At 50.1% G+C, this 67628-nt stretch overlaps 1 protein-coding gene and 1 long non-coding RNA gene across 4 annotated transcripts; one reads left to right on the top strand and one right to left on the bottom strand.

Annotated features, from left to right (window-relative positions):
• Positions 1-17678: 17678 nt before the first annotated feature.
• On the bottom strand, positions 17679-25734 carry LOC140702890 (uncharacterized). The gene is made up of 3 exons (XR_012082183.2): positions 25652-25734; positions 20313-20525; positions 17679-18115 (listed from the first exon to the last, which is right to left on the bottom strand). It is a non-coding gene; the product is annotated as an uncharacterized LOC140702890 (long non-coding RNA).
• A 73-nt stretch (positions 25735-25807) lies between these two features.
• On the top strand, positions 25808-59694 carry OLFM1 (olfactomedin 1). Of its 3 annotated transcripts, none has more exons than XM_072984555.2 (6): positions 25808-26597; positions 43797-43946; positions 48836-48991; positions 52153-52372; positions 55991-56097; positions 57983-59694. In XM_072984555.2, the coding sequence occupies exons 1-6, from the start codon at positions 26532-26534 to the stop codon at positions 58655-58657; spliced, it is 1374 nt and encodes a 457-aa protein (XP_072840656.2). In that variant the 5' UTR covers positions 25808-26531; the 3' UTR covers positions 58658-59694. The 3 variants fall into 3 exon arrangements, with proteins under 3 accessions (XP_072840656.2, XP_078238834.1, XP_072840655.1); XM_078382708.1 differs by lacking the exon at positions 25808-26597 and adding an exon at positions 37181-37318; XM_072984554.2 differs by lacking the exon at positions 25808-26597 and adding an exon at positions 39273-39503.
• The last annotated feature ends 7934 nt before the right edge of the window (positions 59695-67628 follow it).

Consider the following 67628-nt stretch of genomic DNA (forward strand, 5'->3'; position numbering starts at 1 on the left):
TTCTGTGATCACAGGCGGGTAACGTGGCCACCGAGGGTGTTCTGGAGCAACTGAGAAACACCGTCTTTGCAAATGGAGATGCCAACTGGACATGCTCTGGACCTCTGGACCACAGCATCGGAACATAGCTTTTTTCTGAGTTTCACACCAGGGCGGATCTTGTGGTGTCTGTATCTCTTACGGAAAACGTGGAGATGTTTGTACTTCTGTAAATGTGACCCTTCTCCCCAGCTCCCCCCTGGATGAGTTCCTGACTTTCATATGTGGGTCGGGAGTAGGGGATGAAGTTAGTTTTAAGAGGGGGGGGGAACGTCACACTACAGTTATTGCTTATTATTATTTCTCCCCCCTTTCTTGAGAAGCAGCCAGACACGTCGCCTTTAATGGGGTAGCAGAAGGTTAATCCAGAGACATAAAATCTGTCGCCCATTGAGTTTGCCTCATAATGGTCTCTTAATGTGATGGTAATGGGGGGTGGGGGGAAGAAGAGTGTATGAATCAGAAACCAACTATGTAAAAAAGCAATTTAGCTGGCAGCTAGAGGCATTGACTCCAGAGTGCTAAGGCCAACAATAGCTCAACACTCCTCCTCTCCTTTTGTGTGTGTGTGTGTGTGTGTGTGTGTTGGGACACTCTCAACTTGAGGGACATTTTTCAAAGCCTGGATTTCTTCTCTTCCTTCTTCTCCCTTTGATTCGGCGCTTTTTGAAAGCTCTGGAAGGACAGGAAGCTGGACCCAAGAGCTGAATCGTAAGAGAGTCATAAAAGAATACAGGTGGAAAGGAAAGATGAGGCCGTCATGTCCAGCCCCCCCCAACCCCCGGTTCAATGCCCGGCTCTGTCTGAAAGAGAGAAGGTGCAACGCTTTTGACAAAGATCATAACTTTTATAAAAACAATTTCAAACACAAAGATTTCAAAGATAAGTGGCCTTCCCCAGGGCAACTGAAGAAGGAAGAAGGAAGAAATGTTTTGCTTAAATATCTCTGTTTGCAAGCAGGGACTGTGACTCGAACTGCGAGACTCAATGTCAAGTCGGACTTAAGTTGTCCAGGCAACTTGACGAGTTCAGACAAACTTGCTAAAAAGATCGCAGGGCGATAAATCTCACCCTTCCTGGAGCGCCTGGCAATTAAGTCTTCGAATCTCATTGCTCAAGCCATTATAAGGTTTGAAAGTCAAGGGACATGCCACCTGCTGCCTCATAGCCCCAATTCGCCGGGAAGGGACTAAATGCCATTCAGGGTGTGATTTAATTTTAAAACACATTGCTTAATTAAATGGATTTATTAAAATCCCCAGTGGCAAAACTTTTTTATGATTTGCAGAGGGATCTGCTTTGAATGTCATGCGGCAAATTCATCAACGGCTTTGCTTGACAGACGCCTTCATTCTCCCTTGCCTGAAACTCCACGTTCCGGTCCTTTCAAGTAGAAGCAGGATTTTTTTTTAAGTAGGAAAAGCAGGAAATATACAGTGAAAAAGTGAGAATTGAACACCTCTGGGTTTTCCCCCCTTATATTATAAGTTTTAATATATTTGTTTTTTAAAGAAATGAATCAGTGGATATCGATTCCGCAGATAAGGGGGTCCTGCTGGACTTGAACCCGCCACTCGCAAGAACCAGAAAGTATTGACCTGCATTTTCTCACTGCAAGAGCAGTTGTGGGGCTGTCCCAAAGCAAGGATCATTGGATCTCATTCCTTTTTTGACATATTTGTTCGAAACTCTCCTACCAACTAAATCTTCTCCAGCTCTAACGTTGGCCAACCCTCCATTCCAGTTTGGACAAAGGCATTGTGAACGCTTTGCGCATCCTTTTTCTGTAAACCCAGAAATCCGTCCGCAGCCCGAAAGGAGAGCTTAGGAACCTGATTAAAGCGCAAGCGAGCGAGTTCAAACTTCTCTCGTGACTTTGTGCCGAAGCCTTTTAAGTCTTTCCCCGGGAAAGCTGAAACTTCACCGCTGATCCCGGCTTTGCTGCCATCGCTGAACACACCTCCCGCCAAATATCAATGAAAGACTTCAGGGACGGCGGGGTCGAACCCGCGCCCTGGTTATAAAAGCCAGGAAAGCTTCGCAGGCAGCTTGGTATTATTTCCACTTATTACGGATGGAAAAAGCATCGAGAGAAAGGATGTCTGAATTGGTGCAATCGCTTAACTCCACACAAATCATCAAAGGGTGGAGGCAGGACTGCTGTCTGCATTGACTCCTCCTATGCCTTCTGGCAAGGGCAAAAGCCACCGTCAAGAAACCGTGGGAATCCTAGAATCAAGGAGTTGGAAGGGGCCCTCTAAGGCCATCAAGTCCACCCCTTGGAGGTCTCCAGCAATGCAGTGCTCACCACCAGCTGAGATGATGACAAAATAGGGAACGCATTTCACCAGGGCTTGGAAACATCAGGAAGGGGGACTCGAGATACGGGACTTAAGTCCCACTCAGAGTTTTTTTTTCACCCCAATGACTCTGACTCTCCTTCTAACCTGGAACCTACTTTCCCTCCTTGTTTTTAATTGTGTCTCGGACTTGGTACCAAAGACTCAATACACAGATTTGGGGCTCAGCCCCAAAGACGCCCTTAAGATCCTTGGCTGGGCGAGAAGCTTCTCATTTCTCGTTGAGGCTACGTGGCCGATAACCGAGCCGTACATCGGAATTAATAAATTGCTACAAAGCCGACGTGCTGTCAAAAGACTGAATTAAATTACAACGCCTCGACTCTCTTTTTCCTTTCCTCTAATTAAAACTTTTAACTTGGCTTTAAAAAAGATCTTCAATGAAAGAGATGCCAGAGTCATTTATGGCCTACCTGAAAAAAGGGGGGGGGTCCTTAGCCGTGAAGCCGGCAGCCCGGTTTCTCGGAACCTCTTTCGGCTCCTCCGATATTGATTACGAGGTCGCTTATAATGTCTGTGCAGAGAACGGGGTCAAGCTGGCTGCCAGCCTCATTTATCACCCTCCTTTGTATCGTTTGGCAGGATTGATCCCCTCTGAAGATGATCATAATCCTTGTCATCCTCATCATCTTAGAACTGCAGAGTTTGGGAGTTCGATCCCCCCGCTGGGCTTCCTTGACAGGGGCTGGACTGGATGATCTCATAGGGTCCCTTCTGGCTCTGCGGTTCTAAGAGGATGATGATGATAATGAACATGGCAATGGTGGCTAACAGTCCCTATGGTTCTGTGCAGAACTTTTAGAGTTACTGATTCTCACTCCATCAACTAAACCCTTTAAAAAAGACTCTTTAAAATCACCTTTTACAGTATCATAAAACACTTCCCCTAAGTACTCTGCGTTATTCCTAAATCAACTCCCATCAGCTTACACGCTGGCCATCCATTAATACCGTTGCACATTGGGGAGGAGTTTATGGACGTGTGTGTGTGCATGTGTAAAAAGGCAAGAACGCTGACCCACACAAAATGCATCCCAGCGGTATTATGTTGTGTTAATTAAAATGACTTGCTGAGCCATAAACTTAAAAATAAATCAGTTGCTATGTTAGCACACACAGAGACGCAGCCATGCTTAGCTACCAAAGGTCTGGGCTCAGAAAGATCACCTCTTTTTCTAACTCCTTTTCCGTTCTCCCTTCTCACCTGCGAAGGACAGATCTGTCAGTTTTGCTTTTCGCAATTTTCTTTCCCCCTTTGAACGTTGTGTTCGTCTCACCAGGTTTATGTGCAAATTTGCAAAGGTTGGTCAGTTCTTCCAGAGAATGGATGGAACGAAATTCTCACTTGCTGGTACTTTAATCACGTACAGGTATTTGCCAATAAGGATCTCCGTAATATTCATCTAGCACTCTCTCCGTTTTAAAGAAATAATAACAAAAATCAGTTATTGAAAATAACATGGCGCCAGCAATGGCAAGGGGCTGTGAAAGGCAGTCAATGCAAGGCCAGTCAAAGCACAGTCAAAACCCTATGGCGAACCTCAAAAACAATGAGGCAGGAATGGCCGAGCTCTGCCTGCTACTCTTTCTCCCAGGTGAGCCACACTTAGGTGGCTGTACGTCCGGTAGAACTCCCAGAGGGGAGAAGTATGGTGTTGTTAGCCTGGGGAAAAAAAATCTGAAAATCCCCTCTCTCGATGCTTGTGCACCTCTTGGTTATTAGCAGTCGCCACAGCAAGCACACGGCCCTTTTCTTGCACAAATATGACCGTTGACTCTTTCCCACTCATTTCGAAATGCGTGGCAGAGGGTTGAGATGAGAAAGGAAATCAGTCCCCTCCTTTCTCATCTCCACACAACAGCTAACAAACGGGCTGGTGAGAAATCCTGAGGTCAATTCTCCCTCCGCCCCGCCTGGTCCAATATTTATTCCTGGGCGCTCTCATTCTTTACCTGCCCAAAATGGGAGCCTGCTTCTCACCCTCTGGGAGGTGATTTAATACTCCTAAATGGGCCAATTCCAGAATTTCAGCACCAGCCGGCGTTAATTAAAATGACAAAGGAAAGGGGATCTGCGGGGATGATTTACTGGGCAGGGGTGGAAATGGTGAGATTTGCCTCCAGCTAGTTTAATTAAAAAGACCGACTGCACGCCCGCCCGGCAACCGAGAGCAGCTTGGTTGGGATTTGGGGGCTGATGGAGAAGCCGAAGCCGGCAGATTGAATGGTGGCTGGAAAAATGTCGAGAAGGTTCTCCTCGTTGGGTTGATAGCACTAGGGAAGGCACCTCAAAAGATGTCCGTAAATGAAGAAGGGGCCCCTTGGAGAAGAATGGGGACCACAGTTTTCCTTCCAGACTCTTCAGACTGCCAAAAAATGACCCCGCAGGATTGGACAGAATCACTTCCAGTTTTGACCCAAAATAAATGGATCCTGTTCGGTGTGGGAGGGTGTCAAAGCTTGTGCAGCCTTGGGCCCTCACGCCCAGGCAGATGGAGGAAGACGGAGGTGATGAGTTACACCAGGGACTCAACTCTACTGAACTGCTCCCTCCCACTTCCTCTCAAGCGGACACCTGAGTCAGAAGCCAGGTTCCCACCGGACCAGAAAGGGTTGAACCCCCCCCAAACCCCCAAACCCCTCTGCTCTTAAGAGTGCTGCGCTCCGGCTGGCCGACACCCAAGAAACCCAACAGAGATATTCCAGAAACTAGAAAAGTCAGCAGGAGATGGAACCCCCCCCCCCCCCGGAGAACATGTAAGGACACTTTTGGGGGAACAATACGAAACCTCTGGCCACCCACACGGTCACGAGGCGGAAGGAAGGATGTGTCTGTGCTTGTCCGGAATGGGGGAGATGTTCCCCACCCTCCAGCAGATAACAAGGAGTTGGGCAGATTTTTTTTTCTTTCTGAGTGCAATTTTTGGGTAAGGTTTCATGTCATGTTGGAGCCCCTGCTTGTGTTCAGAGAGGCAGAACAATTGGATTAGCCGACAAGAAGGGCAACAAACTCCCGAGAGGACTTTCCCCTGTCGTTTCTCTCTCTCTCTCTTGCCGACATTTCTTTCCACAACCTCAGAACCACCTTCTCCGAGTCGAAGCGCGTCTTGGCTTCCTAAAAAGTTTCACCCTACTTTCTTGTCTTTTAGTGTTTTACGGCTCTTTCTGCCGTCAACCGTTCTTTTCCTTCCGTGGAGCCCACGAGCTCAGCAAGTGTACACATGGTGAGTTTTCTCTCTCTCTTATTCCCCACCGGCTGTATCGCGTCCCTTCCCGACTATCTTCCTAACAACCCTGTGAAGTAGATGAAGATGAGGAAGTCCTGTGCGGAAAGATGGAAAGAACTGGGCACGTTTAGCCTTCAGAAAAGAAGACAGAGAGGAGAGAGGATGCCTCTTTTCAAAGACTTGGAAGGTCGTCCTACACAGGAGGGGCAGGATCTGTTCTCCATCATCCCGAAGTGCAGGACATGCAACAAGGGGCTCAAGTGACAAAAAGCCAGATTTAGGCTTAGTATCAGGGGGAAAAACTTCTTAACTGTTAGAGCAGTACGACAACAGAACGACAGCAGTACGACATGATCTCAGGGGGAGATGGTGAGCGCTCCAGTGCTAGAGGCCTTCAGGAGAAAACTGGACCACCCTCTGTCCAATCTGCTTTGACCTGGATTCTTGCCTTGATCAGAGGGTTGGACTAGATGGCCTCACGGCACCCTTCCAACTCCATCATGATAGACCCAAAATCACCCTGTGAGTTTTATGGCTAAAAGGAGAATTTGATGCATTCCAATCAGGCTCTACCACAGAGTCCATGTCTAGCCTGCATCATTAAAATGTGTAAACCGCCCAGCGTGTGCTTCAAATGTTATGGGGTGGTATATAAGCAGGCCCACATGGCTTTCCGATTTGGGCCATTCTCCAGTTCTTAGGGATACCAAAACTTCTGGTGATCTGAACTATGAAATATCGGATACTCTTATGTTCCAGGTTTCTTTTGAGTGTGCATGCATGCGCGCGCACGGACAAATGTGGTCCATGCTGGCGACTTCCATTTTCCTTTTTCGGAAGACATGTTCTTGTCTGTTCTTATCACTTGACGGGAAGATGTTCATTCAACCAAGGTGCAGCAAAGTATGAACGTTTCAAGCTCTCTGTGACCTGGATTGCCTCTTAGTATGTTTTTGCACACTGGAAAGTTCCCGGAGACCCAAAACTGAGACTAAACAACTTAGGTGAAAGGAAGAGAAACAGTCGAGACAGTCGGCAAGTTTAAGAGTTCGAGTTTCATTCAAAGGTCCTGTTTAAAAACTTGAAATTAAGCTCTTTTTTCAAAAGACAGGCCCGATGTCCCTCTGAAGATGGCTCCTTCTCCTACCATGGAGAAAAACAATGTCTTTTTTTTCCTATTTGGTCTCTGAGGTCTTTTTCTGTCTTGCTCTAGTTTTTCCTCCTTGCTTTGGGTTTGTGCTCCATGATTCCCCAAGAGAAGATGTAACAATTTGGAGATGCCAGCCGCCAAGCGGTCAGCTGCTAAGTCAGTTAAACCAAGAGGATTCCCGTCATACAGAAAAAGTTGTGCACAAATCTGATCTAGGTTTGAAATCATGTTAGAAACTTTTTAGTTGTTAAAGAAAACTTTATTTTTTAATTAGAATGGCTCCCTGTCGGCCTCTAGTGGCCAAATTATTAAAATCAATGTGGGGGAAAAATGCTAGAGACACACACACCCCGCTCCCCAAAGCTGCAAAATAACCTCTTGTACCCTCTAGAGAACAATGTAGGGGTCTTCGGGGAATCCCTCTTGGCACATTCAGAGCCACAAGGGACCCCATGCAGCCTGCAGGCTGAGCGTTGTTCGTCCGTGATGTAAAGGGATGCGATACTGACCGCTGTGCCTAGCTTGGCTTCACCCAGCCCGCCATCTCCTTAGCAGAGAATGGATTAGCCCTCGTGAAGTTCTGAAAGAATGTCGTTCATCGTTGAGGAAAGAAGACAGAGCGGAGATATGATAGCATTTTTCGAAAACTTGCAAGGCTGTCCTCCAGAGGAGGGAGCAGGATCGGTTCCCCATCATCCCAATAGGGCAGGACAACTAATAATGGGCTCTAATTATAGGAAGCCAGATTTGGGTTGAATGTCAGGAAAAAAACGTCTTAACTGTTAGAGCAGGACGACGATGGAGCGCATGAGCACTCCAACGCTGGAGGCCTTTGAGAGAAAATTGGAGAGTCATCTGTCTGGATCGGGATCCCTCCCTTGAGCAGGGGGTTGGGCTGGATGGCTTTCGAGACCCCCCTTCCGACTCCATCATTCTAGGATTCTATGACTGGACGAACGAGCAGAGAGGTGGGGAGACCCGTTTCGACCTGATTCACAAAAGCACCACATTTCTCCCGGCCATGGCATCCAGCGAAAAGACGACGCTTGATTCACCGGTAGGCTGGCTGGGACTAAGACCGGGTCCCCTAAGCGTCTCTTTGTTCAGATGCGCCCGGGAGGAGCTCCTCCGCCCAGCTTCACAAATGGAATTAAATAATTATTCTCTCTTCCCTGCTTCCCTTCAGGACAAGCTTATTAAAGCCAAGAACGGGATTACAGGCTGTCTGCCATCTTCTCTCAGCCGGCCTAGATTGGATTCCCCTCTTTCATCTTCTAATCCCCTGCGCATTTTAATGCAGGAAAGTAATGGCATCCCAAAGCCAAATTTAATTTAGATTTTCTTTAGCTGTTCAAAGTTGGATGTTATTTTTTTTTCTCCCCCACAACGACCGCGGTAAGCTCTGTTCTCTATCTGTGTTTAAAATACCAATCTGGTTTTAAAAGCAAGGGAAGGAAGTGGGGGTTTTTCCCCTCCCTCCTTGGAAGCAGCTAAGAAAGCAGCTTTTCTGGAGGTGTTCAGTACTGGGATATCATCCTCCTCATCCTCCTCTTCAAACTGCAGAGCTGGAAGGGACCCTATGGATCACCAAGACCAACTCCCATCGAGGAGGCCCAGTGGGGGGGAATCGAACCCCCAGCTTCACTGGGGTCAAATTCCCCCTTTTTCATATCACAGGTCAGTTTATCATTAATAGCCTTATCCCATAGTTCTCTATGCCATTCCTCCAAATCGAGTGGGTTGTCATTTTTCCAGGTCCTTGCAAAAAGTAACCTTGCTGCCGAAATCATGGTTACTATTAAGTCCTTATTTTCTTCCAACAATGGATCCTTCTCAACTAAATTCAATAAGTTCAGTGAATTTTCAAATTCACTGTCTATTCTAACCGTGCAAGCCGTTTGCACTCGCCGTGTTGCTCTCAGTCATGGAAACAAATATTGCACACGCCTTCCAGGTCACCACCAGAGAAGTGTCTCTTCCGTCCATGATCCCTGTTACCTTTTCACTTTACTTTCTCCTGTTGGTTCATGGCTGTCCTTTCCTTTGTCTTCCCTGCCTTGAAGGATGCTGAGAAAGTCCACTGTCCTATATCTGTCTTTCTTGGTCTGTTTGTTCTCTTTTTTTTCCTTTTCTCTCTTCCTCTCTCTTCCTCTTTCCTTCCTCCCTTTCCTTACTCCTTCTCCTCCCATCAAACTCCTGTTTGCTCTCCCTGGTCGCTCGCTCTCATCACTCAGTTCATCTCAGTTTGTTCCTGTCTGGATATACAAAATGTTACAGCGTAATTTGCTCACACAATAATTTCACAATTAATTCATCAAATTTACTTTTAAGCTGTTGAGCCCTTCATAAATCTAGTGTTTCTGTTGTGTGGTGTGTTTTTTTTTTTTTTTTGCCTGCTTTTGAGCATCAGGCAAAAAAAGATCAAAGTTAAAATCAGTGGAAAGCATCAACATTCAAGGAAAAGAGAGAAAACTTATTAAGTATTCTGAAATTATTAGCCTTCTCTCCAAGGTCAGGCAGACACAAAAAGCTTTCATTTTCAGAAGAAGAAAAAAAGATATATAAGAAAAAAGGAAGGAACTCAAGCCTTACTGAATACTGATTTAGTTTCACTAAACTTTATCTAATCGTTCTTCTCTTCTAAGCTATCCTTATGACCAATTCTTTCTGATTCGTATCATCTTGTCATCTTCTAGGATATCCATTGCTACCTCGTTTCCCAAGGTTTCAAACCCCTCTCTGCCTTGTCCTCCCCATGCCCTTGCATGGCGATCATCATCAATCCAGTTTTTGCTGCCGAGTTTGAGATATGCAGGAAGTGGAAGCAGAGTCTTTGAACTCTGCTTGGAGACAGGCTCCAGGAGAATAGCTTATTTGTTAATCTTTTGAAAATCTTCCATTCGCTGAACTTCAGCAGATGTTGGACATTATTGGGAGACAAATGGCAGATTCAGCTACTGTGAACTGGGTTAGAAAGAGGTTACCTTTTCCAGGTGGGCTGAGCAGCTGCCGTAAAAACACCGCCTGTTTTCCAACGGCTGGCCAAGACAGCACTCCAAAAGCAACCGCATCTGAATTATGGTTCCATTTCATTTTGCTGGCAGGCAGAACCTCTTACCTGGCAGGTTTGTTTGTTGAATCGAGTTCCTCTATCCTGTATCACTCTTTAGAGGCTCTTAATTATACCTGGCTTCTGCTTTCATACCGACTCTTATCCGATTCTCTTAGTGGGAATACTTTTATTTTATTTTTATTGTGGTGTTTATATTTGATGTTCACCTTGGGCATCCTATATGGAGATGCGGGACATAATACAGAGAAAGTTGTCTTTAATGATGAAACAATCCAAAAGGGGGGGAAAAGAGATAGTGGTGGAAGGTGAGACTCCCAGGTCAGAAGGCACTCCATCTGCTAGTGAAGATACAATTCGATTAAAGCTGGAAGGATGCGCAGTGGCTGATGTGCACAGAGGTGAAAGGGAACTCCGATGCCGCACAAGACATACAAGTGGAATATGAGACACATGCGTCAAAGCAAGCTAGAAAGCAGAAATCGAGAAAGGGAATGTTTAATTGGCTCAATCTATGTGCAGAATATATCATAGAAAAAAACTGGATTAAATTCAGATGTAGGAGTGAAGACGGGTTGAAGAAGCAGAAATAATTTAAGATTATCGATGACATGCAATTACTGACAGAAATCAGCAATGACTTGAAACGACTTTTCATGAAAGAAGGAAGGGCCGAAGCAAGACTGCCGCTGAACATTAAGAAGACGAAAATCATGACTACATAACTTTAATGTTGACAATGAGGAAAATGAACATTATCGATTCTTCGTAGCTCAGTTCAATCATCAAACCAAATGGAGATTACAGCCGAGAAATCAGAGTATGGCAGAGACTTTGGAGGGCAGTTAGGAAAGAACTAGACGACCATCAAGTGGAGAAGGATACGTCACTGGAAAGCAAGTCCTACTGGGATCTGTCACACAGTTACACTAAGCTGCCACCAACCATTCCCTATAAGAAGTCACACAGACCAGGGATGGATTTTCAAACAATAAAAAGAATAAGGTTTATTTTAAATACACACAGGGAAAAATAAACAATCAGGTGAATAGGATAAAGTAACGTGGCTTATTCTCACTCATACAAGCATACAGTTTGGTTCACACAGAACCCTTAACTTGAAGCACAGACCCTGAACCTATCAGTTCTGGCTAACCAACAGACACCTGAACCTATCAGGTTGGTACTCTGACACACAGTAGTACCCTGTCTGACACACAGACTCCCACAACAGCTTCTTCTTCCCAGCTGCTGCTTCGTCACATCCCAGTGTCTCTCAGCATCATCTAAACTCCACCACACAGGCTTCACATATTTATACAGTACAGCCCCTCCTCCTGATGTCCCGCCTTCCACTCCCCATAGGATGGAACTTTCCCTCCAAACCCATGACAGACAGGTAACATCAGTGCTGCATGTAACACCTCCCCTCTTTATAAGTTGTTTTGTAGGGGGAAAGCTAACGTGCTTTTCACCAAAAAACAACCTAGGTAAAATACACAACAACAGTTATACATACCATATTACACTTACTCATACTTACATTCTAAGTTAAACCATAGCAAATAGGCATTTAAACATTTACCATATACATTACATCAATTTACCTTTATTCATACAAACCAAATTCAAAACCAGGTACATTTTACTTTTGTCATCATTATATACATATAGTCCATGTTCTTTCGCCGTCTTCATTCTTCAGGTCTTCTTGATAAGGCGTCAGCAACACAGTTCACTGACCCTCTGACCACCTTCACTTCAAAGTCATAGTCCTGTAGGTTTAAAGCCCACCTCATAAGTTTGCTATTGTGGGTTTTCATTGTCTTTAACCATTGCAATGGTGAATGGTCAGTACACAGAATAAAATGTCTTCCCCAGATGTAAGGCTTGGCCTTCTGGATCGCGTAGACTATGGCCAAACACTCCTTCTCCACGGTTGCCAAATGTCTCTCACCTTTTTGAAGTTTCCTACTCAGGTAGGACACTGGATGCTGGTCACCATTCTCATCCTCCTGGCACAGAACTGCTCCTACCCCGCTGTTAGACGCATCGGTGTAGATGATGAACTCCCGGTCGAAGTCTGGAGCACGCAGGACAGGATAGTTGATTAACGCCTCCTTCAACCTCTGGAACGCCGCCTCACAGTCGCTGGTCCACGGGATGCGGTCATCAGCCTTCTTCCTCGTCAGATCGGTCAGCGGAGCCGCAATCTCGCTAAACCTCGGGATGAACTTTCTGTAGTAGCCCACCAACCCAAGAAATGATTTGACTTTTTTCTTGGTGTTGGGTCTAGGCCAATCACGAACAGCTTCTATTTTGGCCTCCAGGGGTTTTATCACTCCTCCCCCTACCATGTGACCCAAGTATTTTATTTCTGGGCTACCCAGCTGACACTTGCTGGCCTTTACTGTTAGCCCTGCTGCACTTAACCTCTGCAGCACTAACTCCAGGTGTAACAGGTGATCTTCCCAGGTATTACTGAAGATCCCTATGTCGTCAATGTAGGCCACTGTAAAGTCACTGAGCCCTGCCAAGGTCTGGTCCATCAGCCTTTGGAATGTGGCTGGTGCATTTCTGAGACCAAAGCTCAGGACTCGAAACTCATAGAGACCGAAAGGGCTGCAAAAGGCAGTCTTTTCTTGATCCCTGGGATCAATTCTTAATTGCCAATATCCCTTTACCAGGTCCAATGATGAGATGAACCGACAACCCCCTATGGTTTCAATCAGGTTGTCTAGCCTGGGCATTGGGTAGGCATCAGGAGTGGTTACACGGTTTAATTTCCTGTAATCGACACAAAACCTAATGCTCCCATCAGGCTTGTCCACAAGGACTATCGGAGAGGACCAAGGACTAGAAGAGGGGACGATTATGTTCTCCCTCAGCATCTCGTCCAGCTCCTTCCGCACCTTGTCCCTATAGAGTCCCGTTACTCGGTATGGGGATACTGCCTGCGGGGGTGCATCCCCTGTGTGGATCCGATGCATCACTCCCTTCACTATCCCCGGCTTGTTGGAAAACACCTGTTGATATTTACTAAGCAGCATTTTTAGTTCTTGCTGCTGGTCTTGGGTGAGTGCAGGACTGATCTTTACCTCCTCTGGGTTGTATTTTACTTCCCCTCTACCCTCCCAGAAGGGTAATTCAGCTTCCTCACTCTCAGCTGCTTTTATCGCAAATAGAACCCTCTGTTCCCCTCTGTAGTAGGGTTTTAGGGCATTCACATGAACCACCCTCCTTGCTTGGTTCTCCTCCTGCTCTATTAGGTAGTTCAGGTCTGACATCTTGGAAATGACCCTATATGGTCCTGCCCATTTGAGCTGCAGTTTATTCTCTCTGCAGGGCCTAAGCCAAAGCACTTCCTCCCCTGGGTCAAAGTGCCTCTCTCTAGCTTTGTGGTCATACCATGTTTTCTGTCTGACCTTCTGAGCTTGCAGGTTTTCTGCTGCCAGCTCTAGATTTCGCTTTAGGTCATTCATCAAGGTGTCTATGTAAGTCACAACGTCTTGTGGGTCATCCTGGGTGATCTGCTCCCAATTTTGCTTGATCAAATCAAGGGGCCCTTTCACCCCTAAGTGTGCAGCAGACATGTCAGAGTGACCCCTTTGTAAGATCATGGGGCGATACTTTTCAGGTACCACCAGCTGACTTCTGATCCCATTTCCCCCTTTTGAGACATTCCTCAGGGTCTCTCTATCTAAAATCCCCTTTTTCTCCAGAAATCTCACTGGGGTTTCAGGTGTTAGCTGGGCGTCAGTCACCTGTTCAAAACACTTTTGGAGAGTGGCGTCTGCCTTTTGCTCCTGTCCAAATCTGCTGTCTGTGGTTAAGGTTTCCACCACAGCTTCTGAACTCCCCTCTGCTTCCGTCTCTGGCTCATCATTACCCCCCTGAACTGTCCCTGTGGTGGCTTGTGAGCGTGTAATCACTAGCACCCGTTTCACATGTTCAGCCAGGTCATTTCCCACGAGCACGGCTGCTGGCAGAGTCGATAAAATCGCTATCCGCCAATCTCCCCTCCAGCCTTGAAAGTTGACAGGTACCTCTGCTATTGGCAGTGAGATTATCTGCCCCTCAATCCCTGCCACCTTCATGCTCTCATTTGGGATTATGAACTCCCTAGGGATGATATCTGGATGGCACAGGGTTACCTGGGAACAAGTGTCCCGCAGCCCCCTATACTGACGGTCAAGTATTCCTACGTCCACCCCGGCTGTCTCAAACAACTGAGAATCTGTTTTCACCAGCAAGCAGCGCTTTACCTCTATAAGAGGACCATTTTCCTCAGCCTGATCAGCAGAGGTAGCTGTTCCAGACTGAGTAGTCATGGCAACAGGCTCCCTCAGTGACACTGAGCCTTGCTCTTTCTGGACACAGAACACAGCTTTTGGCTTGGTCCCACTAGAATTCTGAGGCACCATTCCTTTTAGCTGCTTTAATTTCTCACACTCTGAGATTAGATGACCCTTTCCCTGACAAAAATAACATTTTCTGGTGTATTTTGATTCTCTCTCATCTTGTTTTGGTTTTCCCTCCAAAATCTGAGGTCTTGGTTTCATGTCTGAGGGCTTCCCTTCACCATGGGCCCCTCCCCCTTGCTGGCTTTTTCCTTTTATTCTCAAATCCAGCTCCTTTTGCTTGGCCTCAAACTCAGCCCTGATCTGTAAAATTTCTTCCTCAGCCCTAGCTTTTATCTCTTTTACTTTTTCTTCCGTCTTATCTCTGATTTCTTTTAATTTAATGTCTTTTTGCTGATTATATTTTTCAAGATCTTGCTCCCTTTGTCTGGCCTGAGCCTCATACTTTTCTTTCTTTGACATTTCTTCCACTGATAAATTGTTAATGAACTTATTTAGGAACTTCAATTCTAATTGTACCATTCTAATTTGGAGTTTCAGTTCCATCTGTTTGATCCTCATGTCCATTCCCCTTTTCTTGGCATCTGCCTCTGCCTGACTGATTTCAGCTCTTTCTTTTCTTCTGATTTCCATTTCCCTCACCCTCAGTTCATGCTGTTGGACTATGAGTATTTTTCTAAGTTCTGGGTTCTGCTCTCCTGTGCTGTCACCCTGCACTGAGCCAAATTCATCCTCAGAACCTTGGTCAATCTGGGGGTCTTTCACATCACTCATTTCGGCCATCTGGCTTCGAGTCAAGGGCATAATCCCCCCTCAGAACAGGCTGCTTTAAAAAGTCAAGCCTCAAAATAAAACGACCACTTTTTTCCTTTTTGCCTCAGAACCAGCTCTCCCTAGAGATTGCTGCTGTTCTTCAGCACTAAAGTTGCAACAGTATCGAGTCAGAGCCTACCCCCCTCTGCTGGGCCTCTCAGCTGGCAAGCTAGCTCGCTGTTGCTACGCAGTTTTGCCTCAGCGTTTTCCCGCCAAAACTAGGCTGCCTCAGAGCACCTTAATCTAAGTCTCCCCAGTTGGCACGTTCTTCTACTAGCGCACCTCCCCGTGAGGTACACCTAGAAGATTACCTACGCGCCTCAGACTGTCCCTGACTAGACCCCCCTTGCTCTGGGCACACTTGCCAAGGCTTTGCTGGACCGCTGGACAACTGGACCAGTCGTATCCCACACGCTGGACACCAATCAATGTGACAAACCCAGACCTACTGGGATCTGTCACACAGTTACACTAAGCTGCCACCAACCATTCCCTATAAGAAGTCACACAGACCAGGGATGGATTTTCAAACAATAAAAAGAATAAGGTTTATTTTAAATACACACAGGGAAAAATAAACAATCAGGTGAATAGGATAAAGTAACGTGGCTTATTCTCACTCATACAAGCATACAGTTTGGTTCACCCAGAACCCTTAACTTGAAGCACAGACCCTGAACCTATCAGTTCTGGCTAACCAACAGACACCTGAACCTATCAGGTTGGTACTCTGACACACAGTAGTACCCTGTCTGACACACAGACTCCCACAACAGCTTCTTCTTCCCAGCTGCTGCTTCGTCACATCCCAGTGTCTCTCAGCATCATCTAAACTCCACCACACAGGCTTCACATATTTATACAGTACAGCCCCTCCTCCTGATGTCCCGCCTTCCACTCCCCATAGGATGGAACTTTCCCTCCAAACCCATGACAGACAGGTAACATCAGTGCTGCATGTAACAGAGATTACAGCCGAGAAATCAGAGTATGGCAGAGACTTTGGAGGGCAGTTAGGAAAGAACTAGACGACCATCAAGTGGAGAAGGATACGTCACTGGAAAGCAAGTCCAATATTATTCACACTCTTGCATTCCCAATTACTACGCGAAAACTAGATGGTGAGAAATGCTGGTTAGGAAAAAAAAACTTGATGTGTTTGAAATATAGTGCTGGGGGAGAGCTTTGCAGGTACCCTGGACTGCCAGGAAGACGAACAAGGGGTCCGAGATCAAATCAAGCCTTGAACTCTCTCTGGAGGTAAAAATGAGGAAACTGAGGCTGTCCCTGTTTTGGGCACATCATGAGAAGATAATAATGGAAAAGACAATCATGCTGGGAAAAACTGAAGGCAGCAGGAAGGGAGGAGAACCTGCGATGGACTGGGTTTAGGGCATTTTGGAGGTTACTCGTTCTTGGGGCGACGTGACAGCACATAACAGCCACAAAGCCCAGAATGTGATCGGAGCTTCTTCTTCTTTTTCCAGCTGATGAGACGGGAAAGGAAAGGCAGCCCTCCGATGCCAGATCGCTGTGACAAAACGTAGCAACGAAGTACTCTCTCTCTCTCTCTCTCTCTCTTTTTTTCCCCCTCATAGAAAAGCTACCATTGATTCGAGTCCAATGCCCTGCAATTATCTTGCACGTTGCATTATATTTTTAGATCTTATTCAGTCAAGAGCTGAATGGAAACCACTCATAATTTTCTGCGGATGCTTCGGTCTGTGTTCAAAACAAAATAAAAATCTTCACTGACCCCCTTCCTCCCCTCTCTTTGCCTCTTGGTTGAGCAAGCATTATCTGACCCACACGGTGCCTAGGTTTTTGCTCAGATAACCCCCCCCTTGCCCCCCCCTTGTTGCGTGGGTATTTGTACCTTCCTGGATCCACTTTTCTAAAAACAAACCGGACGGAAAACAAAACTGGGTCCCAAAGTTGTGCTTCTGCACCACAGCAGGAAAGTGGGAGCCATCCTTGACAGAGAATCTAGAGATGGACAATCCGTGCAGGTGATTCTCCCAGCAGGTAACCAGAAATAACACCAGGCAAGATGCCGCAAGAACCTTCACTCCTTGTGTGATGACAAAATGCACCAAAGGTCTAATGCAGTGGCTTCCAAACATTCTCAATTGGTGGCTTCCTTTACTTACTGGCCACTGGCTGTGGTTCCCCCAATACGATACTTTGGGCGTGGGGTGGGGAGAGGCAAAGCCCAGCCTGAGTATGGCTTCTGTGGATTCCACTGCATGGATGATTTGGTTTGTTCCTTTTTTTTCCAGGGATGAGACCATACAACTGCTGGAACCAACCAGCCCAGGGAATTCCTCACACACCTTTTGAAGTCTCTATCAGGGGCTTCTATGTGGTTTCTTCTTCTTCTTCTTTGGTCTTTAGTGTGAGTAGGATTGCTCCTTTTTGGTTCATTTCCAGCATGTGGAATCACTGGGATCAAACCAAAGAGACCTTCCTTTTTTTTTTTTTAAATTTTCAAGCTGGTTTCAATATCTTCATATCCTTAACATCTTAACCACTTCATGATAGGGTGATATTAGGAAATTAAATTGAGAAATTAAAAGCTCCCTTCCTGTGCTCCTTCATGGAGCAGAGTGAGGAAGCAAAAAAAAACACAACAACAATTAAAGTAGCACTGATGCAATGTATCACTTAAGAGAATTTTTATTACAAAATTTTAAAGCTTCCTCCCAGGAGAAGAGAGGAGAGGAAAGGAACAGAGATTTCTCCCTCTTGTTTTTGCTTTCTTAAAGGTGACAGACCAAACCTGGTTGCTTGAGGTGTGTATGCCATTTGGGAGCAAGAATCACACCAAATGGCACTCCGACGTAAGTCTGTCCCACGTTAACAAACCTTTTGTCTGTTATAAAGTAGGGTGCTGCTGGAGCAGTAAAGGGGCTGTTCCTTTCAATTTGTCAAGTCATTTTAATTTTAACAAATAGTTTCAAAGCAATTCAGAGCAAAGGATGTGCCAACACATTTTTTTCCTACCACGTCACCAGCTTAGATATGTTCAGGTAACACCGCCCGATTAAGTACAGAATCTCCAGGTGATTAGACTAAAGAGGACGAGTGTGACTCATCTGAGAAAAATAACAAAAACACAGTGTGAAAGAACAGCGCCACAATCGATGTCATTAAGAACAACGCATTCCAAAGAGAAGAAAAAAGAGAAAGAAAATGGTGGAGAATGACTATTAGTTGAAGTCTAACCAGTTAACAGAATGGCTGTGTTTGGTGCCCCAAGTGATTCCAACTAGACTTTAGGGAAAGAAAGATCCTTGTTCAGTTGCTGAACAGACTCAAGCGATAACCTGTTATGTGTACGTTTGCATCCCTATTATTAATTGGTACTAGCTAGGACGTATGTGAGTTCCCAAATGTGGTGTAGAGGATAGAGTGCTGGGCTAGGACTCTGGAAACCAGGGTTCAAATCTCCGCTCAGCCATGGAAATTCATTGGGGGAGTGGAAACGGTCAAAGCCCTCCTTAAATATCTCACTTACCTTCAAAACCCTGTCAGGGTCCCTATAAGTCAGGTCCGACTTGACAGCATGTAACAACAACAACAACAGCAGTGCCTATGTGTCATCCATGAAACGATCCAGTTTCCTAAAAAGCATTTCTGTCAGCATAGACCGACAAAGTCCTCTAGCGATCATAGAATCACAGGATCGGACGGGACCTGAGCCTCTTCAAAGAGAAGAACAGGGTGGGAGTGAAAATAAGCAACCCATCAATCCGTCCGTCAACTCTCACTCCCCACCAATGCACAAAATCTACCGCCGCTGCTAAAGCACCCCTGACAGGTTTCCTTTTCATCTCAGTTCAAACGCCACCCAATGAGGGAGTCCACCACGGGATGTGGGAACTCAAAGAGTTCTTACAATCCTAAATGTCAATATTTCCTTTCTTGTAATTTGAAGTCACAGATTCAAAAGCCCAACCTTTGGGGGTAGCAAAAACAAAAACCGCAAACCCACCCAACATCGCTCCATCTTCCACGTGAAACGCTTTCCAATATGTGTTCCCCCTGTGCATGCCAGGTTTCTCGCTGTGCCTTTTGATATTTGTGCCGTCAACTGGCTCCAATCTTTCAGCACAAGTAGGTGGTGTATTTCATTCAGATGTCGTGTTCTTCTAATTTTTTTATTTTTGGTACCAGTTGCCTCATTTTGTCTTGCTTTTGGCTCGCCTCCTTGCCGAGCTTGGTCCTTTGGGGCCATTGCTCGAGATGTACAGACGGCATCATTGGAGGTGCCCAGAATGTGGCAACAAACCCAGCTCCTCGTGTTTGCCTTCTGCTCACGCTACAGGACTACAACTGCAACGCAACTGGCGTTTTTAAAAATAGTTCTCTCCCATAGCGCTAAACAGACACAGCGCTAATTCGACCGCTCGCTGGTCTTGTCAGTTTAGCGCTGTTTCACTTGCTGAAGGTAGACGAGATTTAAACAGGGTAAGGGGAGTTGTGTGACATGCAGACACTTTAACCTACACCTCCCTGGAATAATTAAACATTTCTGCATGGTCTAAATATCGGAATGTGGTGTAGATAAGATCACATCAATCTGAGACCATCCTTCGTGTGGTTACATCCTCAGCTTTCTCTTCTTTTGCCTAAACATGCCAAGCTCCCTCGGCTGTTCTTCTTAAGGTTTTGTTTCCAGGAATATTCTGATCATCAGGGAGGTCGGCAAGCCTGGATCGGAGTCTCAAGTCTGTGTCTTTGGTAACAAGCCTGAGTCAAGGCGCACCCATCTTCCCCAGGGACCTTTGGTGGTCCAGACAGCCAGTGACAGGGAATGTCGGTTACGGATATAAGGATGGATGGATTTAAGGATGCAAGAGAGAGAGAGAGAGAATTTATCATGGGATTTACTATGTGCTCAGCATTCAACGAGACAGCGTTAGAGATCCAGTTGGTCTCCATGGCTTTCTTTCTCTGAGGGGCCACCCCATAAGCTGCAGTAAGGAAGCTTAAGGAATTTGTAACTTGAGGCCGAAAGAAGGAGGCGAGTATGAACTTCTTGGGAACGGATAGCAAAAAATGTAATTTTGGTACCACCCTGCGTACTGTTAGGCAAACGCACGGCTCGCTCCGTCTACAAAATGCACCCTGAGAGAGAGGTGGCTGTTGCTTTCCTTTCCATCTCTTGCTCCTAGGATGCTTCCACCAAACCCAGCAGCATCCTCTTTTTTTCTGATCTGACTAGGGATGGGGGAGGGCGGGGGGGTTCCCACTCATGGGATTAGGAGAGAAATGTGAGATGGTTCTCACCTCCAGCTGCTCAAGCCCCGAGGGGTGCAAAGACCATCCATTCCTATTTAAGGGAAGTCTCCGTGTTTGAGGGGTCGAGGAGGAGGCGCCTGCTCTTGCCTGAGCAACATGAACCCCCAATACGACGACGACGCTGCTCTCCTAGGCCTCCTTACAGAAAGATCTTTCTCCTTGAAGCTGCACTCTTTCCATCTGGTGAATGGAGCGTGCCGTCTATCAATAATAATAATAATAATAATAATAATAATAATAATAATAATAATAATAATAATAATAATAATAATAATAATAATAATAATAATAATAATAATAATAATAATAATAATAATAATAATAATAATAATAATAATGGAGGGCTCCTCTGCTGAGGTCATGAATATCAGCGGCGGTGAGCGCTCCAGCGCTGGAGAAAACTGGGCCACCCTCGGCCCGATCTGCTTGGATTTGGATTCCTGCCTTGAGCAGGAGGTTGGACTGGATGGCCTCAGAGGCCCCTTCTGACCCCATGATTCTAGGATTACACACACACACACACACACACAGAGAGAGAGAGAGAGAGAGAGAGAGAGAGAGAGACTCTAGAACTTGCCAGCTGTGTCATTCTGGCAGATGCCCTCCAAAAAGTAACTTTCCCCACCTCTGGTAAGGAGTATGAATTTGGCCAGAAGTCAGATTTCGAGAGAAGGAAATGTGACAAACATTTGTGCCTTTTCCAGTGTGGTTTGATTTGCTCCAGCTTCGAGCAAATCAAAATCTGGACGAACCCCCCCCCCCTGCTCTTTTTGGTTCTTTTTTTTCTTCTTTTTTTGGAAAAAGGCTTCCTTCCAACCAAATGGTGCCTGGATCAGCTTCCTTTATTACATTTCTCCATCACAAAGCAGCAGCTGCCACATAAAAGAAAACAGAAAGCGCTCACCCAATATCTAGAAAGAGCAGAATGGAGGCGCAGATTAAATAAAACAAACCACCCCCTTCAGGCATTAACGAGCCGATATGCATTCTGGGCTGAGAAAAAAAACAACGAGGATGCTTTCTCCATCACCCCTCCATCCGCCCATTTTCTGAAGTCTTGAATTTGCAACCACCCAATCAATTTCCTTGTTGAAAAATCCCAACAAGGAGCAATGGGCAGGAATAATTACCCAGTTATAGTTCCTACTGGTGGCTAAATGCCCTCTTCAGTTATGGATGAAGGTCATCTCCTGTCTTGGCTTTGCGTGGGAGGGCAAGGAAGCGCATCGTTATTCTCCTCATCCCTTGAAAAGGCAAGTTGAGTCCTCTTGGCCATCCCAGATAACGAGCGCAAGAACTATTTTTAAGCCAGATGGTGCTCTTCAACCAAAATAATGCAAATTATTTTGGACTTTTAAGGGTTAGAAGCATGGGGGTGGTGGTGTTTGCAGGCTTTTTAAACCACCAGCAAATTGTGCTGTCCTTCCTTTATCCACACACTGTGCTTCTCGAACAGAAAGGACATCCCCAAGGACTCATCGCTTACCGAGCAAGAGTTTTTGTGGGGCTCAAAAATCCCTCACCGGCAAAGTCTCCTTGCAGAAAGGCAACATGTCTACCACCTCCAAGAGCTTATAAAGGAATGGAAGGGATGAATAAGAGGAAAGATGGGAAGCTCAAGGAGGCAAAATCATAAATCACCTGAATCATAAACCCCGTTGGGAGGGAATCAGGAAGTATGATGATGCCTTTGTAACTGTTTGCATAGTTGATGGATAGACACCAAAGTTACACATTTGGCTAGTTCTTCACTGTACTGTATTATATGCTTTAGTATATTTTATTGTTGGTGTTTTGTTTGAAAAGGAACACACCCAACCCAACTAAAGGAAAATGAAGGATTTTCAAAGTGCTCTCGACACTCCTTCAACCCTGCCTGTACACCGTTGCAAAAGTAGGGCCTGTTCTGCATCACGTGAAGGATGGAGGAAAGGCGAGGGTTCCTTCTTGCCCAAGATTCGCTAACTCAATAGCCAGGTTTCTCAGGTGGCCCTCTACTGTCCTTGAACTTCCAACATGGCTCCTGTTAGGAACGGCTTGTTCTCCCATGAAGCCAGTCTCTAGAGGCAGGCTCTGTGTGGAAGCACAAAGAAGGGGCTAACCCCTCTGGAAGCACCTGCTCCAGAGAGAGGAGAGTGCCTGAAGAGGTCCTCCCGAACCTAAGATCACCTGGTGAGGCCCTTCTCTCAGGTCCCACCACCTCAGCAGGAACCTTTTGGTGGGGATATCAGAGAAGGCTTTCTGGCGGAAACCTACAGAGCTGGTTGAACTACTGGATGGATGGATGGATGGATGGATGGATGGATGGATGGATGGATGGATGGATGGATGGATGGATGGATGGATGGATGGATGGATGGATGGATGGATGGATGGATGGATGGATGGATGGATGGATGGATGGATGGATGGATGGATGGATGGATGGACATCCACCCCAGTCCAGAAAGGTCCCTTCCAGCCAAAACCTCTTAAAGCCAGTATATCCAACAATCTTTTCCGGCCCCTTTCTGCGGTGAAGGAATTCAAAGGACCCAAGAACCATGGGTGCAGACGCCTAATCCCTTAGTACTAATGACAGTTGAGGTAAAATGTTGGGGGCCTTCATTGTGGGAACATTAAACCACTCCGTCTCACTTAATGCGGTGCATTCTCACTTAGGCAGCGACAGCCCTTTCTTGTATTGATCCCTGAATCTGAGCCTTAAATCAGCACACGTTGACAAAAGCCGCTGGGCTTCGCTGAGGTAAACAGCTAAACATGCAACGCTCGGGAGAACTCACGGAGGCAACCCCTCCAAACAAGGTTCAGCAGGAGAAACACCATGTCCTCCGGGGTGTGTGTGTGTGTTTTCACAGCATATTTCAAACCCTCTACGATAGCGACCACCCTTCTTTTAAAGAGTGTGATCAGAGGAGGAAATGGCTCCTGTTTTGGGGAGCCCGGTGTCAAGGCTGTGGATGGTCTCGGTTCCCCTCCTCTGGCCACATGCCAGCTTGGGTACGGGCAAAGCAAACCAGGAGAAAACACAGCCTTGGCAATGAGGACCACCGCTTGGGAACAATTTGCACCTTGAGTCAAATAACAGGCGGTGACAAGATGCATTAGCTAATGGGTTGTTAATTATACACAAGCCCCCTTTTAGGAAGACAATGGTCGCAGGGCAGGGCAGTCACAGGAGGGGTGGATTTTTTTGGAAATCCATTTGGAATAACCTTTTCCAACATTCAGAGCTAGAACCTCCAGTGTGAGGAGCAGTGAAAGATGTACCTAATTCTGACACGTCCCCGATGTACTTGTGAAGCATGAAGGCCTTTGTTTTGACAGTAACAGGTGATGTTTTAAATATAGGTCACCCTTGGGCAACAGTAACACACACACACACACACACACACACACACACACACACACACACACACACACACACACACACACACACACACACACACACACACACACACACACACACACACACACACACCCAGCATTGTGTGGGTTTTTCTGCTGGGTGCCAGTTTATTCTAGTTGACTCCCTTCTGTGTTCTGCTTTCTTTTCTTTTCTTTTCTTCCTTCCTTCCTTTCTTTTTCTTTCTTTTTCTTTCTTTCTTTTTTCAAGAAAAGGATGTTGGTGCTGTTACTGTGGCAACTGCCTTCTTGCGTTAGGCTGATGCCTGCCTAAGGGAGGCAGAGCCCTCTCTTAAAGAGACACGCACAGACGGGAGAAGGTCTCCCAAGAAGATGTGGGTCGTGCCATTCCCGGGCATCAATGGCCAGAATAAGTCCAAGGTGCAACAGAGCTTAGCGCATGCGCCAGCCTTGGGCAGGAAAGAGGAGAGACCATTTATAGGAGTTAGAGTGTCCTAAATCCGGAAGGGGAGGGGAAGCATGGCGATCCTTGTTGACCATTCAAAGTCTAAGAGAGGCTGGCCCCTTGGTGAGGTCACAAGCAAAAGCCGGCTTCTAGTCCACTGGGGGCCTTCAACAAGGTAGGTACCATTAATGGCCTGGTAATAATTCAAGATTTCCAAAACCCAGGGCTAAAGATTGCGGCGTATTTTCCTAATAATAATAATCGTAGAAGTGCAGAGTTGGAAGGGACCCTAATCTAGATCATTGAGTCCAGCCTCCCCACCCCCCAAGCTCTCCAGCCAGCTAAATGACTGGTTCTTAACCTTTGTTACTCAGATGTTTTTGGACTGCAACTCCCAGAAGCCTTCACCATCAGCTCTGCTGGCTGGGGTTTCTGGGAGTTGCGGTTCAAAAAACACCTGAGTAACAAAGGTTAAGAACCACTGAACTAAATGACTGGACCCTAATTTGGATGTTTCCCATCATCATCATCATCATCTTAGAACTGCCGAGCTGGAAGGGACCCTCTAGATCAGTGGTGTCGAACTGTGGCCCTCCAGATGTTCTTGGACTTCAACTCCCAGAAGCCTTCACCACCACCTCTGCTGGCCAGGATTTCTGGGAGTTGAAGGCCAAGAACATCTGGAGGGCCACAGTTCGACACCACTGCTCTAGATCATCAAGTCCGGATGGGGTCCTGTAATTCTGAGATTACTATTAGAAAAACTGCCGGTCAAAGAGATCAGAAATCAAGGATAACCCAAGGTTTCAGGAGGGAAGCCCTCTTGCGTACCTTGGCAGGTGGAATGCAGACCGTCTAAGAGCCAGATTTATGGCTGGAATGCCCCCACCTCCAGAGTCTGATGGCCTCCCCTCCATTCCAGATCCTTTGGGCTGTTTCAGGAGGGCCCTTGGGTTGATTGAATGCTGGCAGAGCTAGGAATACCCCCCGTCACGGGGTTCTCCCCCCCCCACCTGAGCCCCACACCCTCCTCCTCTACAGTCCCCTGCGGAGTTGGCAACACAACAACCCCCCCCCCCTTCTTTCGGCCGTGTCAGACCTTGGGTGTCCCTCCGGCCCAGCATTGCCAACTCTGGCCGGCAGCCTCTCCAAAGTGCCAGCATCCTTTCGGGAGAGATGCCTGCGGGGGGGAGGGAGGGTGTCCCTCCTCCAAGTGAAGGCCGATTGTCCTCAGCAGCCTGCCTTCCCCCGGGGGGGGGAGGGTCCTGGGGGTTCAGGGTTGGGCCCGGGAGGCACAGCCTGCCTGGGGAGGGGTCTTCTTGGCTCGGAGCAGTAGGGCCTTCCTCCGGAGGGTGAAAAGGGGGGGGGGTCTTTCTCCCGGCGGTTGCCTCTGTGACTCCCCCCCCCCCCGAGCCTGCCTTCCTCCGGGCAGGGGGAAGAGGGCAGGTCGAGGAGGGGGGCATCCCTCCCGCCTCCCCCCCTGCTGGGCACGCACACCTCCCTCCCCGCCACCCACCTCAGCATCCTCCGCCTCCCTTTCCCTCGGTTCAGTCCAACGCTCCCCGCCTTGCTTGATGTCACATCCTGCTCCCCCATCGCTCGCTCGCTCTCCCCCCCCAACCCCAGCCCACCCCACCCCAGCGGCGCTCAGCCAGTGCCTCGCCACCGCCTTGGCTCCGGCGTCCTCCCTCCCTCCTTCCTTCCTTCCATCCATCCCTCCCTCCATCCTTCCATCCTTCCTTCCTTCCTTCCTCCCGTCCTTCCTTTTCTGGCTCCGGCCAGCCCGCCTTCCAGCCTCCCCTCCATCCCTCCATCCCTCCCTCCATCCCTCCCTCCCGCGCCCCGGGAGGCAAACTTTGGCGGCGACCCCCTCCTCCTCCTCCTCCTCTTCTTCCTCCTCCTCCTCCTCCTCCGGCAGAAGCGTCCGGGGCTGCGGCAGCGCCTTTTTTCGCCCCTGCCCGGCCGGGCCAGCGCAGGCAGGCAGGCAGGCAGGCATCCATCCATCCGGCCGGCCGGCGGGCTTCGATCGGGCGCGCCAGGAGCTCTCCAGCTCGCTAGCCGGCCTCCCTCCGGCGGCCCCGGCGGCGACCATGCCAAGGGCAGAGGCGAGCGCGGCGGCAGCTCGTCCTCCTCCTCCTCCTCCTCCTCCTCGCCCTGCTGCCCCTTCTAAGGGGTGCTGAGCAGCCCAGCGCCGCCGGGAGGGAGGGAGGGAAGGGGCGCCGTCCTCCTCCTCCTCCTCCTCCTCCTGCTCCTCTTTTCTTCTTCCTCCTCCTCCTCCTCTTCCTCGCCCAGGGCTGCGGCGCGATCCGGCGGCGGCGGCGGCGGCGGCAAGGAGAAGCGGCAGCCGAGCCCCCCAGCTCCGTCGATGCCCGGGGGGGCCTCCCCGCGCCCCAGCCATGCGACCCCCCAGCAAGGTCCTCAGCCTCCTCTTCCTCTTGCTGATGGGCACCGAACTGACCCAAGTAGGTGCCTGCCTGCCTGCTTGCGACCCCCCCCCCCGCTTCCTCTCCTCCCCCACTGAAGCCCCGGGATGCTAGCTGGGAGTGATGGGGGTGGTAGTGGCTAGGTGGGTGGGTGGGTGGGTGGGGGTCTCCTCTCCCCCTTCCTCTCTGGCCGGCCGTCTTCCCCTCTTCCCTCCGGAAACACACACACACACACACACACCCCGCTTTAAAGCCCAGCCGGCTTGGGAAAGGCGTGCTTTGGTCCGCTTCTCAGTCGAGCATCCTGGATGGGAGCATTGCGCGCGGGGGGGGGGGTGAGGTTGCATCCGTGGGTCCAACTTGCGGGGAAAGGGTCGAAGGGGGTCTGGTTGCCTCTTGCCCCCCCCCGGCCCAAGACCTGGCGCTCGCCGGCGCCCCCTGGCCCTGCGCGCCCTCCCCGCTGCGCCGAACTTCCATAAAAGTTGAGGTTCCCCCCATCATGCACACACGGGGGGGACTCTTTAAGGAGAGGCAAGGGCGGAGAGGGGAAAGGGGGTCTGAGCCGAGTGGGGGGGGGTCGAGGGACACCCCCTTGCCTCCGCAGATGGAGAGGTCGGGCTCTCCTGGGGGGGGGCGGAGGCTGGACCCTGTCCTGGGCGCCTCCTGGCCCTTTCCTCTACCTCCCCACCTTTGGGAGGGAAAGAGAGAGGGTGGGGTGGGGGGGAGAGGGGTGGTTGCTGAAGTCCTTGGGAAAACTGGCCTCCTCAGCTTTGGGGTCGTGGGGGGGCAAGGGGGCGCAGGTGGGGACCCGGGACCCAAAGAGCCAGGAAGGAGTCCAAAGGTCCCTCCCTCCCTCGTATATAGACAAGTGGAACCTCTTGCCATTTCACCTTCCTTTTGAAGAGGGAGGGGACACACACACACACCGGTGAATAGGCTGGGGGTGGGTGGGGACTGGATGGACCTTCCGGGTGTGACCCTGCGACCCCCCCCCCGCCCACGGACCCGTCCCTCTCCAAGGTGCTGCCGGGCCCCTGCTTGCAACCCTGTCTCCCCCCCCGCGCTGACCCTTATGCCAGCCCCCATGAAATTCAATTAAATTGGCACAGGAAGGCGGGGGGGGGTCCTTTTTCTTTGGCAGCCTCTGCGCCTGTGTGTGTGTTTTTAAAAACCTTTCTCCTTTTAAGCCCAGCCTTCTGGCCCACCTCTCTATAGAAGGTGGGGGTGGGCAAGTGAGGAATTGACATGCTTTACCTGTGCGGGGGGGGGGCATATAAAAGGTAGTGTGCTCCTGAAAGCATCAGTCACTGTTCCCCCGTCCAGATCCTCCTCTCTCTGTCCTCTTCACCCCCCCACAAGCATTTGTTCTCTCCTGCTCCCCTTCCTCCCCCCCTCCGTGCCTTTTGAACCTGGGGTGTGATGCAGAAAGCACATTTGGGGGGGGGGGGGGAACCAGCTCCAAACAGAGGCCTGTGAACGAGACAAGAGGACAGAAGGGAGGGTGGATCTTCGAGGAGGATCCCGGGGTTTCCTGCTGGCCTGCCAGAACCCCGGGAAGGGCGGGCGCATCCTTGTGCCCGGGAGAGCAGCGGGCATGCCTTTGTGTGTGTGTGTATGTGTGTGTCGGTTTGTGTGGAGAAAGACAGAGCGTTGTCAGGAGGGAGAGGAAGGGAAGGGGAGAAGGGGGGGGGTTCATGCCTCTTAGGCGAGATTCTGCGCATGCCCAGCCACTAGACAAATGGAGGGGAGAAAGAGAGAGAAATCTATGCAAGGCTGGTCTTGAAATTGGCACAGAGCATGTTTCTCTGCCCGCGGCTGCCCCCCCCCAGCCCCACAACAACAGGGCTGCTGGTGGTATCCGTGGCACGCTGCCACCCTCCACATACATGATATGATGAGCTCGCTCGCTCTCTTGCGCTCTCCTAGCCTGGCTTTCCCCTTGCTGAACACCCTCCTGCCATTGGAGAGTGGAGGCAGGTGTCCAGGTGGGGGGGGAGTGTCTCTCCAGCTGCCGGCTGACCCACCGCCTCCCTCTCTTCTCCCCCCCTCCCCAGGAACGCCTTCCTCTGAAGCACCTGCCTGCCTCCTTCTCTGCCCAAGGAAATTTTCTCCCCAAGGGCGAGGGGTTTTTTTGTCTCCTGCCTGTGTTGTACTCTCTCTCTCTCCATCAGGAAAGGGACTCTGCCCTCTGAATGCAGGATTGATTTGGGGGGCCGAGAAGAGAGAAGGAGGGATGGGGGAAGCAGAGGCTGGGGGTGGCTCAGCCATGTAGCCGTCGGGGAAAGATGAGAGACCCCAGCTCTGAATCGGCTCCGTCGTTTCCCCCCCAAGTGTGGCCGGGGATGGGCAGGGGTGGGAAGGAGGGCCGACATTTCAAAGGGGTGCTCTTCACCTCCCATGGCGCGAGGGGGGGTGGCGATGATCCTAGGATCCACATTTTAGGACAAAAGGAGGTCATCTTTCTGGCAATATGTAATCCGTAGCTTCTGTACTCCGACTAGAAGGTACAGCATGAGGGTGACAAGATTTTTTTGGGGGGGATGTTTGTCTTCGAGCCACCTAGAACAGAAAGGCAGAGGCTCTGGCCATTTAAAAATAAAGCCCAAACTTTGTCTTGTGACATGACTTTTATTAGACCAGCCCAAAGAGAAAGTTTGGATTCCTGCCTTGAGCAGGGGGTTCAGATCATCAACCTTTGCCCTACCTTTAGCTACCTAGCGGCTCAAAAGAACTAAGAATAACTATATATATCCTGCCCCCCACCTGTGCTCCACTTCGGATCTCTCTCTCGAGAGGGCAGTTTAGAGCAATAATAGAAGGGCCATGTGTAGATTATAGGATGAAGTTCTTGCATTTAGCCAGGAAAAATCAGATGCCCAAATATATAGCATGTCATGCTAGGTTGCAAGACGCAGAGGGGAGGAAAAGCATGCGCCACAACAAATAGATGATTTCCTCCCCTGAAGGGAGCACCACTTCTAAATACGTGATAAGTGTTATCTTCCTATTTGACCATCAGATTCTCAGAATCTCCCTGTATTATTCTGGTTTCAAAGTTCAAGCCCCCTGGTGAAACATCCACCCCCCAAATACCAGTGCCTGTTCTTCTGCTATCATCTCCTTCCTTGCTTGGTTAACCTTCTTCTTCCTTCCCCAAAGCACTGCTTCTGATTATTGGGTTCTCAGGAAATCCCCGATTTCCACCCGTCTTGCTCAACTGGACGAAACAGTTCCTTCTGCATTAGCAGTCGGTGGAACAGAGTGAGACTTGAAGTCTGAAGCTCCTTCTCGTCATCTCTGAAATTACAACCTGTAGCCTGTTTCATCCTAAAAGCATATTTTGGAGATGGAAGGGGCGAGAATCAGCTTTAAAAAAAAAACCAATAAGTCCATCTCCATAGCCTGAAATCCTGACTGGCCCGTGAGCATCACAACTCTGTCACTTAAGCTCCCTAAGCGCAGACTTCCCCTTGAGATAACAAGTACTGTATAGACAAAGGGGAATCACCTGCTACCTGATCTTCCTCCTTTTCTTCTGCAGCAAAATGTTGCGGTACGATCTTACTTCTAGCAGGACGTTTCGCCTCTTACACCGCTTCCCTGTATGAGCAGAAGAGGGTTGGTGAACATTTAATTTCAGTTCTGCTTTGAGTCGGAATTTACAAAACTCTGAACCTCTGAAGAGGTAGGAAAGCGAAGCTGCCCACCCCCTCAAGCAGAAGAGGGACCACCTGAAATGGGTTCACAGCCCTGATCAAAGCCCTGCTAGATTTTAAGAGGAAACATGCAAAAGGCTGCACTGTCATCCTATGTATACTTACCTGGGGATAATTCCTATAGTACGAGTCAGCAGGACTTGCTTGAGAGCTGACATGTATAGGATTGTACTACAATAGGAATAGTTGAAGGAATTAAGTAGGCATGGGATGTTTTTATTATTTTTTTTTACACTGCAGCTAGCCAAGTTCAGCTGCTAGATTGTTGGGAGGTGTCGCTTTGTCTCGGAAGAGTCTCAGGATCCTCACCTGTTCTTAGCTGTGATGGCTATTAAAACATGGAGAAGGAAACCAGTAGATCTTTCTAAGCTCCATGGCAACTGCAAAGCATTAGGGGACGGTAGTTTCTCTGTTCATTAAGCTCTCTAGAGAGTGTATCTCAAAAAATGTTGAGCTCCCTAATGCTTTGCAGTTGCCATGGAGCTTTGAAAGTTCTACCTGTGTCCTTCTCCCTGTTTTAATGACTGTTGCTGTAGAGATAGCCTCAGGTGTATGTGTGTGTCCTAAAACTGCCCTGAGAAGTTGGATTTTGGGGCTAAAGTGAACAGAATTCTAGCGGGGGAATTCCTGCTGAAATCTGGTAGCCATAGCCAAGGGGAAAACAAGATCTACTGGGAACAGTAGTCTTCTTCTCCGCCACGATCAAGACTGCTTTTAAAAAACAAAACAGAGAGCACAATCAGTTACAAACGATGCTGTTCCGAAACAGCCTTTGCGCTGTTAAGTTGCGAGCCAGTCGCTGTAAACTAGCTGAAGGTAAAAAGTGGCTGGTAACAAGATGAGAAGTGAAATGAATCGTCCCTGCGGTGCTCGAACCCCGAACCCTGGCCAAGGGGATCCCATTTCTCCTGACCATATCAAAGATACTCCCAGGAATTCTGCACTGGGGCTTTCACCCGAGTTTCCGAAAGGAAGGGAATTACTCTAGAGCAATTATTCCCAACTTTGTGTCCCCAGATGTTCTTGGACTGCAACTCCCAGAAGCTCTTGCTAGCATAGCTTGTGGTGAAGGTGTTTTGGGAGCTGCAGTCCAAGAACATCTGGGGACCCAAAGTTGGGAGCCACGGCTTGACGCCATGAATGACCCTCCAAAAACCCTGGTCTGGAGGATCATCTGAACCAAACAAACCAGGGTCCAGAGCAGGGGGTCCCAACCTTGAGAAACTCAGGTGTTCTTGGACTACAACTCCCAGAAATCCTGGCCAGCGCAGCTTGTGGTGAAGGCTTCTGGGAGTTTTGGTCCAAGAACATCTGGAGACCCAAGGTTGGGGAAACACAGATCTAAAGCATGGAGGTCCTTTTCTCTCTGCATGTTTTAAAACCTGTTATCAATGTTATTTCTTTTAAAAGTCCAGATAAACATTTGATGCCATTCATCAATTTATGAGGCTTGACTATAGGTATGCTCTATAGTCATGCTGTTAAATTCCTCAAGTTTTCTCTGTCAGCTTCTAAATGTGATGGAACGTGATTCTATGTTGCAAAGCACACATGCACACAGACACACACACGTATACACACACATGGAGGAAAGGAGGGACTGCTATTAAGTATCATCAGATTCTGAATTATGCTGATTATACAGTTAGCATAATTTCTGACTGTAATCCAGAAATCATGGGATTTCTATAGCTGTCTATAAAGGCATCACCTTCTGCATTTGTAGGGTTTTCAAGGTATGTGAGATATTCAAGGAGTGAGTTTCTAAGACTGAGCAGGTATTTGCACCCAGGTTTGAGTTAGAGTCCGTCACTGTATGTACTACATCACACTGCCTCGTTGTTGTGCATAAATTACAATCACTCCACTTTGTAGCTTCTCGCAGGCAGGATAAGTGCCCGTGGAGGCCTGTTATTTCCACACGTTGTCTCAGTTTACATGTTCCCACGCTCCGCGTGAGAACATGGCAAGAGAACATAAGTTCCCGGCTGGAATAGATGAGGGTCACCATCCGGCCTCCCACCGTAGCAAGCCAGATGGTGCAGGGAAGCGGAGTGGAGAGGCGGCAGTTCCTCTCCTGCTGTCCTCGCCTGATAACCAGCCTTCAGCGTGATGCTGCCTCTGATCTGAAGGTGGCAATCAGATAACACCATTGCTGGCAACTGAGAAACCATCCCCTTTTTCAAGCGACAGTATCTCAACAGCTGGCTGTCATCCCGTCCCTGGGCAGCATGTTTCATAAATCCTTCCTGCACCAGTGAAGCACTTTTCACGCTCAATCTTTTGCTGGCCGTTTTCGAGGGAGGAGACCAAGCTGCAATAGGATACGGTTTGGAGAAATCCAACGATTCCATTTGTTTTCATTTTCATATACGATACATCTGTTCTGCTCCAAAATGTATTTTCTTCCCAAAGGCGGATTTTGAAAATGGATGCACTTAAGAGATGCTTTGAGGCAGGTTTGAGCTCTTCTAAAACACCCAGGAGGAGCAAAGGGAGACCTTCTTGGACAGAAAGGTCGCTTTAAGGGAGATTTTTCCTAGAAAAAGCAACCCTTTCTGGTCTGATCAGACATGACCTTTACTGACCCACTGATCACACCCATGTGGTGCCTATAAATCACAGCCTCATGGAGCTGGAAGGGGCCTCCAAGGCCATCCAGTCCAACCCCCTGCTCAAGGCAGGAATCCAAAGCAAAGCAAATCTAACAGAGGGTGGTCCTATTTTCTCTTGAAGGCCTCCAGCTCTGGAGCCCTCACCACCTCCCGAGGACATTGTCGTACTGCTCTAACAGTTGAGAAGTTTTTTTCCTGAGATTCCACCGAAATCTGGCTTCCTGTCACTTGAACCCATTGTAACATGTCCTGTACTCTAGGATGATGGGGAAGAGATCCTGCCCCTTCTCTGTAGGGCTCCCTTTCAAGCCTTTGAAAAGTGCTGTCCTATCCCCCCTCAGTCTTCTTTTCTCAAAGCTAAAAGCAGCAAATAAACAAACAAATAAAAACATAAAGAGAGATTGCCAGGGATCGCTGCCTCTCGTAAAGTTACAACAGTAATGCTACACAAATTTCGTTCATCATCTGTATCCCTGGCAAAACAACTTAACAGTAGGACACTTCTTCTTTGGGATGGTTTAATTCTGAATTCTTCTGGCTTTTCTCTGGCCTCCGATTCACGCCTTCCAGGGCGAATTTCTCTTGCTGTGCTCCTGTTCCCCTCAACTGGTCAAGAGCACCCTGGAAATGGATGGCAAGCAAAATGGCAAGCCTCCAGACCATAATGCAAGGCAGCTGCCTCCCCTCGTAATCCAGTTGGGCTTTCATTTCACGAACTTCAGCTTTCCGACAGTATAAAACAAAGAGGGAGGGAGGGCGGTAATTTTCAACCCTGGGTCATATTTATTGCTGGAGTTATCTTGTAATCAGGATTAGTGTGTCTCAGTGGAAAGTAATGCAAAACTAATTACCAACTAACCGAATTAGAGAGATGAGGAGCGTAAGCTGCATTTACAATTGGAAAGGATGTGAGGTGGTTGGGTGTCCCAAAGCTGAGTCACGGACGAGAAGCTCTAGATTTTGTTTGTGTCGTGAATCAAGGACCCTCCCAAGATCTTCCCTGCTTTTATCAGCTTCGTCCTTGTATGGCAAAAATGCAAGGTACACAATATTCGGAATTATAGACAGGCACAAACTGCCGATTTGGTGGTTCATGCTTTCCAGAGAACCTTAACCATGAAGGAATAGAGGCAGGGGGGAAATGTGCACAAATGGTTTTTTTGATTTAAAAAAAAACCACAAAGAAATAAACAGCAGTCTCCATGTTCGGAGTTCAACAATGGAAGCAGGCCATACACACGTGTCTTCACTACTCGCCTGTTTTGATATGTGTCATCAAGTCAGTTCCAATTAATTGCAACCCTAATTAAGTTCTCAACACCTGTGAGATACTTAAGGAGTGTTTTTTTTTTTTACAAGTGCCACCTCTCCCTGGGTTTCCATGGCTGTGTGGAGATTCGAACCTTGGTCCCCAGAGAGCTAATCCGTCACTCTTTCCATTCCGCCAGACCGGCACTCTGTTTTCCCAAGAGAAAAATCTAATGGACTTGCAGGGCATTGAACCCTCTTTAGCGTCAGATGGTCTCCAACCAGCTGAGACATGTCTGTCTCCTGTCGGGGGGCAGAAGTTGTGTGTGTGTGTGTATGCGCGCGCACGTACGTGCATAGCCATGCGTGTACAGTGCATGCATATGTGTGTGTGTTTGCATTCATGTTGCGCTTTCTAAAATAAGTCTCCTTTCCTCTCTTAGCTCACTTTGCATGACTTGTTAATGGTTCCAGACAGACTTGCAGTCATTATTCTAGTTTATTTTCTGTTGCTGAAACTAATCAATCAATCAATCCTAAGCATTCTGGAGAGACTAGACCCCTCTAACTTCCCCTTTTTAACTCCTTACTGTTTCCTTTGTTGGAGAGACTTTTCCTTTTTTGAGGGAAAAAAAAGGCCGCTGTGTCGAACTCTCTCTTTTTTGGCTGTTTTCCATTTGCATATAAATTACATTTCAGGACACTGAGTTTCTGATTGATTTAATAACCCTCACATCCTGCCTTAGGTCTGGGATCCCAGCGAGGGTCAGATTAGTGGATTTTCACCAAGTGGGAGATGACAGGAAAATGTCACACATGCATGGAGGCCTTACGTAAATCCAGAACCATCTCCTCTCCAGTTGGTTCTCTGTCCACAACTCCTCCGGAGCACAGCCCTGCGTTGCGTCCAGGCCTCCCAGGGCCTTGTGAGGACTGAAGGTTGCATTTATTTTTGTCTATAGGTGGGGAGCTGAAGTCACTGACAGCCACAATATTATTTGGTTTGCATCGTTATATGATAAGCACAAAATCCTGGAGTCGGAAGGCGCCTCTAAGGCCATCGAATCCAACTCCCTGCTCAAGGCAGGAATCCAAGACAGCGATTTGAGTCCCGCTCCCTGTTCTTTGTAATTCTTTCTTCTGATTTGGGAGGAACAAGACAGGTAAGGGGGGGTGAGATTGACGTTGGGACAGGCAGTCGCCTGTGCTTGTGGAAAAGGGGTGGCCCCCTTTATATCCACAACAAAGACCCAAATCCAGACAGAGAGCCACCTGTTCCCTTTTTTAAAAGAATTGCGGTTTCAAAAAAAATGAAATTGGCGGGATGGGGGTGGGAAGGAATGAAGACTTTTCTGTCAGCCCTGCTTTAGTGCCTGGCCTTCACTGTTCAGCCCACACCGATTCTGCCATATGGGGCCTGTTCCATCGCTGATGGAGGACCAGCTGTTCTGACAGAACGCCAACCACGCAGAGCGGAGGCACCTGCCGAGGGGGGAAGGAGAGCGATCAAAATTGCTAGATTGGCCGTGAAGATGTGTGACAGGATCGCTGTGATGGGCTTTAGAGTAACTGGGAAGGGTGAGGAGGAAGACAGACCCTCAAACGGTTCCTCGTTCATTTTTGGGAGACAGTGAGCAGCTAAAGAGGAAGAGGATTTTTACCACTGGGAGAATATTCACTGACCGTAGAAGATGTCTCCTTTTTTTCATCCTCTTAAGCATAATGTCCCTTTTTTTCCTTCCTGAATTAGTCACAGATCCCGGGAGCCCTACTCAGCCATTACCCGGGTCTGGGAAATACATTTTAGAGAGGAGCAACTGGGTGCCTTCCTGTCATCACTTGGAGAGTGACGTATCATGAAAAGGGGAAGGGTCTTGTTCCTGTCTTGGCCACACATATGAGGAAGAACCCTTTCTGTGTGCAGTTGGGCAATGGCATATGTCACGGATTGGATGAGATGCCCAATAGAATTATTGCCACTTTATTACATAAGCTAAAGCACCGAATGGGTTGCTTGTGTCTTTCTCAATGATCAGCAAGTTCTGTACTCATTGTGTGTGTGCCAGCTTTGCTCCTCAAAGGGAAAAGGCAATTGAAACATTGTCTACAAATTATAAAGACCTTTGTCTCACTTTTGTATTGAGGTCTGGGATCTCAATGTATTTTAAAATTCCTCATGAATTTGTCCTGGCATAGGAAGGAAGGAAGGGAGGGAAGGAGGGAGGAAGACTTGAAAGATAGTCCTACAGGGCAAGATCTGCTCTTGATCATCCCAGAGTGCAGGACTCATAATAAGGAGCTCGAGTTACAGAAAACCAGATTTCGGTTGAATATCGGGAAAAACGTCTTAACTGTTAGAGCAGTATGATGATGGAGCCAATTATCTCAAGAGATGGTGAATGATCAAACGCTGGAGGCCTTTGAGAAAACACTGGACCACCCTCTGTCTGATGTGCTTGGATTGGGATGCCTGACTTGAGCAGGGGGTTGGACTAGATGGCCTTCGAGGGCCCCTTCTGACTCCATGATTCTAGGATTCTCTGATTTTGTGCATAGTGTCTGTGTCGAAATAGGAGATTAATTCTTTGAGGGGGGGAAAGGGGGCTCTTGAAATTAGCAAATAAGGATATTACAAAATTAGTAAATGGCAACAAAAGAAAAACGATGCATGTTTGCAGAAATTGTTCTGCTCTCCCCCTCTTTGTCTCCCTCCCGGTCTTGGCTATCTTCACCCCTGTTGTAAATGTAGGACCCCGTTTTCGTACCTGGGAGTGTTGATGCGCAGGTCGCCCGCCTGGGAAAGGGGGTGACTTGTTTGCTAGGAACAGCCACCAACCAATACGTATTTGAACAGGGATGTCAAAATCGGTGCGCCTGTGTTTGTGTGTTTTGTAAACGTTGAGGGCCCCCCCTGTGTGCGCGGATCCACCAAGCTGGACTCTCCGCAAGATGCGCCTGGGGAATAGGGGGCGCGGGGGAGGTGGGGGACGAGAAGCAGGGCAGCCCCCTTGCTTGCTTGCTTGCCTGTCGCCCCTTCTCGCTTCGGAGGACGCCGGCAATGCTCGCCTCGGCAGGACGGTGGCGCCAGAACCCCGCGGTTGCGTCCCTCGCCGCGCAAAGAGGCGCGGAAGGAGGCGCGGATTCTCCGCGGTTCCCGTTCCAGGCGCTTTCCCTGCAAAAGGTCCGCGGGGGACCCCGAGGGCGGAGGGTCGGGAGACGGAACTGGCTCCTGGGGGAACCGTCGCCGGGCCAAGAAACCAGCAAAAGGGGGCCACCAGGCGGGCCTGGCCAAGGGCATGCGCCTCTCCAAGCGGAAGGAGAATGGGGGTCTCCTACCCCCCCAAAAAAAAGCCCTCTTCAAAAAGTGTATGCTTTCCAATAATAATAATAAGAGGGATGGCTCAAATTTCCCAACATGGAACATGGGTTATGTTTTTTTAATGGATTCTTGTGTTGAATTATGGTTTGCTGTGGCTTCTGTTTTCCATCTTTTGCTGTAACGTTTGTGTCCTTTTAAGTATTTGTATCCCTCTCGTTGCCTCCGAATGGCGGGGTCGAGACATGCCTTAAATAAATAACTAAGCTTTGCCTGCCCTCCGAACTGGGGCGCAGCGGCCCCCTCTTTCCGAGGCAGGGCTGGGATCAATCCCTAAGATGTTTGGGTCGAGCTTCAACCGGGTCCGGGCGGCGTGCGCTCCCTCCCTCCGTTTCTTAGCGAGGCTCCTGGGGCGCGGCTGCCCTCTTGTCCCCACCCCACCCCCGCCAAACCCTCTTCTTGCTCCGTTCCTTCTTGTGGAAGGAAGAGTTGTAACGACTGGAGCCTTCTCGTTCCTCCCTCGAGGGGGTTGGCGAAGTCATCGGGCGCGGATTTCTTGATCCTTATTCTTGGGCCTCGACTCAGCGGGAGGTGAACTCAGAGCCCCGAAGGGACCCCCCCCCTTTCAGAGGCTTCTGGTTTCTTCTGCCCTTCTTGCCTGGTTCGAGGCCGCCCTTCCGGGCTTCCAGCGGAGGTGAACGCGCGCCCAGGGCCGCCCCGTGCGCATCCCTCAGGACGGCTTTCCCCGCGGTTGTGGGGGCGGGGGGGGGGCGCGTCCAGCCTCCTCCCCTTCAGGCCCTTCGGAGTCTTCCAGGGCTTGGCTAGGACCCCCTAAGTCGCCGCCACCGCCACTACCCCTTTCCTTCAGGAGGAAAATCCCTCCGAGGCCCTTGTCCGCTGAGCCTCCGCAGTTCCACTTGGGATCCCTCCCTCCCTGCGCCCCCCCCGTCCTCCCACACGCCCAGTTTGATTTCCCAGTCCTTCCTCCCACCACTACCACCACCACCTCCCGCTTCTCCCCTCCTGCGTCCAAGGCCCTCTCCGTCCCTGGCGAGGAGAGCGGTTCCTCTCCAAAGCCGGCGCCGTTCTTCCCACTTTGCGCCTTCTCCGCTGTTACGCGCGCCCCCCTGGGGATCGGTCCCGGGACGGTGGGGCGTCTGTGCCGCGCGCGATCCCCTCCCCACAGGCCCCCTTTCCCCAGCCGAGGGTCCCTTCCTTCTCTCCTCCGTCCCCCCCCCCCTCCCTGCCCACGCGCGCGGCCGCCAGGGGGGAGCCGAGGGACGGGAACAAGGCGCACCGGGCGGGACCCGGGGAGGAGAGAGCCGGGGCTGCCGGCCTCGAGCCCGCTGGGCAGCGGCGCGCGCTGTCGGGGCCGCGCGCTGCTCCTCCTCCTCCTTCTCCTCCTCCTCCTCCCTCCTCCTCCTCCCGCGCCCGCGCCCGCGCCTCCCAGCCCCGGCAGTCCACGCCGGGCAGAAGACGGCGAGGCAAGGCGGCCGAGCGCCACCGACGGCAGCAGGAGGAGGAGGAGGGTCCGCCGCAGAAGGCGCCCGACGCGCGGCGGAGCGCTCCGCTTCCTCGGGCTTCCCGGCGGGCAGGGAGTCGCCCGGAGCCGGCCCCGGCGGCAGGAGGATGGGCGGGCAGCGGCGGGCGGCGGCGCCGGCGGGCAGCGGGGAGGCGGCCCGGCCCGGCCCGGCGCGGCGGCGCTTCCCGGAGCCCGGCTCAGAATGAAGGCGGCGGCCGTCGGCGCAGCGCCCCAGCGGAGGAGGAGGAGGAGGAGGCGGCGGCGGCGGCGGAAGGGGAGGCGGCGGGTGCCCCAGCTGGGGCTGCGGGGGCCGCGGGGGACCGGACCGGGGTGGCTGCGGTGGCGGCGGCCGCCTTCGCCCCCGGCGCCGCCGCGATCATGTCGGTGCCCCTGCTGAAGATCGGCGTGGTCCTCAGCACCATGGCCATGATCACCAACTGGATGTCCCAGACGCTGCCCTCCCTGGTGGGGCTCAACACCACCAAGCTGACCGCCGCCTCCGGAGGCACCGTGGACCGCAGCACCGGCGTGAGTGGCGCGCTCCGGCCGGGAGGGAGGGAAGGAGGGAGGGAGGGACGGAGAGCGAGGAGACGGGCGTGCCTGGAGGGACCAAGGGGGTGGGGGGGGAGCGCCCTTGCCCCGAGCCGGATTGGGCCTTCCTTGCGGAGCGGGCAAAAGAGAATCTCTGCCCCCCCACCACCACCCCTCCCTCATCCCAGGATCCTCGGGACTTGGCTTCCGCGGGGGACGCAAGGTCGTGCCCCCCTCTTTTCCCCACCACCCCTGGAGTTGCGGGGGGGGGGCTGTCGGGCGAGGGTGCGACCGAAGGACCCTCTTCCTCCTCCTCCTCCTCCCCCCCCTCCGCCAGCATCCCTCGCCTTAATCCCGCGGCGCAACCGTCCGCGGGGCGCATCCTTCCTTCCAGGACTGCAGCGCCGAGGGTCGGGCTTGGCACGTGGGAACGCTGCCGCCCCGGAGGGAGCCGGGCGGGAGGAGAGCGCCCCGACCGACCTTCCCCGCAGCTCGGGCCGCCGGCCGGGGAGGTCTGGGATCGGGTCCACACCCACCTGGGCGGCTTCCTAGGGATCGCCAGCAAGGCGCAGGGGGCAAAGCCGGGGGGTGGGGAAGCGGGCGCGGGGGGGAAGGATTCGGGGAAGAGGCGGTGGCTGGCGGAGGACGGGGAGCGCAAAGGGTGGGGAAGGGTCGAAAGAGAGCGGAGACGGCGCCTTTTTTTATCCCCCCCTTAAAATTATGGGATGGCGTGTTTTCCTGCGAAGAGGGGATGGAGTTGAGGTGTTGATCTCCTTCCTCCCTGCTCCTCCGCCCTTCCTTTTGCGCCCTGCAATGTCAAATTCCGGAAGGTGCGCCTCGGAGGGGCCGGTTTCCGAGTAGACCGGCCTGAGATGGGGGGGGGCGGCCGCTCTGGGGGGTGAAAAAGGGTCTTCCTCCATCTCGTGAGATGTTGTTGCGCCGGCCGAGCCTGGGTCCCGGATTCCGGTGGCTGACGGAGTCAACTTTTGCCTGTGCCTGTGAGGCGGAGGGAAGCGAAACGAGCCCCTTGTCCGTCTTTCCTCTGGGTCAGGATTGAAAGACCAGAACCTGGTCAGGATGAAACCCAAGGGAAGAAAAGGCAGCCAGAGAGAGTCGCTTTCCTCTGCCCTGGCCTTGAGGCTCTGGGGGCTCCCTTTAGGTGGTGGTGGTGGGGGGGTGCGTCTTGGGTAAGAAAGAGAGATACAGCCACGATAAATCAGGCAGAAGGACTGCGTGGTCTCCCCCCCCCCCCAATAATTCCTGTGGCTTCTCTGCTCATGTCAAGCCCTTCCCTGCCTTGAAGGGTCCTTGCCCGACCCCCACCCCAGGATTCCTGATCAACACCCCCTTCTCCCCCCCCCCCTATTTACAGTGTGCTTCATCCATCTCTTCTCCTGCCTCCCTTATATTTTCAGAAATGGGCAGCAGCTGGTAGGAAAACAGCCTCTGTGTTTTCTCCCGGGAGACCCAGGCTTGGCCCTTTGGGAACGAACGCGGCTCTTATTTTGGAGCGGCCCCAGAGCATGTTGATATTTGAAAGGATGCCTTCCTTGATTTTTTTTTAAAAGGATGCTTTTACATTCCCTCCCCCCCCAAAAAAAAGATCCAAGATTTGGTGTTAGGGCCGAAGAGGGGGGAAGAGGTGGAAGAACTTTGGGGTCTGGAAAGGAGAAGGAGGAGGGTGTGAAGAAAGGAGGAAAAGAAGTGGGCTTTTTTGGGGGGGGGGAGAGGGTGTGTTTAAATCTAAGCAGAAGGTTGAGCCACGGAGGGAGGCACCGATCAATGCTATGGAGTCTGCAGCACCGGCGTCCTTGAGGTCTTAATTTGGGATGATTCGGAGGCCTCTGAAGTCCCCCCCCCCATTGCCCAGAGATGTTAAGGGTGGGGGGGCAGCTGAGGCAGCTGTTAGAGATGGGGGGCAAAGGTGCCTTTTGGAGCCCAGCCCCGTTCCCTCTGGCAGGGCTGCCCATGTAGGGGGTTGGATCTCCCTGCCCAGGGTTCCACGCGCCGGCTCACACCGGCGTGGGTCTCCGCCCGTGGCGATCCAACCGCTTGGCATGACTCTCCGAGCTGACCTCAGCCATCAGGGTAGAGGAGACCTTTCTTTAGGGCCTCGGGCTGTGGCATCTTTGGGACACGCCGCCTCGTTCCTGCAGGAGAGGTCATCGGTGCTGCAGTAATTAAGCAAGTCGAGCGCCAGTCGGTAAACCCGGCAGGGAAGCCGAGAAAAGAGGTTGGCTTCCGGAGAGAAAACCCCAGCCCTCGTCTTGGAGGCACCTTGAAGGCAGGATTGGGTCCCACAGGAGCTGGTGGGGTGGAAGACAGGCCACGAAGGGAGCGCGTGGCCCAGCGGGACCCCGCCTCCCTTTCCGCCCCCTCGGCTCAAAGCCTTCTGCGTCAGCCGAACGAGAGGTCCGTTCCGTTCCCTTTAATCCAGTTTAGAATCCAAAATCGAGCCAAGAGCCCCCGATGGGCTGCTGAGCTCTTTGAGAGCGAGGGTCCCCAGTTTACCCACGGCTGAACATTTCTGCAAGAGGGAGGGTCCGGAGCCCTCTCTGAGAGAGCACAAGGAGGTCCAAACAGAGGCCTGGGGCTGGGCGGGCCAAGGGACCCCGGCTGAGACTGTAGCCGTGCACAGAGTCTGGATCACGGATGGGACCCGGCCAGCGGCCGGGACCTTTGACACGAACGCTGTTCTTTGAGTGACGGGGTGGGAAGGAAGATGGGCTACCCCCGGCCTTGCTTCAGCTTATGTCGAATAAGAGAAGGGGGGCCTCTCGGAAGGGTGCACTTCCCTCGCTCTGTTAACCTGGCGGAGCCTGTGGAACCTCCAGTCACTGGATCTTACTTGCCTTTGGCATTGAAAGCTGGGATCGTTCTGGCCCGCTTTCTGTCCTTCGGTCTCTGAAAGGCTGGACATCCTGGCGAGGCAGGAAAGCCGTCCATCGAGAGGAGCCCGGAGAAGAACTCTGGGTAGTCCTTGCACCCACCTGAAAATGGATCTCCAGGAGGGGACGAACACAGCTTTCCTGATGCCATAGACGCCTGCCCCGAGGGTCCATGTCAGAAACCGCCTCGGCTTGTACTTTCTGTTCCTTACTCTCCTGTCCCAGCCTCCTCCTCTTCCCAGGGAACAGACAGCCCATAAAGATGCTTTTAAAGCCCTTAATTATTTAGCCGGTTAGCAGAAAATAGATCCCAGAGCCATTCTTGGGAACATCGTGTGCCGGGGGGGGGGGGGGAAGCAAAGCAGGCCAGGCGGGGGGATGGGCCTGGCTCTGTTTTGGGAGCGGCCGGGCTGGGGAGCATGGTTTCACCTGGGTGAGACATCGAGGCGGAGTTGCCGGCTTTCTCCGAACCATCCTGGGAGCCTGGAAGGGTCTGAACTTGGTCGTGACATCTTGTCCTTTTGCACGACGAGACGGTGTGGAGGAGCGTTCCAGTCTTCTGTAAGGCCTTCCTGTTCATAAAACGAAACAAAAACACATGCACACAAAAGCCCAAAGCTTGGCGTGGGACTCAAAGTGATTCAGATTATGAGAAGGGGAGTCTGGCTTAGCAGAAAGTGGAGCTTCCCGACGAGACGCTCTGTGGGCAGCAGCGTGGGTCACCCGAGGAGGAGGGTGGGTGACCTTCCCTCGGCGGATGGGTGGGTTTCTGGCATCAATAAGGTGTTTGGACCAGATGACTCTTGAATTACCTCCTAGTTCAACCGTTCCATGATCCTGTGAGTCCAGGCGAAGGCCTCTGGCCTGGGGGATCCGGAGGATGGAGGAACTGGCGCTGGGAGGCGAGGGGCGGAGAGGCCCCTTCCCCAGCCTCATGGGGGCAGCTGCTGGGGCGCCCTGACCCCCAGAGGGCCTGGGTTCCAAGCTTGCTTCTCATCGGCATGCCGTTTGGTGGCCTTCTGGAGGTACCAGCCTGACTTCCAGGACTGTGGAGAGATTCCTGAGGAGCAGTTTGGACAAGAGACACGACAAAGCATTTGTGATGATGTGGCACGTCTTGCAGTCTGCACGCTAGAACGTATGTTTTATTCCCGGCGTGGCTTCTGCTGTTGGTGTTCAACCCCTTTTAGTTCCAGGGGTGGCTTTTCCTGTTCTCTGAGTCTTTTCTCCCCTTTTTCAGATTTGTTATCTCTGGCCCGCCACCTTCCTCCTTTCCACCCTCTCCCTTTGGGTATGTGTGAGGGTTTTCCTCTTCAATTTCTCCGCCTCTTTCCGCCCAGCTGCTATTCATGTCTCCCTTTTTGTTCTTTCTTTTCTCCTTTTTCCGGTCTGCCCCATCCAGGTCCTGCCAACTAACCCGGAGGAAAGCTGGCAGGTCTACAGCTCCGCTCAGGACAGCGAAGGGCGGTGTATATGCACGGTGGTGGCACCACAGCAGACCATGTGCTCACGGGATGCCCGGACAAAGCAGCTACGGCAGCTGTTAGAAAAGGTGAGCCGAGGTCCTGCCTTATCGCGAGGGGTGGGGCTCGGAATACGCGACAGGGGAGCCGAGTTGGAAATGTAACGTTGAGCTGAAATCCTGTGATAGGCAATTCCTGGGGTGATTCGTTGGGCTCAACAACAACTACAACTGATTCCCTGATATATATATTTTTTTTGAGGGGGGCACAGTTTGACGTTTAACCACATAAGCTGCTTTTAGTTGAAGGACCGGATCCAGCGGGTGGTTCCCCTCTAGAGCAGAGTGAGTGGATTGGTGGGCTCTACATATGCAGCTGATGAACTGCTCAATCGCTTGGGGGTTCAGGTCTCTGGTTCAATTCCGCCCGCCATCCCCCCGGCCTCCCTGACAGGGGCTGGACTAGATGATCTACAGGGTCCCTTCCAGCTCTGCATGTCTAAGAGGATGATGATGATGTGAAATATCCAAATTAAGGTGCAGTAATTTACCTGGCTGGATAGCTCAGGGGTTTACGTGTCCGGAGATGGAGAGTTCAGTTCCCCCCTGTGCCTCCTTCACAGGGGATGATGATCCAAAGGGTCCCTTCCATCTCTGCAGCTGTAACATGATGATGAGGAGGAGGAGCAACAGGGACTAACCAGTGGGTTTAGAACCATGCATGTTTACCAGCCGAGGTTTTCGGGAGTGTTCTTTGACGTTTCCATCCGTCTCTTCCAAAGGCAGCTGTTTTGAGATTTGGTTGATATACGCATTCATTTCAGCCCGTTTGATGAATGGATTAAAGGGCTGTTGATTCATCCAATCATCCCCAGCGAAGCAGTTGTCTCCGCCCCGTGTGGTTGATATTGAATGTGAGATGGACGGACTCCATAAAAGGAGCCGTGGCCTTCGGTTTTGCTGGACCTGTTAATCACAGGACCATCTGGAGGTCATTCATTCATTCCTAAGGTTGCCATAGATTTAAGAGATTTGATAGCCCTTCACGGCCCTTTCGTTTCCAAGATGCCTGCCCCCTAGTTCTGCCTTGATGTGCATCGGTTTCATCCGGAGATGGGCACGAACCACCGAACCGGCAGTTCGTTTGCACTTCAGCCAAACAGGTGCTGGACAGTTCCCCAACCCTACCAGAGAAGGCGGAGCTTTGAAGAACTAAACACCCATTCGGCTGATGAACGAACCAACACAAACTGCCAGTTCATCTCTCGTTTCATCAGTTCAACTTTGGATTTGAAATATGATACATTGAACGACAAATTTCATTGGCATGTGATTTCCCCCGCCCCCGCCACCATTACTGCCTCCTGCAATTAAAATGGGGTTCCTTGCCACTTCTTGATGCATTTGGCAGGTAATAATTGCGAGACGCAAGCTATCAACTCGTCCCTACTAAACGCTCTTCTCTATGCTGTGAAATTTCAAATATCCCCATCAGATGTCACCTAGTGTCAAACATTTGGAGATTATCTGACATTAAGATTTGCCGAGGAGACTGGCTGAGAGGGGAATAAATTGATTTCATTCCATTAATTTCGCTCACTTGGACGTTTGGGCGCTGAAAGCCACGGAAAGTGCTCGAGAGAGAGTGCAAGATGGGTGGAATGCATCCTACTTAATTAGAACGATATAAAAGATCAAAGCCTTGGATGTTGCCCCAAATAAATCAACTTGGAGAGAATTATTACATCTCCAACCGGTTTGAGTCACATTGTTTTTTTTCCCCATTAATTGTGTGTGGTGACATTTTAGAGGGGAAAAAGTCTCCCCAACAGACAAGTGACATGCAAAATTAAAACGGAGGGCCACGCTCTCCTTTTCCCGCCGACGTTAAAAAAAAGGTTGAGCAGGATCGCAGCCTAGGGGGAAAAAAAGGGACACTCTGTGGTCTCTCAGCAGCCCTCGTGCGCTCTGTTTTTAATAGTCTGCAGTAGTCCAGAGAGATCAGATGAATCTTATTAGGGGATTTATAATCTTGGGATCAAGAGATTTGTTGCTTAATCACTTCCGCGGGACGTCTACACATTCTTATGAAATTATATCCCCTCCCCCCCACCCTCTGTAAATTAATGGGATTCTTGCGGCTGGACATTGTGTTATCCCTGGACTTGATGAATACGGCAACATATTGTTCCTCCTCTCCCCCCCCCTCTCCCTTGCATGGAGCGATCTGACGCATTCACCCTGCCAACTTTTGGGAATCTATTTTTAACACAAGAGCCTGCCAACGGCCTGGCTGGGACCGAAGATGGAGCCTCGTTTCCTTCCAGCAGACGGACCTTCGCTTCTGGGCCACCATCAGCGCCGGCAGGCCTTCCTTCTCGGGCTGTTTGTTCCCCCACCCACCCCCCGTCTCCTGCCTCTTGGAAGATGGAGGGACATTTCAAAGTGAGGCCGGAGCAGCCCCTTTGGAGCTAGTTGACCTCTGTGGGTTCACCCTGTCCTTTCTCAGACAGCCAAGAAGAGAAGAGACCCAATCTGTGGGAGAGTCCTCTTTGAGCAGGCTGCTCGACCACCAGCATTGTTTCCATAAGAGGTTGGGTAGCCCAAGAGAGTTAAGTCAACCCAAGACGGAGTTGTCTCCACTTCTGACGATGCTTCCTTTGGCTCTACCAGCACCACCAGGTGATCAGACATCCTTGCTTCCCAGAAACCATTTCCACCCAGTTTGATTCCCCCACTGGACCGCCTTGACAGGCTCTCTTGAGGGTCCCTTCCAGCTCTGCCATTCTAAGATCTGAGATCTATAACCCAAGATCATTGCCTTGTTGGCCACTGAGGAAAGGAGAGGCTGGTGGCTGAAAGCCAATGGGGACGGTTGCCCTCGGAGGAGCTTCGGGAGAAAGCCGCTTTTCTTTAAGGTTGGCCAACGGTCAAGGCACCAGCTGGGATCGCCTTTGTTCGATCTGGAGGAGGACCGCTGCCCCAAAGGAAGGCTGGCCATTTTTCCAGCCGTCTGTTGCATGCCTGGCCGTGCCCCAAAGGTACGATCCGGGATGCATCTGGTAGGATCCGTCCTACGATCAATTGCACCATCAATCACGCGCTCAGACGTGCGACAGACAGATGGATGACTGTGAACACCCCACCCCGAGGTGCTTTTTTGGTTGTTTTGTTTTATTTTTTGCCATTCCGCCCATGGAAAAGTCAATAGAATTCTGGCCAATGTGTTTCAGACTTTCTTTTAAAAACGGGAAAACCACACAGAGGGGAGGACCGTGCCAGTGATGGAGCCCAGAAGCGGTCCTTCCTTGCCCCCCCCCCCCCGCCCGGCTTCTCCTTTTGCGGACGGAGGGAAGGGACAGAAGATGTGTGGGAGGGTGTGAAGTCGGAAGTGACGCCATCGCTGTACCCAGAGTAAAATTCCATGACAGAAGCCCGGCGGTTGCGCAACACACTCCGTGCCCACGGGACCGACACGGCATATGCGCAGGTTCTGTTTCTACGCCCGCTCACGCCACCGTCTCCTAATTGGGGCGAGGCAGATGGGCCCGCTTGGGCCGGCTGGGAACCGACACGCCACTCGGAAGAAGAAAAGCTTGTGTATTATTTATCAGCGAGCTATATTTATGCAGGAGCTGCCTACCTGCCCCTCTCTGCGGGTGATGGATGCCGCGGCGATCACGCCAGCCCTCTTCTGTCACAGGCGCTCCCGCTTCCCACACCTGCCGCCTGTGACTGTCGTGTGCAAACGAGGGGGTGATAATTCATATCAGAGGGGAAGCATCCTTCTCAGTTGAACCCCTCTCAGGGGGGATGGGGGTTATGAACAGCTTTCTCTGCTCCCAGATTCAAAGGGAGCCAGTGCCAGGGGAAAAAAAGAGAGAGACAAGTTTATGCTCCCCATATGTGTGTGTGCCTTCGCCTGCACAGAGGACTGGCTGGGGATTAACCAGGTGCAAAATCATGACAGTGCACCTGCTCCCCAAAACAGATGCGTTCTCTGTTTCAGAAGGGTTGCTGGTCATAGCAGCGTCGCGACTGTAGTAACAGGGCTTACAGGGAGCAGCCCAATAAATGACGCCTCGATTTCCATGTGATTTCCTCGATTTCTGCCTGTCTGGTGACACCGATAGAGAAGTCAGGTCCTTACAGCTGCTGGAGTAAACCAAGCTGGGGTAGGGGCCAGCAGGGTCGTGCAGTAGGGGAAACTAGAAGCTTTCTCTACTAGGCTTCCCCACCAAAGCCAGTAAACTGGAGCACAATCTGGTATTCTCAGGGGCTGCTCCACCAACAGGGAGTTGGGCTCGGGTGATCCCTGGCTGCTCTCCCACCTCCAGAATTCTGTAACGTCAGAGATCCGGGGTCTCATTAATTGGAGGAGCCGCAGGGCGCGGTCGTTGGACTCCAGTCCTGCAGTGAAGACTCTGCTCGCAACCTGAGTTCGATCCCAGTGGGCTCAGTTAGTCAGTTCAAGGTTGACTCAACCTTCCCATCCTTTTTGAAGCCGGTCCATTGAGAACCCAGCCCGATGAAGAGGCAATGTGTCGCCCCCATAATTGAATTGCAGACCACCCAGAGAGGGCTTTAAGCACTTTGGGGGGGGCGGTATATAAGCAGCACACTTTGCTTTAATTTTGATATGATGATAATGGTGGCGGTGGTGGTGTTTACACCACCCAAACGTCATCTCATCTGAAAGGAGGTTCTGTCCGGATCTTCTCCCTTCCTCCCCCCCCCCCCCGCTGGTGTCAGTCTTTGCTTAGCCTTCTAAACTAGCCTTGGAGAAAGCGGCTTTTCAAGTCCCGTTGTCTGATGCTCTGGTTCATGAGAAATCACCGCCAGGGTGCCGAGGAAGGTCTCCCCCCCCGTAAGTCCAGCCATGGGAACGGCTGATGTTTGGGGCCTTATTGACTCATCGCCACCCCGTCTCTTCCCCTTTCTTCTCCCCCCCCCCGTCCCGCCGCCCTCTTTCCAAACAGGTACAAAACATGTCCCAATCTATAGAGGTGCTGGACCGGCGCACTCAACGGGACCTCCAGTACGTGGAGAAAATGGAAAACCAGATGAGGGGACTGGAGTCCAAGTTTAAGCAAGTGGAAGAAAGCCACAAGCAACATCTGGCGAGGCAGTTCAAGGTGAGCCTCGGGGGGGGGGGGATAAAAGATCAGACAGGACTCCCCTCCTTAAGCGGGTTGCTCCTTGGTCTCAAAGAGAGCCTCGGACTCCTCTCGGGGGGGGCCTCGGGTCTAAGGCAGCCTCTGTAAATCCCCCCCCCCAAAAGCTTTTCCTTGGGGCGTAGAGAGAGAAGCCTTTCATGTCACGATCCGAGTGGTTTTGAAGTCAGCGCTAGAGGCAGAATCAGAATTTTCCCTGCTTCTGCGGGTCAGCTAACCGGGGGGGGGGGGGGGTTGGCTTCACTGGGGAGGTTTTCACCCCCTGTTTTTCCATCAGCTTGCTAAATGTTCACCTCTCAGATTACCCTGAAAGCCACCAGAGCAGGGCCCACAAGTTAGATCGATTGGTTGGTTGATCGATCGATTTAAATGACTTATTCTCCCCACCTTTCTTCTCAACAACTGGGCGGACACCTCTATGGAAAAAGCACCGGAAATCTCCCTTTTATGTCCCTCCCCTCCCCCTTTGCATCTCTCCTTCTCTCTCTCTCTCTTTCCCTCAAAGTTCATCTGAGCACCCAGGGTTTAGTTCTTTGACTGCAGAGCCTGAGGTTGGGGGTTCGATTCCCCCACTGGGGCCTCCTTGAGAGGGGCTGGACTGGATGACCCCACAGGGTCCCCTTTTCCAGCTCTGCCGTTCTAAGGCGATTTATTATCCCTCCTCCACCATCGCCTACAAAACTGCACCCTGTACTGGTTTACCTGGAAGTAAGCCTCAAGGACCTAATTCATCTCTAAGATTCTGCCTTTTAAGAATTGGTCCCTTATACCCTTCCAGGTCCTTTATCAGCAGGGGTCTTCAGCCCTTACGGCTGTGGGCTAAGAAAACCTGGGTTCTGCAACCCCATGAGATGGGCAGAGAATCAGCTCTGAATAATGTATCAAATTTTGAATTATTTCTTCTCTGGGTTTTTTAAAAAATGTTTTGCATAATTTATTTTTGTGGTGCAAAACATGGGAAGGGGCCCACAGGGCATGGAGGCTTAGATAGTACTGGCCATGAGACATCCACCAAACTGTGGAGGGAAGCCGTCGCTCCTTTCAGAGGAAAAGCCATGGCTCGTTCATTTATTAATTCCCCAGAGTATCCCCGTTACCCAAGTCCAGTCCAAATTCTCCTGGGAATGAGGACGACCCAGTGCTGGGGACTGGATCTTTGGTTCTTTTTGTTGAAAAACCCAACAGAAGCCTCTGGTAGAGAATGGAAATCTGATTATTATTTTTTTTTGCACCAAAATAACACTCAAGCTGCATGAGGGAAGAGAGGAGAAGGGGAGTGTCTTTTCTGGGAGGGCGGTTTTGATTCCAAAAGCTTGGCAGAGGGCCTCATTGGAATGGCTCGCTCACTCAATCAATCAATCATCAATCCATCAGCCAGCCAACATACCTACCTACCTACCTACCTACCTATACCCACCCACCCACCCACCCGCCCGCCCATCCATCCATCCATCCATCCATCCATCCATCCATCCATCCATCCATCCATCCATCCATCCATCCATCCATCCATCCATCCATCCATCCATCCATCCATCCATCCATCCATTGACTAACCCATCCATCCATCCATCCATCCATCCATCCATCCATCCATCCATCCATCCATCCATCCATCCATCCATCCATCCATCCATCCATCCATCCATTGACTAACCCATCCATCCATCCATCCATCCATCCATCCATCCATCCATCCATCCATCCATCCATCCATCCATCCATCCATCCATCCATCCATCCATCCATCCATCCATCCATCCATCCATCCATCCATCCATCCACCCACCTACTGACCCTTTGTAAGGTGGAGATCCCCCTTCCTCTTCCATAGTGGGGTCGGCCTCTGGGCTGCCACTGGGCTAAACCTTCCCCTACCAGAATAGGCTGGCTTAATCTGTGATGGTGACCATCCGGGTGGGGGTGGTATATACAGCAAGTTCTTGGTGCTTTGAGGGCACTACTCTTTGCAGCCCTTTCTCGGTGGGTGGTGGAGCTGAGGAGGGGAGCAGGCACCCCCCCCCGGTATGAAAACTTCATTTGCCCAGAAGGAGATGGGGGGGTTTCTAGTGGATGTTTAATGTTCGTTGAAGGGAGGCTATTTAAGCTGCTACAGTTGTGCACAAAGACAGCCAGTGACAACTGAGGTCCCCCCTTTTGGCTTAGCTACGGAGAGACCCAAGTTGCCCTGTCTTCCAATGTCTTCTGTACAGCTTACAAAATTTGCAGTCGCTCGTTACATTCGATTATCTATGGACTTCCTTGGGGGCCTGGGCCATGGGCTGAGAAATCTTCACGGTGCTGACTTCCAACTAAGCTGGTGGCACTTAATCGAGAGTCAGCGTGGTTAGGGAGGCCAAAGCATCTCTATCGCCACTGTAGTTTTTACAAAACTGGTCTTTGAATGGCTACTGTTCTGTTTTAAGGCAGCTTAGCGAGCAGGCTCTTCAACAGTGTCTCGTTTTCTTGCTTGCAGGGCTAACTTAAAAGAAATTTTTACAATGTCGCACTGGCTGAAGAAGCTGTCCATCCCCCTCACACATGTAACCATGAACAAAGCAGAGGGCAGAGAGCTTTTCCCCGCCATCTTTTGCTTTCTTTTCTTCCTTTCTTCCTTGTTTTCTTCCCCCTTTTTTTCTTTTCAAATCAGGACCTTTAAGCATCACCACACAAGTGAGACCTCTTCTTTTGCATGTAAAACTGTAGAGAAGCATTTTCATCACTAGTTTTTTGGAACTCCTTGTCAATGCATTGGTTATTATTATTATTATTGTTATTATTATTATTATTAATTTATGGAGAAGAAAAAACAAAGAATTTGTGTATGTGACCGAAGCATGTAACCTTAAGATGTTGCATTCTAAAAACAAAAAAAAAATATTCTAAATAAAGGCCTTTTTCCCAAATAAGATGGTGTTCTTCAGACTGTTTAATGCCATATTATATATTCTTCCACATTTGGACACCCCAGCCAGCATTAATAATACTAATAATAACAATGGCCATTACGGCGAGGGTATGGACCAAGGCACATCCCTTAGCAGGCTAGGAGAAGAGGCAGGTTTGTGAGGAGGGGGTTTTACGCACCAGGCACTGAAACCAAGCTTATTTTAACCTTGCAGGCGATAAAAGCGAAAATGGAGGAGCTTAGGCCCTTGATCCCAGTCTTGGAAGAGTACAAAGCCGATGCCAAATTGGTTTTGCAGTTTAAAGAGGAGGTCCAGAATCTGACGTCTGTTCTTAACGAGCTCCAGGAAGAGATTGGCGCCTATGACTACGAAGAGCTTCAGAACAGAGTGTCCAATCTTGAAGAGAGGCTCCGGGCATGCATGCAAAAATTAGGTAGGCTTCACACCGGAGGAAGGAAGAGCACCCGCTCTGGAGGGGTGGTGCCTTCTCACGCCTGTGTTGGATGGGTCGCAAGCAGACACAGAGGTGCCCCAGGGGTTCAGGAGACACACACACACACACACACAGCAGAGGTCAAAGCTCAGTTTCAGCCAAGGCCCTTCTGGGCAAGGGTGTAGTAGACCCAGGGCGTTCAGGGTCAGACGCCAAGGACTTTCTGATGAGCAGGGTCCATGGCAATACCCACACAACACACACACACCGAACAGGGTCCCCTGGAGTTTAGCAGTGGTCCTCACAATAGCTGGGGAAAAAAACCTGGAAACCACCCACCCACCACCCACCCCACCACACCGTGAGTTTTTACAAGGTGTCTCCCTTCTCATGCAAAAGTATTTGAGGGTGGTGTGGTCTTAAATAAGCAATCAAGAGTCATTCGCTTTCTAAAAGACTTGCTCCTCAGTTCTTTTCATGTGGGCTGCTGACCCATCAGCCTGACTTTGACCCTCCTTAGGAGGGGGATGTCTGCATTCACCCTAACACAACTCAAGCTGGGGAGGGGGGGTTGCCTATGGCGCCTAAAAAGGAGGAACCGAGGAAGACTTTCCCTGCAAAGTCTTCAGAGAGCCGCCCCACCTTCAGAATCAGCCACGGAGGGGAGGGGAAGCCGCAGCTCCGAAACAGAGGCCTGACCCCCTGTGTGCCTTTAGGCCAGAGATCATGTCTCAAGCCAACAGGTTGGATGGCTTAGACTCTGAGAACCCCACAGTCAGAAGGGTAACCTCAGGAGTCACGCAGTCCAGTCGTTCCCAGCTTCTTGGGCTGGCGGTGGGGAGGGTCGTGGGAGAAATGCTGGGACCTCGAGGGGGGGGTCGTCCTTCTGCCCAGTCACGCCCAGCAGAAATCTATGCCATTCCAAGTGCATTTTGTGGCGCAGTGGAGGGGTGTATGCCCATGGGTGCGAGATGTGCGAAGCAGGGGAGGAATTCTGTAGCCCAAACGTAAGCCCAAGGTTACAGCAGGCACCCTTTGAGAGACACTCTGCATAGGCTCAGAGATGCCCCCACAATTGGATCACGCTGGTAAAGTAGAGCTAAACCCCTCGCCAGTGAAGGTCGGCTTCCAGGGCTTTCTTGGGGTGGGGTGGGGTAGTCTGTCCAAACAAGACCCATCTGGAAACCAGGTTCTCGTCCACCAATTCAGATTTGCAGAAGAGGAGGGAATACAGAGGTTGCGGGGATGTGGCAGTCATGGCCTTCCCTCGTTGGCGATGCGCACGCCCCACATCCGAGTTCCAGCCAAGGAGCTCATCTCTCCAAAGGGCCGGGAACTCGTAACTCTGTTGAATAGCTCTTAGCGTCAGAATTCCCGTCGTCGGTTTCTTGTGGTTTGAATCCATCCGTCCAAGTCTTCCTTCTCTGAACCCGCAGAAAATCGAGCATCCGATGTCTTCCAAATCACAGTCCTTCGAATACCCAAACCATCTAATATCAGCTTTCGTAACAGAGCAGTGCTCAGGAACTGCCAAATGTGAAACACCCTGGAAAATACCGAGGGGCGAGGCCCAATAATCTATGAATTTTCGGAAAGCGTTAACTGTTCAATAACCCTTAAAGGTGGAGAAGAGTTAATTTGTTCAGTGATGAATTTTCTCGGAGGTTAGAAAAACACCAGTATTGTGGTGTAGTGGTTACAGTAAAGGACTGGGACTCTGGAGATCTGGGTGCAAATCCCCGCTTGGCCATGAAAACTCACTGGTGGGGGGAACTGGTAAAGCCACTCTTTAACTATCTCACTTACCTTGAAAACCCATTTAGGGTCACTCTAATTTGGTTCCAACTTGACAGCACACACACAGAAAGTTGCAACCCCCCCTTCTGAGCCTGTTGTGGTCAATCCATTGTGTGTCCACCAAGCTGACCCCCCCCCCACCAATATTCCCTGCTTGTTACTGGGCACCTCTGGCTATCCAGCTGTTTTCAGAGGACCTTGCTTCTTAGGGGCATGGCGATAAGGCGGCTTTCTCATTAAGGCGAGAGAGCAACCAGAAGAACCGAACATGTCTCAGTTTAATTACCTTTAATTAGAAAAAGCAGGTGGGGCAGCGAGGCAGGGCAGAGCTGCCGTAGGCACAAACTGTAGCAGAGCACAACCTTAGCCACGTCTGCCGGATTTTGGAGTGTGGTCTGCAAACATCCAGTGGTCCTCATGCAATGCATAAAATCTATCATCAGACCTTCAAAACCAGTCTGAGGCATTTTGCTACCGAATCATTCCTGCCCAGTTGAATCCCACGATACTTTGCAAGGCTAAACAGGCCAGGGGGGCTGTCTTAACAGATGAGGTATGTGTGCGCGAGCAGTACGACAACGGAACAGCAACGGAGGCTTTCAAGAGAAAACTGGACCACCCTCTGTCGGAGTTACTTTGATTTGGATCTCTGCCTTGAGCAGGGGTTGGACTGGATGGCCTTCGAGGACCCTCCCAAATCTACAATTCTCTAATTATCTGATTAGCTTTGGGAGTCAGGAGGTTTGGGGGTCTGGATAGCCAGAGCCTCCTTCTCCTGCTTCAGTGGAAATCTAGAGGTAGCCGGTGCACCCGTAGTGTGTGACTTGAAGCAATGTGTTCAAGGCTTCTATTCCCTTTGATTCTATCATTCTACCACTCTATTCAGTATTCTATTTTTATAACAAATGCTTACCCTAAGTCCTATAGAAATAAGCATGCCTCCCCCCCCCTTTTTTTTTAAAGACTCCCCTGCTTATCAAGGCTGGCCTTGTTCAAAAACTCCCTCCCCGTTTTGGCATTGAAATTCCTCGTAAGGGTCAACTATTTTTGCACTCCTTGTTCCGCTGAATAGGAAATGAAAAGAAACAGAATTCATTTTTTTTTTTTTTGAAGATCTGCCGTTTTTAGAGCAGTTCTCCTGCTCTTCTGTGTCAGAATTCGTCAGACCTAATCCCCTCTTAAGAGGTTACGAGAGATTACCAGGCCTGTAAATTACAAAGCCTGCAAATAACGTTGGGGGGAAAACAGTGTTTTCTTTACTATCCGTTGGAGTCCAGACATTGGCAAAAGCCCTCCCCCCCCGAGATTTTGATTTCTGAACGAAAGGTACAGGGAAATGGGTCACATTTTGGACCGCTTGTCACACCGCATGATGCGAGCTATCTCTGCAGCAGCACGACGTGCAGGTGCATGCGAACCAGCCCAACCCTTTATGTGTGCAAGCCAGATCTCTTTTTTGAGGGGGGGATGATGACTATTTTCTCAGGCTAGGATGGAATGATTCCTCTGTGACCAAAGGGTCTCTTTAACGGAGCTCGCTTCCAGCAAAGTGTCCCTTTCTGGTGAGATCAGACCCCATCCTTTCTCGTCATCAGACTGCACCCGAAGATTCTCCTTCTGACCCTTCTGGGCAAGCCTGTGAACTGACCTGAGCCAAATTCAGACGCTTATCAAAGGTCCAAAGTGAACCTTACCTTCGGTCCCTTCTGCTTTCTGTATCCATTTCCCTTCTCGATGAAAATAGACCAGCCCCTTTTTGCTTGTAGTCAACCGACTCTTGCGTTCGTGGAGTTTACTCTCTCTCCCTTTTTTTTTTTGCAGCTTGTGGGAAATTGACAGCAATAAGTGACCCGATCACGGTCAAGACATCCGGATCCAGGTTTGGCTCGTGGATGACAGATCCTTTGGCTCCAGAAGGTGAAAACAAGGTAGGTTGACAACCCCCCGGGTTTGACCCTGGGCATACTGTTGTGATTTCTTTCTACAGAGCCGTGGGCTGCATGGAAGCATCCTCAGAGAGTTGGGTCTTTTAAGCAAACCTCCCCTGGATTTCCTCACTCAGCACCCCTAGCAATACCTCCACCGACAGGACGGTGCCAATTCTGTGCTTGTACGAACGGGTCCCCTTTCTTGCTGGAAGCAAGATTTGGGAGTACGTAGTGCGCTCAGCCTGACCCAGCAAAGCGGCCGGCTGTTCTTCTCCAGTCCTTCTCATCTACACGAGGATCTCAGATGTGAGCTTCCCGTAAAGTAAGCCACGCTGCCAGGTTTCCTGCTTCCCAAACGGTATTTGCTCGTCTGACACCGTTCCAAAGCAATAATCAAAAGGGGATTTTCATTTCCCCATTTCTCTCTCTCTCTCTCTGCTTCACCAACCTCTGAAAGGAAGGAGTAGGAAAGAGTGGAAGGCAGAGAGGCACAGCAGTTGAGCGACAGAGCGATGCCTTTTTCAGGATGCAGAAGAAACCGAAGCTGGCCGTCAGTCGTAAAGCGCTGGGTTCCTTTGCCGGTCGTACTTTCTGACGGTTGAGTCTTTAATCACCGAACTGAGCGCCGTTGGGCGGCTGAGTCTTCTCACCTGATCAACACAAGAAGGGATGGGGCTCCTCTTATCTGTTAAGTTCCAGAGGCCTGTTGGCCAGCTTTCTTGTGCAAAAGTAGAATCCAGTACTTGAAGTGCAGTTCTATAAAGAAGGCAGTGCGTCCTTCGTAAGAGTATGTGTTAAAGAAAGAAAATCTTTACCCCACAACAAGGTAGAATTCTGTGACCTAGAACGATTGGGGAAAATTGGTCACTCAGTCAATCAACTCATTATTCCTATAATTTTATTTGGGGTATTAATGGGAAGAGTACAGAGCTATCGGGGGTCCCAAATCCCGTCCCGTGTCATATTTCGGATGTAAGGAAGCAGGGCTGTGCTTGCCGGCTATAACCCCCACGTGTTCCTCTGCCTGATGGTCCAAAGCAGGGCTGGGGTTACGGTGTGTCGGAGGTGCTTCAGATGTTTTTGGAGTGCACAGTTCCCATCATCCTTGGCCAACAATGAGGACTGATGGGAGCGACAGTACGCCAGAAGGCCACGCCGTCTTCCTTGGTTGAAGGCACAGAGGTTCTTCCGAGAGGCTTACGGTTGTAGTCGTTTTAAAAACACACAACAGACTCTGGGAAATTGCCTAATCCTCTTTCAAAGCCATCGTTAGATTACTCTGCACAGGATTACGGTTTCTCTTGATGACCAGCAGCTGGATGTGTGAATTGCTGCTCCCCCCCCCCCGTAGAAACCTGCTCCGCCTACCCGCGGTCTGAGCAGATGCCTGCTCCAGCTGGGGTGAGGCTAGTCCTGGTGATGCCCCAGCGATACCTGCAGGAAACACCTTTCTCCTGCAGGACGAGCGTCAAACTAGCCTTTGCCTCAGAGGTGACGCTGTTGATCACAGGCTGCAAAGGAGGACGAAGCCCCATGTTCCCCCGCTGTATGCAGGACGTTTGCCTGATAAACAGCCCCAGGACCTCTGGGGACCCAAGGTTGGGAACCTCTGCTTGACTCCATGAGACTCCAGTCCTTGGGTTGGTTCAGATGACCCTCCAAACCATGGTCTGGAAGATCATCTGAACGAAACAAACCAGGGTCTTGGACTACAACTCCCAGAAGTCACAGCCGGCACAGCTGGCGGTGAAAGGCTTCCAGGCGTTGCAGCCCGGGAACATCTGGGCACGAAGGTTGGTTTTGGCCACAACAAACGTCCGTGGCTCTCCTTGTTGCAATGATGCACATCTCCGTCTGATATCCCCAATGTGTCCTCTTTCCACAGGTGTTTTATATGGACAGCTATCACAACAACCGTTTTGTCCGGGAGTACAAATCCATGTCTGACTTTATGAACACGGACAACTTCACCTCCCACCGCCTCCCTCACCCGTGGTCCGGGACGGGCCAGGTGGTCTACAACGGCTCCATCTATTTCAACAAATACCAAAGCCACATCATCATCAAGTTTGACTTGAAAACGGAGACCATCCTTAAGACACGCAGCTTGGATTACGCCGGATACAACAACGTCTACCATTACGCCTGGGGAGGGCACTCGGACATCGACCTTATGGTGGACGAGAACGGCTTGTGGGCCGTCTACGCCACCAACCAGAACGCGGGGAACATCGTCATCAGCAAACTGGACCCCAACACCTTGCAGAGCATCCAGACGTGGAACACCAGCTACCCCAAGCGCAGCGCTGGGGAAGGGTTCATCATCTGCGGCACTCTGTACGTTACCAACGGCTACTCTGGAGGAACCAAGGTGACTTACGCTTTTCAGACCAACACCTCCACGTACGAGTATATAGATATCCCCTTCTTAAACAAATACTCCCACATTTCTATGTTGGACTACAATCCGAAAGACAGAGCCCTCTACGCCTGGAACAACGGCCACCAGATCCTTTACAACGTCACCCTCTTCCACGTCGTCCGGTCCGACGAGTTGTAGCCCGCCTGGGTTGAGGAAAAAAGGAACTGAGAATATTAAAGAGACGAACCAACGGAACCGGGAAGGAGGCAGAAGACGGAACCGGGGAGGGGAAAACGATGGTTTAAAATGCAGACAGGAAGGTGCCAAACCCCACGTGTCAAGGCGAGAGAGAGGAGTGTCCACGGTTCAAAACCCGCAAGGTCCGCACGTAACCTCTCAAAGGGTGGACAGATTTCAGACCCGTCTTCTAGACATCGGAAAACAATAAGCCAAACGAAAACCCTTCCCCTTGCAGCTGGAACTGCAGCGACCGGGGGCCCACTTTTCTGTTGTTGTTTTTTCTTCTTCCAGGAGTTGGGAGGGACGGTTTTTCCCCCCCTCCTTTTTATGTTCCAATAGCAAAGCTGTCGTTACAAAGTACAGTGTGAGGCAATGACTGTTGGGAATATATCATTAAGGGGGTGGGTGGGTGGGGGGTTCACACAATTCTCTCTCTCTCTCTCTCTCTCTTTCTTGCTCCCGCTCTTTCTCCCCTTCCTCCTGTCTTGGTGTATTGCATGGACATTTCGTACATCACAGCCAGCTATGATGGGTGTCTGGGTAACGTTGGCGTCGGTTATAAAGTCCGTTCTATATTGGCAGCCTCTGATTATTCTTAATTTAATTTTTTTTTTGCAAAAGGAAGGTTGAAGGAGGAGATTGCACACCATGACCGCTAGACCCCCCAGCCCCTATTCTTCCCTCCCTCCCTCTGTGTTTTATGTCAACTTTAGATTACCTGTTCCAAGACCTAAAGTAGCAATGGATCTGTGTCTTTAGTAGCTATAAAATATTTAAAAACGAACAAAAAAAAAAGGTATGTATTATGGACAAAAGTCGTTGTACCCAAATATTTGTTTAAACCTGTATCCGGCCGGTATCTTGTGCACTCTATGTCTGTTATTAACCAGAGGTGGAAAAAAAATACTTTGTATGTTCCAGTTTATGCAATGAATGTTGTAAATGCAAATGATGTTATTTGGATTAATAAATGAAGGTTTCATATCTTTAAACAATACGGTGTTGAGTTCGCCTTACGGACAGGGAATCCAGCATCTCATAAATAGGTAGCTGGCATCCCCTTACACGAAGGAAACCATGGCAGAAAGCTAATGGCCAGTCACAACTAGAGGAGACCCACTGAATCCATGGGGATTTGGTGTGTTGATTCCTCTGTATGTTCCCTTGATTCAGTGGGTCTCCTCTTGTGGCCGCTTACTGTCGGAAAACCACCATTAACATATCTTTTGGGGTCACTGTGAGAAGTCTTTATGAGGCGCAATCAAAACGCAGTGGAATTTTAGAGGCGCTGATGGGTGTCTAAAAGGCCGGTGCCCCTAATACCTTGTTTTTCTAAAGAACACTAGAAAAAGCCGACAGCCCTTAATTACCAGACGTCGTTATGGCATTAGAATAATGAGAGTGCACCACAGAAATCCCCTCCGGCCCGGCAGCTGTTCCTCCAACCGAGGAGCATTACAATCCCCTCGCATCTGTCGACGGACTTCACGTAATTTTTTTTTCCGAGGTGGTCTGAGGAGCCACACGACACTCTGGAGAGTCAGATGCATAACCTGAATGATGCATGGAGACCGTTATCCTGTGGAACTCACTGTCACTGGGCCACCCCAGAGCAGCAGCGTAACTCAGATCAACAAAGGAATAGATTGTCTAGAGAACGAACTCTAGAGATATACATACACATAGCTGGCTGGAAAGCACAGGGAGTGAAGTCTGTGGCTCTAGAGGTTGGGAGTTCGATTCCCCATTGTCCCTCCTAGGGGAAGATCTAGCCCGGGTAGCCCTGGGCGACCTGCATGGTGGTCCCGGATAAATCAGCCACATTCCGGGGTTTATAAGGCTGCAAGAACGGAGAGCCCTATGGGTGAAGGGTGTTTTTTTGAGTGTGTTACTCTTTTTCATGGTCTAGAGGGAAGATTTATGGCATTGGCAGAATTAGGAGTATCAGTAGAAATCAATAGATGCTTCTCTTCGGACGTCTTCCTTTGCTTTCCGCGGCTCGGATTAAAAGGGCAAGACGGTGTCCCCACGTCCCACCCTTCCTCGCCTCTGGAGCCCTTTTTCAGGGGCCACCCGGCCTCTACTCTGCTTCCTCCGCTTTGCTGGAAATGGGTCTCAGGGCTCAGCAGAGAGAGAGAGAGAGAGAGAAATCCTCCCCCCTGCAAAGTGGGATCTGGATTTTGAGGCCATATGTTGGTCCTGGGGGACGTGGCGCTGAAAGGAAATTGTTCTCTTTCAGGATAATCAGCAAAGGGAAGAGGGACGACCCGCCGCAGTAATGACAAGACGCTTCTTCATCTGCTTAACGGAGGCAGGCTCTGACTGACGTGTTGGAACAACATAAGCTTCCGCTGAGCTATTGTGAATCCCTCGGCAGCGAGAGGGGGAGACGGAATTGCTTGCTCCGTTCTGCAGTCCCCCTCCTCAGATATCTCTCTCTCTCTGTGTGTGTGTCTCTCTCTCACACACACACACATACACGAGACACACAATTAGATTCCTTCAGCCGGAGACAGAATCAATAAGGTGATTATGACCTTGTTTTTTCTGCTCTGGCTGGGATCTCGAGGCTGATGCTCGCATGTCTGGGACTGGATTAACACATTTTCCAACCCTGCAAGAGGACGGTTGGGTCGCCCACGGACGAGGCAGCCCTCTGCTGGTGCCCTATTGTTGTGCTCCAACGGTGCCCCCCATGTAGGGTACCACAAACCAGAGAAGAGCAAAACACACCATGCATAATGGACAGAAGACATCAGGAACCCCCCCCCCCCCATGCCTGCCTTTGCTGTCCTGCCAGAACAAGCATCTTCCAGGATCCAGAGAGGCCAGAAAGACCTTCCAACCCACCCAGGGGAGATGGGGGGGTCATCATCTTTTGGCCACTTCAGGACATTTTCCTCAGGCTCATCACAGGGAAAGAACAGGTTAAACATCTCCTTCATGCCTTTTCCAGTCGAGATAGTATTCAGAATTCCCCCTCCACCAAGCTGATCCTATTTGCATTTTAAAAATTAAATGCAAATGTTCTGTCACTTATGTTCTGCACTGTCAAGTCGGAACTGAGTTATAGCGGCCCTAATCGGAATTTCCTGGTAAGTGAGATATTTAAAGAGTGGCTTCATGGGTGCCCCCCCTCCCCACCCCTAGGGAGTTTCCATGGCCTAGCCAGGATTCGAACCCGGGTTCCCCCAGGTCCTAGCCCATCACTCTGCTATTCGTTACAGTGGTCGAAAAGCAGAAAGGAATGAAGGAAGGAAGGAGCTCATGATGAATGGAAGGAAGGAAGGAAGGAAGGAAGGAAGGAAGGAAGGAAGGAAGGAAGGAAGGAAGGAAGGAAGGAAGGAAGGAAGGAAGGAAGGAAGGAAGGAAGGAAGGAAGGAAGGAGCTCATGATGAATGGAAGGAAGGAAGTCTACAATTTAACTGAGAATGTAAATTCTAGGAATCTGAGCACAGCTGAACCCTAAAAACTTATACAAATGTGGTTACTCACTCTAAGATACCCAACCCTTCACAAAGCACAATAATCCAGGTGCCCATTTATCAGCCGCAGAGAGGAGAAAACAAGGTCTTTTTTTGGGTAAACCATGGCAGTTGGAAAATATGAGTTCACGAGTTTTCTTGTGGGAAAAAAATGGAGGGAAGAGTCAAATAGGTGACCCATTTTTTTTTCCTTCATTGCCTAGATGATGGATGCAGGTGCCGGCGCCAGCACCATAGCAACGGGATGTGTACAGTTTAATTACTCACTCCCCATGGTGTACTCTTGGGAAGATAAATGGATGCAAGAGGCAGGATATATTTCCCCTTTTGCAGCTCTCCAAACATCTATATTTAGAAGTCGTGTTTTCTCCCTTTTGTTGAACCACCGACGACATAACAGTTGCCCAGTTCAGAGAAGGCTAACCGATAACATCAAACATTTCTGGACGTGCCCCTTTTATTTATCTGTTTGTTTATTTATTCATTCCTTTGTATATAAAGGAATGGGCTTTATATGGGCTGTGGGCTCCTATTCAGCTTTTGCTGTACAGCAACCCCATGATCCTTGTCTTGGGGTTGCTGTAGAGCAGTGGTCCCCAACCTTGGGCCTCCAAATGTTCTTGGCCTTCAACTCCCAGAAATCCTGGCCAGCAGAGGTGGTAGTGAAGACTTCTGGGAGTTGTAGTCCAACAGCATCTGGAGGCCCAAGGTTGAGGACCACTGCTGTAGAGGAACAGAGCAAGAAATATTTGCAATTCTGTTCTACATACAGTACCTACATATCTCTAGGGGACCAGTTTCACCGGGAGCTGTCCGTGGTCCTGCGAGGTCCCTGGCCTTGCTGCCCGATGCAGCTGGAGGCCAAGGCACAAAGAATAGCTCCCAGGGACCCCTTTGACCCAAGAATGGCTGAAAGCAAAGGTGGGCTTCTGATATTTCTGCCCCAGGACCATGACTCTTTACACAAAATAGGAAGATTTAAGGGGACATATCCCAGACGACTGATCAGGTCTTTCCAAAACACCGCAGAGAAGAAGCCAGATGGGGGGGACAGCTAAGCAAACCAAGGTAAGATTTCTCTCCTGCATTCTTGAAAAAAAAGGTTTTCTGCAGCAATTGTTAGGGTGCAATTCCAGAAGGAAGGACGATGGAGTAGCTCAGAAGGGGTTTGCGCCCGGTTACTGCTTTAGCCTCTGGAAGGCGCCAGGTTCGTTTGCCACACGCAACATTCTCGTAGACAACCCTCCTCGAATTAACCAGAGTGCAATATATTTCTGGCAGGCGGTAGCGAGACAACCCCCCACCGAGGCAGAAAGTGCATTTCAGCTTCAACAGAGCCATTAAAATTATGAGAGGGTGTCAGACGGCCGATGACCCAGGCTTTTCTGTCCTTGTAAAAGCTTTGAGAGCGTTCCTCAATCACTATTAAAAAAATTTTTAATGGCCAGCGCTTCTTTCTTCTCTCTAGGCCTTTATAGATTGTTTACAGCCTCAAAGTCCTTCAAAGATGCCCCATTTTGGCAAGAAACACAGAAGAGGTCAGCCCGTAAGTTTGGTGGTCGTTAGTAAACGTCTTTCAAACCTTATTAGCCTCTCTAAGGTGTTAGGGGGGGAAAAAGCAGACACTCTTCAAACTTCTTACTGTATCTTTGTTCCATTTTCCGTTTCTCTACTTTATGGAATTAAATCCACTAATTAATGTAGATGGTAAACTCCAAGGTGGGGAAAGTTTTTTCCTCTGTACATTATGTGACCTATGGATGGTCCCACGATCCACCCAGTCCCTGTTTTCCTCTTGCCTCTGCGTCTTCTGCTTAATTCTGGCGGTGGAAAGTAATAACCAGCTGGTCATGTTTCTGATTGATTTAAGGATTTATCAAGAAAGAAGCAACTTGATGTCACATTACCAACAATAACCATTTCATGAGACTTGTATATTCAGCCTAAATCTGGCGTCCTTTAACTTGAGCCCCTTGTTGTGTGTCCTGCACTCTGGGATGATGGAGAACAGATCTTGCCCCTCCTCTGTAGGACAGCCTTCCAAATATTTGAGAAGTGCTATCTTATCACACCTCAGTCTTCTCAAGGCTAAATGTGCCCATTTCTTTCAGCCTTTCCTCCTAAGGTTTGGTTTTCCAGCCCTCTGATCCTCATGGTCGCCCAACTCTGAACTCCCAATCCAGATGGCTTTTATCCAGATCCAGGAAACAAACACTCTCGTCTGATTTCCCAATGAATTTTTTTGTATCTGGTTTGGGAGCTGCCCTTGAAGCGGTGCTAAGAAGCCTCTTCCCTTCCATCCTGATGGCACAATAAATTAAATATACTGCCCTTATCTAGTACCGACAGATTCATGGCAAAGAGGTCCGCATGAAGAAAGACCCGAGGTGTTAATGCAAATCCAATTAAGTCACACTGAAAAGGACAATTAATCTATTTTCCAATTAAGCAATAACAGCAAGGGCTGGGCATAAATTCCCGGAGTTGTGCAGCTTTGTGGAATGAACTATCTCTGTGTTTAAGGTTAGTTCGATGGCAAGCAAGTCACTTTGACAGCCAAGTTCAAAGATGGCCCCTCTCTGTGCTTTCTGTTGGTTTACCCGCCCTGTTTAATACAAGATATGTGCTTCTACCCTGTCGGAAACTGGCACCCCATAAATTTTCCATTTTGGGAGTTCTACGCCACTTTACAAACCCAGAATGCCCAGAAGTGGCCAACATTTCCCTTTTGCTGGTGTTGCCCTTGGAGAATGCGGCTCGCCCAAGGCCACCCAGGCTGGATTGTCTCCCAGGAGGCCGAGGGAGGGAATCAAACTCCCAACTTCTGGCTCCATAGCTGGGTACCTTAACCCCCTGAGCGATCCAGCCAGCTAAATAAAATTTGAGGATTTCTGACTGTCACACCTTTTTCAGCTTCTGAAATCCTCCGGAGAGCGAGACCGTGTGTTCCCACCTGTTCCCCCCGCAAGATCGCAGGCGTTCTGTCTGTTTGTCATGTCCTGGAGCTATTTTATCAACCACCAAACAAACAGATAACAGGCACGCTGGGAAAATCCGGGAGGCCTTTTCAAGCCGACCTGAAAGGAACGCAAAATGTGGAGCCCTCTCGACGAAGAGATGAAGGAGGCCCGGATTTGCTGCCGAGCACCTTGGTGGATTCCTGGGCTGTCGGATTTTTATTTATTTATTTATTTATTTGGTCTGTCATAATCAGAGCAGACGTTTGACAATTTGTGCTGGTTTAATCTCATCTCCCTTCGTACCCCAGAACTAGACGCCCGTAACGCGGGAAGAAACGGAAACGCGTCAGCTTTCGGGTAGGCTTTGAGTCAGCAAGCAAGGACCAGGGGCCGGAAATGTGCACAGGCCCCTTCAGGTCATTTGTGTGTGGGGGGAGAGAGAGGCAATAAGAGGAAAAGGAAGAATTTTAAGAGGACCCAAGCAGAAAGTGGGTCACGTTACGGTTTCGGGTTCGACCCGATGGCCTTTGAGTCCCCCTTCCGACTCCCATCATTCTAGGATTCTAGGATTGTGTCACACCTTGAGACAAACAAGACTGGGTTGTCATGTCAACGTTCCTCCATGCCATCAAGATCTTTCTGACGAGGACTAGTTAGGGCACAAAGTTCTCACACCCCATAAGTTTGAGAGAGAAAGACCGGCTTGCACGCCCATGCACGCCGAGTCCATTCTGCGCAACAGAGGGAGAGCCAATCTGGAAAATGCGATGTATAAATGTATGAAATATATATATATGCCAAACTTTGTTAAGAGACCCGTATTATGAAAGCCTCCGAGCCTCTGTAAACCAAAGATTGGCCGCTGCACTCGTGAAACAGACCAGGCCATCAGAATTTCACATTTCCCCATCTGTGCAAAAGTTACAGATGGGAAGAAGCCCTTTCAATATTTCATTGATTCTCTTCCACATTGAAATCTCCGAGCAGTTTAACGCTTGCATTTTCTTTGCTTTCAAATCTGTCCCGGAGAGAAGCCGTTACCCAGAACTCCTCACAGCCGCTCTTGAAGCAACACTGAGGCCTGAGTTGAACTTTGTGATGTAACCACCATTTGCAAACGCGTTGTTGCTCTTTCCTTTTCAAAGTGCAAAATAAATCAATGGATTCCCCCCCCCCCCCGAACCCTGCACGATTTCTTACTTGGTTTACTGAAAGCCAGCGATGGTAAGAATGACCCTGAGAATCCCAGGAGGAAAACTTTCAGTGTTGTGAAAATTGCAGGCCAACCGAACGTCTTCTCGTGTCCCCCATAGCTTCCCAGTTCATTTCTGGGTCCAAGGTCCATCCGAACCCACTACTCGAGTCTAGTCAATGGGCTGAGAAGAGGAGGAGCAGGACCAACAGAAGGGGCAAAACGTTTATATCAGTCTCTGGGAACGTCCGGGAAGAGACCACCGGCCTGATGCCCCTTATCTGGGATGGGAGGAAGAGCATAAAATTGGAGAATGCGTACTTCCCAAAGCCTCCAGGGCACAAAGCAGTCGACCTTAAGGTTTTTCAAAATCCCATTTTAAAAGCCCCGGGCATCTTTTAATTCAAGATCAGAATTTATCTGTTGTTCACCAAATCCCTGATTTCCAACCCCCCCCCAAAAAAAAGGTGGCTACCATTTTCTATCTCGGGCCGAAGTTTGGGGACCTGTTGCCAGGGAGAAGGCGTTGGGTTCGGGAAGTGGCAGAAATCCGAGGAGGTGTCGCGACAAGGCGAGGGGACGCCGTTGCGTTTGTCACATCCTGTTAACAGGATCTGATAATGAAGATCTGGCGCCGAGCAAGGGTAGGTTGAAAGTCTGAGCTGGCATTTGATGCCGGCGCTGATCAAAGCGTTCGTTCTACTTCATTGATCTTCCCGTTCAAGGGATTTGGCAAAATTCTGAGGTTGGTCAGAGAAGATGACAGCTGGAGGTGTGCAACGAACATTGTGCAAGAATCCATTGTTGCAACAAAAAAACAAAAAAAAGGAACCGAAATAGCAACACGACAACATGGAATCGTGAACAGACTCTGGGTGGAAGATTTGTCTCCCGTGCCAGCCGGGAGTTTTCCTTCTGAGCAGGAAGCCCGGGCAGAGCCAGGCCTAGTGAGCTTTCTCCCAGGTGAGCCACATAAAGGTATTTGCAAGGTCGGTGGAACTCCCAGAATGGAGAACAGAGACATTTTTAGTCCAGAAAAATCCCCAAATCCCATCTCTAGATGTGACTATGATTCTTGAACCTCCGCTGGCTATTTTGACAGCATCAGAAGATGCTATACCTATCAATAGGAATAGCAGTATTATTTTTTGCTTCTATAAACGCTTTGTCCTTTGAATTTGCTCACTCTTATAGCTATGGGTGAGAATTAGGAAAGCTTGGAAATCTATAGACGGGGTGGATTCCCTAGAGACAATTGTTGATCTTAGATTTCTTATCTTTCTCTTTTTTTA

This window comes from Pogona vitticeps, chromosome ZW-PAR, assembly GCF_051106095.1.
Source record: "Pogona vitticeps strain Pit_001003342236 chromosome ZW-PAR, PviZW2.1, whole genome shotgun sequence".
NCBI lineage: Eukaryota > Metazoa > Chordata > Lepidosauria > Squamata > Agamidae > Pogona > Pogona vitticeps.

What these genes read in the sequence shown, in the direction of transcription:
- OLFM1 (XM_072984554.2), top strand. Translation starts at nt 39,354, where the DNA reads ATGTCGGTGCCCCTGCTGAAGATCGGCGTGGTCCTCAGCACCATGGCC. An exon ending in ATCTGGCGAGGCAGTTCAAG is followed by an intron (nt 48,992 to 52,152) that starts GTGAGCCTCGGG and finishes TTAACCTTGCAG; the next exon opens with GCGATAAAAGCGAAAATGGA. An exon ending in CTCCAGAAGGTGAAAACAAG is followed by an intron (nt 56,098 to 57,982) that starts GTAGGTTGACAA and finishes CTCTTTCCACAG; the next exon opens with GTGTTTTATATGGACAGCTA.